Source organism: Kogia breviceps, chromosome 7 (assembly GCF_026419965.1).
Source record: "Kogia breviceps isolate mKogBre1 chromosome 7, mKogBre1 haplotype 1, whole genome shotgun sequence".
NCBI lineage: Eukaryota > Metazoa > Chordata > Mammalia > Artiodactyla > Physeteridae > Kogia > Kogia breviceps.
The window spans coordinates 10,247,953-10,320,041 of record NC_081316.1 but is presented as its reverse complement, the minus strand read 5'-3'; the positions used below and the strand labels follow the sequence as shown (position 1 = coordinate 10,320,041).

At 39.0% G+C, this 72,089-nt stretch overlaps 3 protein-coding genes across 3 annotated transcripts; 1 reads left to right on the top strand and 2 right to left on the bottom strand.

The window, feature by feature from the left end:
• Positions 1–4,600: 4,600 nt before the first annotated feature.
• On the bottom strand, positions 4,601–12,014 carry LOC131759690 (fatty acid desaturase 2-like protein FADS2B). Its single transcript, XM_059069106.1, is given in 7 exon segments — positions 4,601–4,661; positions 6,086–6,211; positions 7,452–7,495; positions 7,497–7,535; positions 9,353–9,449; positions 11,723–11,820; positions 11,982–12,014. Coding segments are annotated over 7 exon segments (498 nt in total).
• A 2,470-nt stretch (positions 12,015–14,484) lies between these two features.
• LOC131759689 (olfactory receptor 8K5-like) lies at positions 14,485–67,578 on the bottom strand. Its single transcript, XM_059069105.1, is given in 5 exon segments — positions 14,485–14,703; positions 64,233–64,301; positions 64,304–64,381; positions 64,383–64,950; positions 67,394–67,578. Coding segments are annotated over 5 exon segments (1,119 nt in total).
• A 901-nt stretch (positions 67,579–68,479) lies between these two features.
• On the top strand, positions 68,480–69,465 carry LOC131759688 (olfactory receptor 5T1-like). Its single transcript, XM_059069104.2, is given in 4 exon segments — positions 68,480–68,596; positions 68,599–69,320; positions 69,323–69,370; positions 69,373–69,465. Coding segments are annotated over 4 exon segments (942 nt in total). The 5' UTR covers positions 68,480–68,517.
• The last annotated feature ends 2,624 nt before the right edge of the window (positions 69,466–72,089 follow it).

Sequence of the window (72,089 nt, the reverse complement as noted above, 5' to 3'; positions counted from 1 at the left end):
GGCCATGGCTCACGGGCCCAGCCGCTCCGCGGCATGTGGGATCCTCCCGGACCAGGGCACGAACCCGTGTCCCCCGCATCGGCAGGCGGACTCCCAACCACTGCGCCACCAGGAAAGCCCCCCTCCTTACACTTTATGAACAAGGATATATTTACATTCATTCATTCATTTGCCAAGCACTCTTCCAGGTTTCTGTGTTAAAACATATTCCAATGAGTTGAGATAACAAATAAATGATTTCGGATGGTGCTGAATAATGTGAAGTGAATAAAACAGGTTAATGCTTTTTAGGGAATGATAGGCAGTCGTGGTGAAGGACAGAACAGGGATATTCTGTGCATAAATTGCATCGAATGGAAGGTGACCAGAATAATAAATAGGTACCCCTCATGCAGATATCTGGGAGATTCCAGGTAGCTAGGGCATCGAGTTCAAAGGTGCTGATGAGGGAAGAAGACAGGTAGCAATGAGAACAGTTAGGAAGCTAATGCAGTAGCCCATGAAAGCTGACCTGTGCCAGGCAAGGTACTGATACTGTAACATATATTGCGTTTTTATTAACCCCAATAATTCCTTGTATTTCATTTATTATCTATGAATAAAGGAGGTGATCTCTAGAAAGGAAGGAGCAAGCTCATGATCAGAGAGTAGGATAGGAGTAGATGTGTAACTATTAAGAGAACCTAAGTCCAGGGCTTTAGCCACTGTACCCTCATGGCTGGAAACTCCCCGTTGTGGTTTAGGGTATAACCTCACTCTCGTATCTCTTCAGCTCTGCCTAGTCCTTTCCCAGTAAATCATGCGTCAGAATGAAAATTCTTTTGGTGTGAGTCGGTGTTTGGGTTTTTGTCCCAATGAGATGGAGAACCAAGGCACTCTTTTTTTTCTTTCATAAATTCATTTATTTATTTTTGGCTGCGTTGGGCCTTCACTGCTGCGTTCAGGCTCTGCTCGTCGTTGCGGTATGTGGGCTTCTCATTGTGGTGGCTTCTCTTGTTGTGGAGCAGGGGCTCTAGGCGCGTGGGCTTCAGCAGTTGTGGCTCGCGGGCTCCAGAGCGCGGGCCCAGTAGTTGTGACGCATGGGCTTAGTTGCTCTGCGGCATGTGGGATCCTCCCGGACCATGGATCGAACCCGTGTCCCCTGCATTGGCAGGCGGATTCCTAACCACTGCGCCACCAGGGAAGCCCCCCAAGTCACTCTTGTGCAGCCTTTTTCAATTGACTGAGCAAAGGGTTCCTAATTACAGGCTTTAACAACTCCGTCCACTTAGGCTCTTAGGTGTTTTTTGTTTTTGTTTTTTGTCTCCATATGGAACAGAGAGCATCAGAATGACAGCTGGATTCTAGGCAGCAATTACCAGGAATTTTTGGAAAGCTTGTCATGAGAAGAAAGATCAACTAATTATTCATTAAAACGTGTACTGACTACCAAGTCAATGCCAAACATTGGACTGGGGCTGGTGATAGAATGGTGAGTAACGGCATACAGGCTCCCTACACTCATGGAGTTTTAGTCTAGTGGGTGTACAGGCAGAAATAAGTTGTATTAGTGAGGTGCACAGGGCATAAGAGCTTGTAAAGGGAGAGTTAAGCTGGTCAGTTAAATCTGAGAAGATCTCCCAGAGAAGACTATGCTTGTACAAATAATAGAAAATGATTCTTATTATTTTGTATTGAAGTATAGTTGATTCAGAATATTATACTAGTTTCAGGTGTACAGCATAGTGCTTAAATATTTTTACAGTTTATACTCCATTAAAAGTTATTGCAAGATAATGGCTATAATCCCCAGTGGTATACAATTTATCTTTGTTGCTTATCTAGAAAATCGTTTTTGAATGCCTCTCTGAAAAGCCAAGGCAAAACACACTGAAGCTGAAGTGATGGTGAGGAAAAAACCTGACACACTATTCCGTAGTCGTACAGGCTTCCTGCGATGTTCTTTGAACAGAAGGTTGTTCCTGCCTCTGGGCCTTTGCACTTGCTTCTCATGACGCTGCTCATCGGGATCTCATGGCAGGCTCCTTCATATTCTTCTCCTGGTCACTTTTCTATGACCCCCTTATTTAAACTAGTCCCTGCTTATCACTCTTGTCACAACACTCTTTGTTTTCTTCATATGTAATGATCTTGGTTTTTCTTCCATTTATTTCCTTATTAACTGTTTTTTTTTTTTTCTTTTTTTCCACTAGATTATAAGCTCCAAGAGCCTGGGCTCCTGCAACCCTTGTTCACATCACCTGGCCCAAGTTTGAGACATGGTAGGTGCTCAGTAAATGTTGCCAAATGAAAGAGAATGATGAAGATAAATATATATCAATAATTGAAAAATAATAAAGGATAAGTGTATGCACAAGAAGGTTTATTCTGTTTTTTTAATAATATATTTATTTATTTTTTTAACATCTTTATTGGAGTATAACTGTTTTACAATAGTGTGTTAGTTTCTCCTTTACAACAAAGTGAATCAGTTATACATACACATATGTTCCCATATCTCTTCCCTCTTGCGTCTCCCTCCCTCCCACCCTCCCTATCCCATCCCTCTAGGTGCTCACAAAGCACGGAGGTGATCTCCCTGGGTTTATTCTGTTTTGAGTTAATAATTTATTTTGCAGAAAGTTAACCATGTTATAGTCCCTTCACATAGCAAAATTCCCTTCAAGATTCCCTTCAAGATGAAGCTGCTATGCAATTCTTTATGGAAGAGGAGAAATGCACTTGTAGTTTGCATAATCTGAGATTTATTTTAAAAAATAAGCCCCAGGAAATTTACTTTGAAGCACATAAGAAAGATAGATTAATGGAGAGAGAGATACCCCTTCATTCCTCCCTGCCTCCTCCCTCCTTCCCTCTCTCCCTCCTTCCCTCTCTCCCTTCCTTCTTCCCTCCCTTCCTCCCTCCCTCCCTCCATCCCTTCCCTCCTAGCTCTGTTCCTTCCGCACATCTTTGTTGAGTGTCTCCATCATGTCAGGCAGTCTCTACTCTTCATGAATATTGCGGGTTATAGTGGAAAACAAATTAATTAAGGAATCACACAAATGGATATAAAATTACCCCTGTAGTGATTACTACAAAGTGTATCACAGGAGGCCTTGACTTAATAGGGAAGCTTCCCTAGGAATGTTACCAAGCAAAGGGCTCGCTGCTCCATGCACTCAGAAGCCAATGCTATGGCACTGGCTTTTGAGAAAAGAGCTTTATTTTGAGGCCAGCTGACAAGGAGACAGGAGGCAGGGCTCAAATCTATCTCTGCCATCTGGGGGTTCGGTCAAATTTTATGAGTTAGTGGAGGATGGGTTGGTATGCAGAAATGCCGGTGGGGCAGGTTTTGATGAGTGAGCTTTGGAACTTGGCCATTTATGGTAAGATGGTAGGAGGCTTCAACATGGGATCTTCTAGGACAATGGACCCTTCTCTTCTGAAAGGGTTCTGGTGTTCAAGTTCCAGTCATGTCCTGATCCTTTGGGTCCCTGGGGATGGTGGTGAGGACTTTGGTTCTGGGTGTTACTTGAGGTCAGAAATATTCTCCTTTGTGTGCTTTGGCTGCCTGACTTGCAGTTTTGTTCTGTTGTCTCTGAAAAAAACTCAGTATCTTGTTAGAAAGAAGATGGGTCTAGTTTGGGCTCGTTCTGCGGTTACAGGATTGCAGGGGATTGGTAGCTAACCAGGTGAGAAGGAGAGAGGGCAGGGAGGGTGACAGAGCAGTTCAGGCATTGCATTCAGGGGCAGAGAGCCTGAAGCAGGAGAGTGTGTGAGACTTGAAAGAAACCACTGGGGCTAAAGCAGAGGAAGCAAGTGGTACAAGGTGGGTTAGGGTGCATGGGGGAGGGCTGGTGCTGGTAGTCTGTCGGCAGTCACCAAGTTTCCTGGTTATTCCAAGAACCATGGGAATCCATTGAAGAATTTCAGGTAGGGCTGTAACACAACTCTCACGAGTCGCTTAGTTTAAAGAGACAGAAGTCTGGCCAATTAAGCCATCTTTATTCATACGGCCAGAGAGCAGAGGGCAGAAATGATCTGCAGGACTGACCGTCTAAATTCTAACTCAGCGTTCAGTGATCTGGGAAGTTGTGAAAGTAACGCGCCTTTTGGTTCTTCTCCTCTGAGAAGCTTGTTGAACAAGCTGTTAAAGAAGAAAAATTCAACCAGGGAAACTGGAAGATGTACTTGGCTTTATTCAGTGATTCATGAATTGGACAGTATCCCAGTGAGTAAAGGAAGGAGGTTCTGAGGGGTTATACAAATGGAAGGTTTTTGTAGGAAGAAGGGAGGGGCAAGGAAGCCATTAGCAAAGTATTTCGAGGCCAGGCACCCTCTTTTTTGAGGGGGGGAGAGAGAGGGAATGGCAAAAGTTTTATCATGTAGATTGCCTCTTGTTTCTCTGGGCAGGGGAGGGCAGGGGTGGAGAGGGACCACGTGACAGATTACCTCCTCTGTGCTGACCAGAAAATTCCAGACTAGTTAATTACGATTACATTTCTGGGGAAGGTTGAAACTGCAGTTAAGTCAGGTATTCTAGAGGTTTGGTATCATGGCCTTTAGCACAAGTGACACTTCTTGGGCTTATGGTTTTCTCTTTAACACATGCCCGTATGCATCATGTTTCTGGATGGGTGTAGTAAGCATCCATCCAGAGGGCTGCGGATTTCTTCAAGGCTCTGTGGGAGGAGCAAACAAAATCATCAATAGGAGCTACTTCCTGGAACGTCGGCTCTTTTGCTTAATTCAGGGCAACATGGTCATTTTCAGCTGTTTCTGAAAGATGTCTTTCTTTCTTGCCCAGTGGAGGGAATCAGATACACTGAATTATTTTTTTAGAAGGTGAGTTCACCTTTTCTATGTGAAGGAGATTGAGTTTTTCTTTCATTTTATTCTCTTCTGTACTCCAAAGCATCACTTATCCTTTTCTCTAGTATTAAAAGAAAAAGCTCCTCTGAATCTCTACAAGATAAAGCATATACCTGTAAGCCAATCCATCCTGTATCCACTTACCCTTCCTATTTTATAATGTGAAAGATATTTTTCTAGGCTATGGTGATACAGCAAGATATAGGAGAGATGTGAGTCTTGTCCACATGGAGTTCCTGGTCTAGCTTGGGAGACACATATTACATAGTTTATTACCCAATATGGTATTTAATCATGATTGTGATAAAGGTCAGAAATGAAGAGAATCCGGTGCTGTAAGAACAAGTGACAGGTTTAGTCTTGGGGGCAAGGGAAGACGAAGATGAGGAAAAGTCCCTTGAGGTGAGCTTTGGAGAGTGAATGGAAATTGACAAGGTGACAGGAGGGGAGGTGGCAGGTTGGAAGAATATTCTAGGTGGAAGAAAAGATGGCCAAGGCTATGACGTGGCAAGGGGCAGGGAGTTATGTAGCAACTGAAGGGAGGCTAGATATCTGCAGGGCAGAAAAGAAGGAGGGCAGTGGTAGAAAGCCTGAAAATGGAGCATATTCAGGGATCAGATCAGACCAGGCCTGGCCTTGGTGGCGTATTTAAGATACTGCTTTTTTTTTTTCTTTTTCCTAATCCCCAAAGAAAAAATTATTAAACCAAGGTCACTGGCTGTTAATTTGACCAGCACAGTGTTCTCTAAGGAACTATGAATGCTTCAGGATGAGTATGGATCTTCAGTTCCTTCAGGTCTCTCCAGTGTTGGGCGGTCACCCCTGCCTGATCCACATACTTATGTCCCACTGGACCCTGCAGACATCTTAGTTTGCAGCCCTGGACCAGATGATTTGAGAGTCCCTCCCACCACTTAAGTGCTAAAGCATGTCAAGGCTCTTTGGGGGATACAAGACAAATAATACACAGCCCTGGTTTATAAGAAGCTTGAAATTTAGTAGGGCAACAAGGCATTTTCACTAAGAAGTACCTAGAAGGCAGTAGGTAAATGGTAGGAATTACTATTATCATTTCTGTTGTTGCTGTTGTTCCCTGTAGAGTCTCACGTCCATGCTGGGCATACGGATGTTGCTTAATAAATAGTTGTTGGGTGAATGATGCATAAGCCACTGAACAGTCTGGGGACCAGCAGTGAAGGGAAACGAGAGCTGTGAGTTGAGAGACTGTCATTACCCGACAATGTCTCCAAATGCCTTCAACATGGGCTTATTCACATACTGCAGCCCGTGCTTTGCACACAGTGATCTCACCAGAGGTGCCACCTTGTGATAATTACGGCGCGGCCTTGTGGGGAACAGACTAGGGAAACAGAGAGAGGAGATATAAAGCTTAGACCTAAAGAGAAACCCAGAGTTTTCTTTCCCCATTATAAAATAAAATTATGTCAGCCACGCAGACCCAACCTTGAACTTGCACAATACTTTTGTTCTGGGAAGTTAAGGAACTTGTTGGAACACTCATCTCTTAGCCCTCTGCAAGCCCTGTGGGTGGCAAATGTTTAGGCAGGACTAAGAGAATACATATTAGCTCCATCAGTAGGTTTAGTTTTGACCAGATCAAATGTAAGCATAGGGTTTTCTACCATTTTGAACGACCCAAAGAGCTGGAGATGTCGAACCCTCTACCCCACCCCTACTAATCTCCATCTTTATCTTTGTCTCTGTCTCTCTAACTTCTGCACCATGAATAGATGAATACTCAATAAGTTCTAATCATGGTATATAGCTAGAAGTCCCAGGAAAGGAATAAGAAGTGAGGAGAGATGGGTTTTTATCCAAGGTTTTCACTAATCAGCCAGATGACTGTCTTGGGTTTTAACCTCTTCTTTGATAAACTATAAATAATAATCCTTCTTTTGTTTGGCTGAACTTTTCAAGGACTAACATGAGAAAAAGAATGAGAAAACCCCTTGAACAAATATAAGGGCTCTTTCCTTCTTTGACTATCATAGACATGGCTTAGACAAAGAGAATGTGGAAAGTCTCTCCCCTGAATATTCTGGAGAAATTGACTCTCAAAATATTATCATTTTCTCTTTCTTTCAGGCATATCTCCCTAACCGACCCATTGGTAAAGTATTTCCAGATCCCATCTAGAAATTGCAGCAGGGACTCCACTTCATTATTCATTATTTTGTAACATTGGCTGTAAAGATACAGGTAAGTAAATATTTAAATTAAATTGTAGTTAAGTTTCAACAGATGTTGGTTACCCAATTGCCATGATTTTTCTTGGCTTTTGCCAACAAACCAAATGCAAAGAAAACAATCACCAGTTCCTAAGCCCATAGGAATCTGGAAACTGAGTCCCTGGTACTTTTCCAAGATTTCACTCCACTTACTCACAATTGTTTCACCTCCTTCATTTCTTTCTTCCCTTCCTTACCATTGACGTCAATAGAAAAATAGCAGCCTTTAGAGAATTCTGGTTCATTTTTTTCTCTTTTAGATCCCAAGCCTAGGGCTCTGCTCTGGACTATATGGGGGCAGTTATAAGTGACAGCCCTTGCCTTTTATCATGAACTGTTTCTCTCACTCACTGGTGCTCGATTTGAAAGTTCAAGTGCCCAGTGACCCAGTCAGTCATTGAAAAAGGACTGTTCAACATTACAGGTGGCCAAGACCTGCAAAGAAAAAGCTTACATTAGATATAAATGAGCCCAAATGTCAAACAAAGAAAATGTTTAGTTGTACTTTTATTCAGCCAGTCATTCCACAAGTGCTTATTGAGTACCTCTTTTGTGTAAGAAACCATGAGGGATAAAAAAGATACACAGTCCCAGGTCTCAAGGAGCTTACAATTTAAAAAGGCAATAATACATTTTGCTAAGTATATATGAGGCAATAGATATGAAGAAGTATGTAGGATTTGAGGGAGTTAAGTCACTCTCAGCCCTCAAATACAGAAGACTAGGGTGTCACGAATAAGGACTTTGGCAGATGGAAGTAGGATTGTCGGACTTCGGTAAAAATTGCAGGGATTTGAATACCATTTCCATTGGGGAGACTGAAAGAACTTCTAAATGAGGAGCAAGGCATGCAAGGGCTTTAGTCAAGGGTTCTGTGCGTAGAAATGCATTTCTATACAAATATTTCCTTTGTAATCTAAGGTATTTTATTTTATATTTAAAAACATTATCCTGAGGAAAAGTTCATAGGCTCCTCCAGACTACCTAGATTAAGAACCTTTATGAATGTCATTTTATTCAATGCCTTTCTAAGGTTTAGTTCTTGTTGGAGTTGTTGCCATTTTGAATGTTATTTTTGCGGCTGCTCTACGTGGTTATTCAAAATGTAATTTAGAGCACCTTGCGTTTCCCGAGGACACTTTCAGGGAATCTGCAAGGTCAAAACGATTCCCATAATACTTCTAAGACAGTATTTGCCTTTTTCATTCTCATTCTCTCATGCTTCTAGAATGGGTTTTTCCAGAGGCTACTAAACGTGGGATGACATCATCACTCTGATGTTAATATGCATTGGCTTTATTCTTATTATTTTAAAATTAATTAATATTTTACAACTCTCAGTATTAATTTCAAATACAGTAAATATCAGTGGATATAACCTCTGTAAACAAAAGCTCTTTGAGGTTCTCAATAACTTTTTAGAGTGTAAAGTGGTTCTGTGACCAAGAAGTTTGAGAACCACTACTCTACAGAAGGTCCACTGACTCTGGGAATGAGCTTGGAGAAGGAAGCAGTGGAATGACTGGATTCTCCAGTTAATCAGGGCACAGCCAGTGGAAGGCTTAGGAGGCAGGTGTGTTCTGCATGGGTCACAATTCTGTTAATCGTTAGCAGCATGGTTGCAGAGCCTGCCATGTTTCCTCTCTGGGCCTCTTTATCTATACAATGAAATGAGGTGGATTCCAGGGTCCTTCCAGGTCATAAACTTCATTCTCTAATTCTAGAAGGTCTCAGATTCATTGAAAGCCTGTTTCATGTTGGGCAGGGGTCAGCAAACCTTTTCTATAAAGTGCCAGACAGTAAATATTTTAATTCTCCATCACGGCTACTCAGTTCTGCTGTTGTAGCATGAAAGCTGTCACAGATAATATGGAAATGTGTGAGCATGGCTGTGTTCCAATAAAACTTTATTTATAAAAACAGAGAGTGGGCTGGATTTCGCCCTTGGACTATGCTTTGCTAACCCTTGGTTTGGAGCAAAAGCTCTGAAATCGAACTGCCTAAGTTTAAAACCTGCTTCTACCACTTATCAGCTGTGTGGTCTTATGCAAGTTACTGAACGTCTTCATGCCTCAATTTTATCATCTATAAAGTGGGAACATAGCACATATCTCATGTAGTTACATGCAAAGCAGTTGACAGTGCTTGGTCCCTGGCAAGTATTCCATAAGTATGAATTATTATTATTTGACATAAGCAGACTGTAAATCGGGGTGCTTTGATGGATCCTTTCCCAGGAACTCCATGATTACCTGAGTGCTAAGCCAGTCCTTGTTCTCCTCTCTGCTCATTTTCATTGGTATGTGGCTCATCTGGGTGACATATGCAATCCAGGGACTTTCAAGAAACCTTTCAGAGAATAGAAGGAGGAAGTGGTCACTCCTTGGGGAGTTTCAGTTCCAACCACTGGCAGATCTGGCTGAGCATTAAAGGAAGTGGCAGGAGCTCAAAGGTTCCAATCATATGGTGGTTATTTGTTTTCTTCTTTTATTTTAAAATTAATTTTTATTGGAGTATAGTTGCTTTATAATGTGTTAATTTCTACTGTATAGCAAAGTGAATCAGCTGTATGTATACATACATCCCCTCTTTTTTGGATTTCCTTCCCATTTAGGTCACCACAGAGCATCGAATAGAGTTCCCTGTGCTATACAGTAGATTCTCATTAGTTATCTATTTTAAACCCAGTATCAATAGTGTATATGTGTCAATCCCAGTCTCCCAATTCCTCCCACCCCCACTTCCCCCTTGGTATCCATACGTTTGTTCTCTACGTCTGTGTCTCTACTTCTGCTTTGCAAATAAGATCATCTGTACCATTTTTCTAGATTCCACGTATGTGTTAATATACGATATTTGTTTTTCTCTTTCTGACTTCGCTCTGTTTGACAGTCTTTGGAGGCCTTTTATATCTAGAGATGACACACTAAACATCTAGTCATATGACCTGCCTTGCAGCCTAATGTGCCCCCAAAGCTTGCTCTGGCATTGGTGCAAGGCTCAAAAGATACCTAGGTGACTTTAAGGGTGTATGCAAAGTGATTAACAGCTTGGACTTTGTCATCAGATAGAGCTGGGTTCAAGTTCTGATTTGGCACTGCCACTGGCCCTTATTTGCTCTATAACCTTCAGCAAGTGATTTAATTTCTCTGAGCTTCAGCTCTCTTATCAGAAAAATGAAGCTGTAAAGTCAAAAACAGACATATTGAAATGCATGAGCCTTGACTTCATATTCACCAATGTCAAAGCAACTGATAGGTGAAGCACAAAGAAGAAAGACAATTAAAGACAAAATAAGGAGCAGTAGAATTTCTACCACACTATACCTGAGGAAACAGAAGAGCATGGCTAACTTCTCCAAGAACCAGATCAACAGATAAACCATGACAGATAACAATAATCTTATTCGTTAATTATAAGCATGCTTTATTGCTCCCATGCAAAAGAAACATAGAAACATTATACTTAGTGACTAATAGTAATAACAATAATAATACTATAATGATAATGATAATAATGTAACAGTTAACATTTGTTGAGGCTTCCTTTATGATCTATTTTACTGTCCCATTAATGCTCATGACAGTCGTATATTGTAGGTACTGTCACTAGCCCCACTTTACAAATGTGAAAGCCAAAGTGTAGAGAAATTAACTAGGGTCATACAGCTAACATGTGGTAGAGCATGGAACAAGTCTGACTCCGGAGTCCCCACTTAGCCCTTGGAAACAAACAAACAAACGCCCAACGTTTCTTGTTACACACAACCTTGGTTTTCTGAAATATGTATAATTATGAATACATCATTGGTCGTCATGAAAGTAAAAGATTTGAAAGTATAAAAAAGAAAGAAAAATGAAGCTGATACTATCTACATTACAGGGTTTCTAAGTATAATCACATCAAATAAGATGATGCATGTAAATCCTTTAGCAAATAGCTACCATTATTTTTATTGTTATGTAGGATTTAGAAGAATAATGTGAAAGAATGAGGGAGGAATAAATTTGGGATTTGAAGAGGGTTTTTCAGTCTGAAGTCATCTGGGCTTTGGGAAAATCTCTAGTCAAAAAATAACTGAAAAAAATCCTGTCCTTCCCTTATCTTTGGCAAGAGTTATGATGTCTAGTTGGATTACAGTTTTTAAGGACTTGGGGATCGGATGGAACACAGTTGACCTTTGAGCAACATGCATGTCCACTTAAATGTGGATATTTCTCAGTAAATACGTACAATACTGCATGATGTGCAGTTGCTTGAATCCACAGCTGCGGAACCACAGATACGGAGAGCTGACTCTGGGACTTGAATATCTCTGGATTTTGGTAACTGTGGTGGATCCGGAAACAAATCCCCCACATTTACTGAGGGATGAGTGTGCCGCAATGGAGAATTAAGCAAATAGAACAAAAGGCAAGTTTGGGCAAATTCATTTTCCAAGGAACTCTTCTTATTCACCTATTTCAGCTATTTTTTCCCACATTTTCTTGGAAACGTCTCAGTTACGAGAACGGGGCATGGTGTCATAATCTGCTAATCATTGCTAATCATAAATAGCTCAGATAAGGAAGGTAAAGGGCCATCTAGGTAATGAGAATGAGAGAATATTCTTGCTTTCTTACTTGACTAAATATATGAACACCATGGTTCCGAAGATTCCATAGAAAGGGCCAAACGTGATGAAATAGCGGCTGTAAAAGCTGCTGGCCCAGGCAAGGTCCTGCAGAAAGAAGTGCTTGAAAGTTAGGCTCCTGGAAATAAGACTGGCTAAATCTTATATCCTATTACTCAAGGAAGCTACATCTGGAAGGGACCAAGCATTTTCATTTCCCCTTTTCTACCAGCCTGATCTAGTTTTAGAGAAGGAGTCAAGTTACTCACCTCCCAATACCTTTGGAGGTACATCACTTGCATGGGTTGCCCATTGAAATACACAGGCATGAGGAGGGAGAGCCCAACTGAAGAAAATTTTTTTAAAAGATGGTGAACAAATGAACAGAACGTGATTCCCGTGGAAGCCAGCAGGAGTCGATCTCCTTAACATGCCACCCCTGGAATGTTAACCCTTGAGAAGGGATGCAAGGTGGAGATCCACAACCACATCCTGGACTCCACTGGGTTTTAGAGTCTCTGAGGCTGAACGAGGACTTTGGTCCCAGCTCCCTTAAGGAGACTAGGGAAGCTTTGAAGATTTGAGTCATTCTTGATGAAGGCATCCTGGAAGGGCTTCTGCTGTGAGCTTTCAAGTTTTCTCAAGGTCCATGGAATCCTTCAGTCCTTCACGATCCTTAGTACTGGGCCCTATCACAATATGTCAAGGTGGCAGGAATAGAGCAGGTGTACTCAGTTCCTGAGTACACAGTTATTTACCTGCTTTACCCCCAGGACCAGTGAGGCTGCCTGGAGCATGTAAGAGTCTTATGGAGACCCTTTGGGTTTTGACAGCTCTCTCCTTGACCAAACTTTAGTCAGATCCTCTGATCCCTTTTCTTGACTAGGCTTCAAAGTGGGCCCATAAACATTCAAACTCCACAAACTGTCAGCAAAATGATTTTGTCCACCCTGCATACTAAGGGACTTGCACAAATGCTAGCAGAGTTTCTAAGAATAGCTCAAGGCCATGCCCCTGGGGTGACCCCAGCCCCCTTAAAGTTCCTGCCTGAGAAAGCTCAAGACTATCCAAAGAACTTACTGTTTGTTCAAGCCAAAACCTGACTATAGGCCTCTCATCTCTGTTTTCTTAGATCATTTATTAGAAAACTTACAATTATAAAGTCCTTTCTCTGTCCCTTCGAGATGGATCTTCCCTAACCCAGAGACGTCTCTCTCAAGGACCTGGGAGTCAGCCCTTTGAAGCGTAATCATTGAGAATTGGGCCCTGTACCCCAGTCTATGGGAGGGTTGGAGCCTGACTTTGACAAGCACCAGTTAGCAGACACACATGGCCTATGACCAGCTTCCTCTCACTTTAACCTCTTTCAGTAATTTCCTTTGGCATGTCCCAGTGTTTAAGAAGTCTCGCACTTTTGTTGCAGCAGAGTTAAGGTCAGTTTATACTGAAGTCCCTTTCCCCTACTACAGAAGCCTGAATCCAATCTGTCTTGCCACCTTTACCAAACATCCAACCCAGTTTCTCTTTGACAGTTTGAGCACGACTCACTTGTATCTGAGATACTAAGTTGACGGCATTTGAAGGGAAAGGACACCATGAAACAGCTCCTGAGGATAATGTGGTTTGTAAGCTGGATTCTGCAGTGAGTCTACACCATTCATTCATTCCTCATAAGCTAAGGATGTATTGTAGCACTACAGACAGGGGAGGAGAGTTCAGAAAAGAAACTCCAACAGCTTTTTCTTATGTGAACATACATTTATCTGGGCTGGGGATCAGTTACCTTTCAGAATGGGACGCCGATGTCCTCATTCCTCATTTTGGTCATGCAAGAGAAGGGCTGCCTTAGGATAGGTCTGCAGAATTCTAGCAGTGGAAGGGCAGCAGTGGTAATTGATCCCCATATCTCAGAAAATGGGCCCACAGGCCATCCTGGTCAGGTGTGTTACAGGTGACCACTGGTGGCCAACATTTGGGCAAATCAGATCATCTGCAACGGGGTTTCTCGGTCTTAACACTGTTGGCATTTTAGGGCAGGATAAATGTCCTGAGAATTGTAAGCTATTTCATAGCATCCCTGGCTTCTGCCCCTGGGATGCCAGTGCCATCCCTGCCCCTTGGTTGTGATAACCAAAAATGTATCTAGACTTTGCCACATGTCCCATTGGGAGCAACATTGCTCCTAGGTGAGAACCACTGATCTATAGAAAATGTTTGGAACCCTTCCAAAGGTTTTATTTTCCAAATGTGTAAGCATATTTTGGGATCCCACTGAACCTTTCTTTGTGAGCTATCATGAGTTTGACTTGGTTAAGAGCAAAACATGTTTGCTTCTGATGTTTTTTTATTGGTATTAGCATTATTCAGCTACCCTATTCTCTCTTAAGCCTAGACCCCCATTCAGACCTGTTTTACCTGTATCATATATATATCCACTTCTACAACTGTATGTAAGCTGTGGGAACAGCTAGCTTTCTTCCACACAGAAACTCTGTAGGTGACCTTTATTCATGAGACTCTACTTTTTCTGGCATCCTATTGTCAGTGCTTGAGCATTGTTTTTCTATCTCTCCTCCCTACCCGAATACCACCATCCTTTTCTTCTTGAGAGCTATTTAATCTTTCCAGGATGAGAGTCCCAGATGCCAGACCCCTTGATGGGCATCCTGCCTCCCATCCTTCCTGCAGCATCTCCTTCCCTGCCCAGCACCCAGAGTGATGAGATGCCCGTTAAGAATGCCTATTTGCTTTCCTGTTTTCCTTTTCAGATTTTCACCCTAGTAAGTATGAAATAAAACATGCTGCTTTTTCTCGGTCACAAGACATGAGCTGGTCTCTCTGTGGGAGGATTTCAGTCATGGCTTTCGGCTTGACAGCTGCTTGCTTCAGGGAAATGGGATGATAAGGGATGTGGCTCCCAGGTGACTCACACATGTAGAAATACAGGTGCTGATTCTTGTGGTCAATGTATTTGATTTTCTTCTTGCCATACTGAATGAAGAGAGAATAAAACTCAAATAAGAGACAATATAAACTTCTCGTCGTTATACTCAAGGTCGTGTGTGTGTGTAAAATCTCTGTAGAAAGAGCCATCTGGTCAGGATTCATTGACTGTCAAACTTGAGGCACTAGAAGAACCAGAACTGGAGTGGGAGGAAGTACTGCGGTGTCTTTGGGCTTTATTTAAATATGGGCAGTGCTTGCTTGCGTGGTTTATTCCATTTGACTACGGGGATTGTGATCTTTTATTACTTTTATTATGCCCATGGAAGCTATTTTGAAATTTTTGTCCTTATGTGGATTAGAATGATGATTGAAAAGAAATATTTCTGATGAGTTTTCCGAGCTCTTTTTCAACCTGCGTGCTTAGTATTCTGCTTGAAGCTCAGTCTCCATCTCCATTCATCCATTCAACAGATATTTACTGAATGGCCAAGTGATAAAAGGCACAGGCATGACCCCTAGTACCTGCTTCATTTTTCCTCCTTTGTGTTTCCATCATGGATCTCATGCTGTGATTTAGTATTTTTAAGGCATAATGATATTATATATAATCTTACTACTGGGAATTTGAGTCATTTTCTAGGGGTCTTTGTAGTTAATTTAGTCTGTGTCGAATGCACAAAGACAACAAATATCCTGAGAGGAGGCATAGAAGTAATAGTATATCTCCATTACCTAGCAGGCAATTACTACATGTTTAATTGAAGGAATTAATGAATGAATGATAATTCGCATCTCCTCTATAGTTTTACTATGTATTCACTCAGTTACAACACTATGGGCAATGTTTGATTTTTGTTTTTCCCATTCTTTTGATACCTCCCCTTCTACATACAGATTTCTTCTCTTATTTGGATAGTAGATTTGATCCTTCCTTCTCTTACTGTCATAAATAAAAAGCAATGTCGTTGTGATAAAGTAATAATAGTTATTTGCAGTTACTCCCAAGCTTCTAGATATTTAAGTAGTAGCAAACATGGAAGAGGCGGTGGGTGGGAAATTTTTGAGAGCTGGCAAACGTAGGTGAAGGATGGGTTCTGAGTATCACTCCAAAGGAGAATTCTAACTTTTCCAAAATATGAGCACAGGACCTGGCATGTAGATTTAATTAATGCTTGTCGAAGGAACGAATGTTTGAAGAAAGTGGTAGAAGGATTGACAGTAAAATGGGAAGAACAGAAACTTTTAGGGCTTATCAGAACAATTTGTGATGCAAAACAACTGAATTTTAGAGTTTAAATAATTTTAAGTAATGTCTTGTACAGTCACTTTGAAACGATAGTGTACAGAAGCTTAAGGTTCTAGGCATATGTCTCAAGAGTAGCTGTAAAACTTGGAGAGGTGACCTCCATCACCTGTGAAGAAGCGGCATGTGTTACTGGATATAGTTCTAAAGAAGACACTTCTGGAGGGGGTCGGGCTGCCTCTTGAACTCCACTGAGACAAATCGCCATTACTGTGGGGTGGGAAGATTGGAGAAATCAAAATGTCGTAAGTTTAGTGATGAGCCTAGGAGTCCACAAACATCTGAGAGGTCTAACTTGTTTGTGGAGCCATTGTCAAAAGCAACTGATTCAAGACTACAGACAAGGATTTCTTTTTCTTTAAATATAGGCAAGACAATTTGTTTCCTAATTGGAGAGAGTCTTCCAAAACTGGGAGAATCTATTTTCAGAAAGTTGTGTAATTTTGGTTTATGTACCACAAAGTGCAGGCAGCAACTGACAAAGCTACACTCTTTTTTTTTTTAACTCCTAAAATTCTTCCAGAAGGAGGTAGCAGCCTCTTCCTAAGCACCTGACTCCCAGGACCCATCATTTCCCCCTGAGGAGATATACCTTTCTGTGGTTATCCTTATACCACCTATGTTGAAAGAAGACTCCCTTCTAAAAAACTTGGTAATAATCCTTTACGTGATGATTTTAAGTTGAGGTTTTTAAAAAGTCAATAGCTGAGACATTCTGGAGTTTTCCCTTCCTTTTTCTATGGCTTAAGAAGTCTGAATTAGAGGTAAGTGTCTTACGAGGCATTTGAGCTGTGGTTCGTGTATAAATGAACCAAAATGAACCTGAATTAAAAATAACAGCTTAGTTTCTTCTAACAGAGCTAGAGTTAGTTGACATAACTAGATATTTAGATGTTTGTGATTTAGCACTCATTGAATGTACCGGCGTGTCTTCTATGAGTGAATGAGTTGGACTGAGTGACCTTTAAGGTCATGGAGTCATGCACTCCACATCTTCTATTCTTACAACCCCAGATGCAGTTATTTCAAATCTATATCCTGGACTTAAAAGAAGAGATGCTCTGAGAACACGCTTGAAGGGGAACCTCCAGCCTGATCTCCCCAAGACAAGGTTGTAGACCTTTCCAAGAACCACTTCCAGGAAAATTCTCCAGTGCCCAGGATTTTTAAATGTACCTTGACAGGTTGAGAATCTCCAGTAACAAAAAGTGGATCTATATCAATGTCTGTGTCTTTGGGGTAGATGTTTGGTTTTACATGATGTTGGAAGTGCCAGTAATTCCACCAGTTTGTTGATAGGCCCTGAGGAGAAGAGAGCATTCGTTAGTTGCAAGACTTCTCTCCTGAAATATCCTTCACTATCAGCGTTTTCTGCCTGCATCCTCAAAGTTAAAATAAGATATTAACTTCTCGAACTTGACCCCCACTGCTGGGTCACAGAATGATTCATTGGACAGAGTCTCTCAAAGCCTATGAAAAAATAATTAATCTGGTCCAGGAACACAAATTCAGGCTAAAACAACTCCTGATAATGAAAAAGAATAAACACCTGTTGAAATGAAATGTTTTTCCATCTTCCTTTTTTTTTTGATCCTCATTTTAAAAAAATTATGAAAGTAGGTAAGGCAGAAAGTATTATTCTTCTTTTACAAATAAAGAAAACTCAGCTCTAAGACTTTAATTAGTTCTGGTGAAAAAAATGGCCCGAGGAATCCTATTTCAATGAATATTTTAAAGAGTTGTGGATCTGAAGTCATCTCTTAAGGGAGCTTGCTTCAGATTGTTGCATGTTCAAGCTTCAGTGCTCTCATTAAATATAAATGCGAATAAAGATATTTTAGTTGATGCCAAGCTCATATCATCTCTGATTAGGTTGTTTGCTCAACTGGAAAGAGAGTAGATAAGAAAACTTGGTGATTCCAAGTATCTTCCAATTTAATTATGCTATGATGTATGGTCTATGTCCCTAGCTTCTTAATAATATCACAGGTAAACATTTTTCATAATGATTCTGGATCTTCATCTTCATTATGGAAAAACTGTTCCTAATGTTAATAACAGCTGACAATTATTGAGCATTTTCCGTACGGCAGGCAGTGTGTTAAGCGTGGCGCAAATATTACATATAACATATTTACATAGATACACACATATTACATATAATATTCAACGAATAACAGGTTGAAGCCATCACCTATCTCCATTTTACAGTTGGAGAAACTGAGATTCATAGATATTAAGTTCTTCAAAGTGACTCAGCTAATGAGGAGCTGAGTTTCCACTGAAGGCAGGGCTGTTCTCAATCCTGGATGTAGGTCAGAATCACCTGGGGGCTTTCAAAACCATGCTGACATCCAGACCCCACCACAAATGACTTAAATCAGAAAATCTAGAGATGGTCCCTGGACAGCAGTGTTTTCTAAAAGCTCTTCGGATGACAGCCAGGATTGAGAAGCTCTGAAGCCTGTACCATTGAATACTGTGCAATGATTTCTCTCACTTACCAGCTTATGGACATCGGCTTAAATAGCTAATAACCCCTTTGAACATCAGTCTTGGCTGTAAAATAGGGGTTCTCTCATCCACACATCGTGAGAAGTACATGAGACAGTTGCCTAAAGGGGTTAGTTCTGAACCTGGCACTTGCAGGCTGTCATCTCATGTGAGTTCCCACCTGCCTCCCTAATCGTCTGCTGTCAGTGGTTTCTACTTACTGCTTTCTGTAGGCCTGGCTCCAGCAATCCCTTCACTCTCTTATTAGTTGACCAATTCCAAGTCACTGTAGGCTGGGGAACCAGATAACCAGGAATATATATATATTTTTTTTCTGATTAAATGGAACATGTCACATAAAATGACAATATATCATTCATTCTAGCCATTTTGGGGACAGACCTATTTCTCATATGAATCCAGATCCAACTCTGTATTATCTAATCTATTTAAGCCTCAGTTTGCTCAACTGGAAACAGCATAGATAAGCTGGTAGTTCTAAGTATCTTCCAATTCAATATAAAACCTCTGTGTTAAAGGAAAACAGGCTCTGAGTCAGGGCTTATGAATTTTTTCTAAAACAACCTGGCTTGTATACAAGGATTTGGCTTATTGGAAGGCTCAGAGGCATTTCTCCCCTTCTGGGCCAGAGTACATAGTCACCAAATCCTAGAATGTCATAGAAAAGCAGAGATCTGGTTTAACTCCTAATAATTAGAGATGAGAACACTGAGAGCCAGAGATAAAATGTGACTGACTCAAGGTTGCACAGTGAGCATTATCAGAACCAGGACTAAAAGCTACTCTTAGCAGTCTTTGTACTGTTACCTAGGATTGTTTGTTCATCTGTCCATCCATCCAGCCGCCAGCCAGCCAGCCAGCCCTTCATTCATTCAACAAATGCTTATTGAAGGCCAACTATATGCTGGGCACTCTGCTAGGCACTGCATTGCAGGGGTGCATAGGATAGTGTGCCAGCCCTCCTGGAGCATATGTTAAGGGGGATAAGACCAACTGCCATCATTGCCATCTGCTTTTTCCAGCAGTCTGCGTTTTACTGCCCTCAACTCTTTAACAGAGCCATCTGACCTTCCTTGCTTACTCTTTCTCTTTACTTCTATCTATTCTTCTGCATCTTTTCCTTTATTTCTTCATAGCCCTTCCAGGACTAATCATGCTTTCTGGGTTCCCCTAGTTTCCCAGCAGTAAGTGTCCAGACCCCTTCTAAGAATATTCCTACTCATGACTTTACAGGGCACATCTTCTCTTGAAAGGTGGTTCCTTAATGGGGTCCCAGGGATTGGGCCAAATAGTTTATTGGGTAAGAAAAACATTAGAATTTTTGAAATAAAAATAAATCTTCTCCACCTAAAAATTTAAAATTCTAATTTTAACAGGTATGTTATGTTACATTATTGAGATCACTGTAGAAATCAAAGAGGAAATTAAAAAATACCTAGAAACAAATGATGATGAAAACACAATGATCCAAAACCTGTGGGATGCAGCAAAAGCAGTTCTAAGAGGGAAGTTCGTAACAATTCAAGGTCACCTCAATAAACAAGAAAAAGATCAAATAAACAATCTAACCTTACTCCTAAAGCAAATAGAAAAAGAAGAGCAAAGAAAATCCACAATTAGTAGAAGGAAAGAAATCATAAAGATCAGGGCAGAAATAAATGAAATAGAAACAAAGAAAACAATAGCAAATATCAATAAAACTAAAAGCTGGTTCTTTGAGAAAATAAACAAAATTGATAAACTTTTAGCCAGACTCATCAAGAAAAAAAGTGAGAGGTTGCAAATCAGTAAAATTAGAAATGAAAAAGGAGAGATTACAATTGACACCGCAGAAATACAAAACATCATAAGAGACTACTACAAGCAACTCTATGCCAATAAAATGGACAACCTGGAAGAAGTGGACAAATTCTTAGAAAGGTATAACCTTCCAAGACTGAACCAGGAAGAAATAGACAATATGAACAGACCAATCACAAGTAATGAAATTGGAACTGTGATTAAAAATCTTCCAGCAAACAAAAGTCCAGGGCCAGATGGCTTCACATGTGAATTCTATCAAAGATTTAGAGAAGAGTTAACACCTATTCTTCTCAAACTCTTCCAAAAAAATGCAGAGGGCGGAACACTCCCAAACTCATTCTATGAGGCCACCATCACCCAGACACCAAAAGCAGACAAAGGTATCACAAAAAAAGAATATTATAGACCAATATCACTGATGAACATAGATGCAAAAGTCTTCAACAAAATACTAGCAAACAGAATCCAACAACAGATTAAAAGGATCATGCACCATGAACAAGTAGAATTTATCCCAGGGATGCAAGGATTCTTCAATATATGCAAAACAATCAATGTGGTACACCATATTAACAAATTAAAGAATAAAAACCATATGATCATTTCAATAGATGCAGAAAAAGCTTTTGACAAAATTCAACACACAAATATGATAAAAAACTCTCCTGAAAGTGGACATAGAGGGAACCTACCTCAATATAATAAAATCCATATACAACAAACTCACAGCAAACATCAACTCAATGGTGAAAACGTGAAAACATTTCCTCTAAGATCAGGAAAAAGACAAAGATGTCCACTCTCACCACTATTATTCAATGAAGTATTGGAAGTCCTAGCCACAGCAATCAGAGAAGAAAAAGAAATAAAAGGAATACAAATTAGAAAAGAAGTGACACTGTCACTGTTTGCTGATGACATGATACTATACATAGAAAATCCTGAAGATGCCCCCAGAAAACTATTAGAAATAATCAACGAATTTGGTAAGGTTGCAGGATACAAAATTAATGCACAGAAATCTCTTGCATTCCTATACACTAACAATGAAAGATCAGAAAGAGAAATTAAGGATACAATCCCATTTACCATCACAACAAAAGGAATAAAATACCTAGGAATAAACCTACCTAAGGAGGCAAAAGTCCTGTACTCAGGAAACTTTAAAACACTGATGAAAGAAATCAAAGATAACATAAAGAGATGGAGAGATATAGCATGCTCCTGGATTGGAAGAATCAATACTGTGAAAATGACTATACTTCCCAAAGCAATCTACAGGTTTAATGCAATCCCTGTCAAACTACCAATGGCATTTTTCACAGAACTGGAACAAGAAATTTTACAATTTGTATGGAAACACAAAAGATCCCAAATAGCCAAAGAAATCTTTTTTTTTTTTTTTACGGTATGCGGGCCTCTCACTGTTGTGGCTTCTCCCATTTTGGAGCACAGGCTTCGGATGCACAGTCTCAGTGGCCATGGCTCACGGGCCCAGACGCTCCACAGCATGTGGGATCTTCCCAGACCAGGGCACGAACCTGTGTTCCCTGCATCGGCAGGTGGACTGTCAACCACTGCACCACCAGGGAAGCCCCAAAGCAATCTTGAGAAAGAAAAACAGAGTTGGAGGAATCAGGTTCCCTGACTTCAGACTATACTACAGAGCTACATTACTTAAGACTGGTACTGGCAGAAAAACAGAAATACAGATCAATGGAAAAGGATAGAAAGCCCAGAGATAAACCCATGCATATATGGTCACCTTATTTTTGATAAAGGAGGAAAGAATATACAATAGAGAAAAGACAGCCTCTTCAGTACATGGTGCTGGGAAAACTGGACAGCTACATGCAAAACAATGAAATTAGAACACTCCATAACACCATACACAAAAATAAACTCAAAATGGATTAAAGACCTAAATGTAAGGCCAGACACTATAAAACTCTTAGAGGAAAACAGGGAGAACACTCTGTGACATAAATCACAGCAAGATCCTTTTTGACCCACTTCCTAGAGTAAGGGAAATAAAAAGAAAAATAAACAAATGGGACCTAATGAAACTTAAAAGCTTTTGCACAGCAAAGGAAACCATAAACAAGATGAAAAGACAACCCACAGAATGGGAGAAAATATTTGCAAATGAAACAACTGACAAAGGATTAATCATCAAAATATACAGACAGCTCATGCAAATCAATATCACGAAAACAAACCACCCAGTCCAAAACTGGGTGGAAGACCTAAATAGACATTTCTCCAAAGAAGACATACAGATGGCCAACAAATGCATGAAAAGATGCTCAACATCACTAATCATTAGAGAAATGCAAATCAAAACCACAGTGAGGTTTTACCTTACACTGGTCAGAATGGCCATCATCAAAAAATCTACAAACAATAAATGCTGGAGAGGGTGTGGAGAAAAGAGAACCCTCTTGTACTGTTGGTGGGAATGTAAATGGACACAGCCACTATGGAGAACAGTATGGAGGTTCCTTAAAAACTAAAAATAGAACTACCATGTGACCCAGCAATCCCACTACTGGGCATATACCCTGAGAAAACCATAATTCAAAAAGAGTCATGTACCACAATGTTCATTGCAGCACTATTTACAATAGCCAGGACATGCAAGCAACTTAAATGTCCATCAACAGATGATTGGATAAGGAAGATGTGGCACATATGTACAGTGGAATAATTCTCAGCCATAAAAAGGAACGAAGCAGTTATTTGTAGTGAGGTGGATGGACGTACAATCTGTCATACAGAGTGAAGTAAGTCAGAAAGAGAAACAAAAAACAAACCTGAAAAAGCAGTACTGATGAACCTAGTGGCAGGGCAGGAATAAAGTAGTAGACATAGAGAATGGACTTGAGGGCATGGTGGGGAAAGGGAAGCTAGGATGAAGTGAGAGAGTAGCATTGATGTATATGCACTACCAAATGTAAAATAGATAGCTAGTGGGAAGCTGCTGCAGAGCACAGGGAGATCAGCTCAGTGCTTTGTGACAACCTAGAGGGAAGGGATAGGGAGGGTGAGAGGGAGGCTCAAGAGGGAGGGGATATGGGGATATATGTATACCTATAGCTGATTCAGTTTGTTATACAGCAGAAAACAAGACACCACTGTAAAGCAATTATACTCCAATAAAGATGTTAAGAAATAAAAAATAAAAACAAAAGTAACCAAAAAAATAGAAACTAACACAACATTGTAAAGCATTTAAACTCCAATAAAGATGTGAAATAAAATGAAAAGTGATGTAAAAAATGTACAGATAAACTGCAAAAACAATTTTTATGACATTTACTTTACCTCTTCTACATTGCATGCACAAGGACATTATCTATTGGCTATCTATCTATCATCTATCTTTCTATTTTTATATAAGGACTAATGGATTCTTTTTAAACCCATGAACTTTAATCCATTCCAATCATTATTCCTTTTGTAAATTTTAACAATTATGGCCAAAGAAAGCCCTTTTGAGCTGACTTGTCCTTTTGATATATCCACATCAAACTTCGAGCACATCCTTAATTCCTGGCACAAAAAGATGTCCCAGATTCACTTTTTCTGCCTCTACCCTGAAATCAGGTACTTGGTTAATGTTAATAAAAAATTGTATTAAGAAACTAAGATCTTGGAGTGATCAGAAAGTCTCCAAGGACTTGAATGTATCTGTGTATCCAGAAAATTCCTTATGGTCCCAATCTGTCCTGGGAAGATCACAATATGTTGAACAAATGATAAAGTTATTTTAGGCCAGTGAATGTTCATAGAGGGTAAGTCCAGAAAAATAGGACTAATTTATAGGATGGGATCCTCTTGACTCCTTTATCCTTTTGTTTGGTATTTTTTGTTTTAGTTAATTTTTGTTTTTATTTTTCAATATTATATTTCTTTTTTTTTTACTTTTAAAATTTCTTATTTCTTGCACAATTTTATTTTCCATTTACAGTTATTACAAATTGGCTATATTTCTCATGTTGTACAGTACATCCTTGCCTATCTTACACCCAACAGTTTGTACTTGCCACTTCCTCCCTATATTGCCCCACCCACCTCCCACTGGTAACCACTAGTTTGTGCTCTATATCTGTGAATCTTCTTATTTTCTGTTATATTCACTAGTTTGTTGTTGTTGTTGTTGTTGTTGTTTTTGCGGTATGCGGGCCTCTCACTGTTGTGGCCTCTCCCGTTGCAGAACAGGCTCTGGACGCGCAGACTCAGCGGCCATGGCTCACGGGCCCAGCCGCTCCACAGCATGTGGGATCCTCCCAGACCAGGGCATGAACCCGCGTCCCCTGCATTGGCAGGCGGACTCCCAACCACTGTGCCACCAGGGAAGCCCTGTTATGTATTATTGAATTGGGTTTGCTAATATTTTGTTGAGGATTTTTGCATCTATGTTCATGAGGGATATTGGCCTAGAATTTTCAATTTTTGTATTGTCTTTATCTGGCTTTGGTAACAGTGTAATGTTAGTCATAGAATGAGTTTGGAAACATTCTTCAATTTGGGGGAATAGGTTAAAGATAGGCATTAACTCTTTTTAAATGTTTGGTAGAATTTACCTGTGAAGCTGTCTGGTCCTGGACTTTTGATTTTTGGTAGTCTTTTGATTACTGATTCAATTTCCTTACTGTTAATTGGTCTTTTCAGATTTTCTATTTCTTCCTGATTCAGTCTTGGGAGATTGTTTCTAGGAATTCATCAGTTTCTTCTATGTTGCCCATTTTATTGGCATATGATTGTTTTTGGTAATCTCTTATGATCCTTTATATTTCTGTGGTATCAGTTGTAATTTCTCCTCTTTCTCTTCTGATTTTACTTATTTGAGTTTTCTGTCTTTTTTTTCTCCTTGGTGAATCTTGCTAAAGGTTTAATAACTTTGTTTATATTTTCAAAGATCCAGCTCTTAGTTTCCTTGACCTTTTCTAATTTTTTAGTGTTTATTTCATTTAGTTCATACTGATCTTTATTATTTGCTTCTTTATACTAACTTCAGGTTTTGTTTGTTCTTCTTTTTCTAGTTTCTTTAGGTGTAACGTTAGATTGCTCATTTAACATTTTCGTATTTCCTCAGGTAGGCTTGTATTACTATAAACATCCCTTTTGGAACTGCCTTTGTTGCATCCCATAGGTTTTGAAATCTTGTGTTTCCATTTTCATTTGTCTTAAAGTATTTTTGATTTCTTCAGTAATCAGTGGGTTGTTTAACAGCATGTTGTTAACCTCCATGTGTTTATGGGTTTTTTCAGTTTTTTATTTTAGTTGATTTCTAGTCTCAGCACTGTGGTCTGAAAAGATGCTTGATATGGTTTCAGTTTTCTTAAATTCACCAGGGCTTGTTCTGTGGCCTAACACATTATCTATCCTAGAGAATGTTCCCTGTGCACTTGAAAAGAATATGTATTCTGCCACTTTTGGATGGAATGTTCTATGTATATCTATTGATTCCATCTGATGTAATGTGTCATCTAAGGCCAATCCTTCCTTATTGATTTTCTCTCTGAACTATCTGTCCATTGATGTAAGTGGGGTTTTTTTTTGTATGTTTGTTTTTTTGTGTTTTTGTTTCGCGGTACACGGGCCTCTCACTGTTGTGGCCTCTCCCGTTATGGAGCACAGGCTCCGGACGCGCAGGCTCAGCGGCCATGGCTCACGGGCCCAGCCGCTGCGCGGCATATGGGATCTTCCCGGACCGGGGCATGAACCCGTGTCCCCTGCATCGGCAGGCGGACCCTCAACCACTGCGCCACCAGAGAAGCTCCTGTAAGTGGGTTGTTAAAGTCCCTACTGTTATTGTATTACTGTCAATTTCTCCCTTTATGTCTGTTAATATTTGCTTTATGTATTCAGCGAAATTTCCAATAGGTCCCTGCCCTTTGAGCACACACCCTAATATTACTTGATGAATCGTTTTTCACATGTGACCAATTACTTTTCAAACTGCTGCCTCTGCACTGGGACTTGAAGTAAGTGCGTTTTTGCATGCACACTTTAAGAATGGATTCTTGGTTTCCTACAGCCCTCCATTTTTCTCAAATGTAAGCCCCACTCGTTTTCAAAGCCAGACATTATGAAGGCTCACCTCCCTGATACACGTTCCTTGGGCTGGGGAGTCTGATGTGGGGTTTGGAGCCTTTGACCCTCAGGGAAGCTCTCTGAGCTTGTGATTTCCCTCCTACCTATGAGTCACAGAATCCAGGGGTGTAGATCCCAGCCAGACCAAGTCTCTGCCCGTTCTACCTGTCTCAGCGTGGCTTTTTCTTTTTATCTTTAGTTGTGGAAAATATTTTCTGCTAGTCTTTGGGCCATTCTCAGAGATAGTTTTTCTAGGTGTAGTTATAATTTTGGTGTGTCTGTGGGAGGAACTGAGGTCAGGATCTTCCTACTCTGTCGTCTTGTTCTGCCCTCTTATATAACTTGTTCGTTATTCTTTAAATGAGAAATCTTCTGAGACCTGAGCCACAGATATAATAAAAAGCTCTTTGGAGGAACTGAAAATGAAGGCTTAGCGAGTCTTTGAGTCTTTGAGTGAAAGAAGTAACAGAAGATCATGCTGGTACCTTGATAAAGTCTGGATTTTATTTAAGGTACAGCTGGTTACCCACGAGTGAAAAGTTTTAAGTAACTGAGCAGCATGATCTGATCTGAGAGTTTCAAAGATCATTCATCTGGATATTGTTTAGAAAGAAATTAGAGAAGAATGAAATCAGAGAGACCAGTAAGGAAGCTTTTGCAGTAGTCCATGTGAGAGGTGATGATGGATTGCATAAGAGGAGTAGCAGTGGAAATAGAGAGATTATGCAACTGAATTTATTTTTCAAGATTCTTCTCTGATACATTGTTTTTCTAACCAGGCAAAAAAAGTTGAATTTTAAAAAGCCAGGTCTTTGGTCCACGTAATCATTTCCCCGTACTCCTACAATACCCAAAGCTTAATCCCATCAGAATCCTCATTAGGTTGTATCATACATAATTGCCATTTTTTGGATATCAAGCCAGTCAAATATAATTAGTTTTTTATGGCTCAGTGCAATAAATAAGCTTAATTCAGTTGAGCATGTGCTTGTTGAGTGCCTATTTTGTGCAGCCTTATGCTGATCCCTACTATATTGTATGTGTCTACTTTAATCATCTGACTTTCACACAGGGACACTTACTAAGGGGCAGAGACCACAACTTTTATATCTGCAATTCTAGCCACCTATACAGTGACTGGCAGATTTTATCAGGAAGCGCATTCTTTGTATGGAAGAAGCAAGCCTGAAAAGGTTGGAGTCCTTGGCCAAGCCAGAAGAAAATGTGAAAGAATCAGCAAAGATAGTAGCTTTGGGATGGATTTTCTGGTTCAAAATGTTACTGTCCTCATGGTTGGTAATTGACTGAAGAGACAGAGAAAGGACTGGAAGGTTTAGAAATAATTCTCTAACTCCTACCAAAACCTAAGGGGGCATTGGTCTCATCCCTTGAGCCAAAGTCCTAAGAATATGCAGGAAATAGTTCTAAAGTTGGAGTTTAGCTGTCCCAATGGTGTGATGTTGTGTTTTTTAAGATTGGCTCATGCTTTGGAACACTATTCAGTAAGAATGAGGTTGGATTCTGTTTTACAGACTCCATGGTGGGGACTGGGCTGAATGACAGGTATAGCCAGCAAAAGTCTATTATTGAACCAAATAGAATTGGTACCTCATAATGGGAGAATACAACTATGTATAAGCAGCATGTGGTTTTGTGGGGAATGGAATTCCCTCTGCTAATCCTATGATATCTACCATGACCTTGTCAGCTACCTAATGCACGTGATCTTTGAACTTACTCCTTTGGACCCTGGGCCAAGTCCAAATCACGATCTTTGTGGTATGATGCTAAACAAAATTGGCTCTCCTCTCACAGGTAAAATAAACACATCCAGGAGTAGCACATTTGTTTGAAATAATGGTGATAGCGATTTGATGATGGTAACAATAGTAAACCATTTATTAAGCACCCAAGGTGCATCGGCACTATTCTAAACACTTCACATGCATTAGAAAGGTTAATCCTCACAACAACCCTATGAGACAAGTACAGAAAGCTTTAGTAACTTGCCCATATTTACAGAGCTCATAGTGGTAGGGCTGGGAAATTACTTACTCAGTGACTAATCTTTTAGCCATAGTTACACTTCTCAACCGTGAAACTTCCTTCTCCTGCACAGATCTTAACTTTGTTTTTATAGTATGCTTTGTTTGGGAGTCTTCTCACTTTACTTACCCTGGAAAACTTCTATGTATCCAGTAAGACCCATTGAAGGAAATATGTGACAATTTCTCTAACTCTCTTGTGTTTTCTTGGTACTTAGTATATTTTGTTATCACACTAATTTATCATTATGTGTCTATGTGTTTGCCTCCATCACTAAACTCTGAGCTCCAAGAGGAACTACAGAATTCTGTCTTCTTCTTATCCTCAGGACCAGGACCAGGTCAATGCCTAATAAATGTTTTATGAGCAAATAATGAAAGAATGACTATAATAGTTTCATTATCTGAGCAGAGCCAAAATTCAGACAGTAAGCAGCCCAGATGAATGGCACAGCACTCATGTGCTGAAGTGCATGAACTGTCCTCAGAGAAGTGTTGTTGAAATGTATCAGATTGTCTATCCATCATCTCTTTCTAATGGAATTGCCCCAACCTCTGATGATGTAGTTCTGTTGGAGCAACTATGTCTCTTTAATGTGACTTTTATCCTATGAGCCATAGTGGCTGATTCAGGAGAGCCACCCAGCCCCAGCTGAGCCAGTGAACTTCTTTTGGCATTGGCTATTATCTTGAATGGAGGACATGTAAATTTAAGAGCTGACGACAACAGTTACTTTCCACCATTTGGACCAGGAAGCCCAAAGGCTTGTCTATAGCAAGTGTGAAAAGTGAGGAAATACAAGGAAAAAAAGGTCAAGTTAATAAATTCAGGAAATTTTCCTGGATAGAACTCTTGTCATACTCCAGTGACTGAGAGCAATAGACTTCATGAGAAAATGGCTATTTATATTATGTTCGCTATTATATTCTCAGGTCTAGCAGAGTAGGCATTTAAAAATTATTTGTTTAATGGACAAATGAGCTGGGTCCTGAGAAAATGAAATACCTGGAGGAAGGAAAGGAATAGCAGGTCCCAATTACCTTGATCCTGGAAGTTCTTATATCTCATGTAGGATTATAATGGATTGCCATAGCTGATTCTATCATTTTAACTTAGAATCTTCTGCTCTGAAAAATATTGCCAGAGTTTATTTGGGCGGATTAGATAATCATAAGTTACCTGGAGAACTTTTGTAAATTCTGGGTATTAGCCTGTGGAATTTCTGATTTAGTTAGTCTGGGATGGGGTTCCAGATTCTGCATTTTCTTAAAGTTCCCCAGGTGATTCTACTGAACAACTAGGTTTTTAGAGTTTCCTGACTTCCCACACCGTGTGGTTCACTCATCTCCCAGTTCTAGCTAGACTTTTTACTGCATTAAATGTATTTTAGATAACATCAATTTGCCATTCATTCAGGGGCCACTGGTTAAGTATTAAATATATGTAAAGGACAGCACAAACTGATTGCTTGCTCTACTTTTAAATTTTACTGGTAAGAAAGCAGTTACCACCTTCCTTCAATGGAGAAAAGAGCAATCCTTACTTTAGGCGCAGAAGTTTCATGGTACCATCTCATTAGAACAGAAGGCAAATCCCTCCTTTATGTGTGAAGTCATGAATCTGTAATATGAGAAGATCAGAGAGTGTGGATTTTTTTTTAAGTGTTTTTATTATCATAAGATGGAGTTGTTTATCCTGACCCTTTTTGCTCGCTTTTCAGAGAGATAGGGCACAGACTTAATCCAAGATAAACTGGAAGCTGAAACTCTGACTGTAAAGGTAAATTGCACCATTGTGAATTATGAACTTGGGTCTGTATTTAGAGATCCTGAAAATCATGGGACTGGTGACTGCCTATTCAAATGGGTGATGGCTAAACTGTGATAAAGCAAATATTAATCCAGACATCTGGGGTTCTAATCCTCATTACTGATGAGCTGAATGCATCACAAAACCATCTCTGTTTTCAGGGTCTCCACAGCCTCATCTCACACTGAGTGATTGCATTAAAGTTCTCAAAAACAAGGACTTGGGTGTCCTAAAGAATACTGAATTAGAAGTCAAAAGCTATTATTTTGGCTGATCTTTGGGAGTCAAGATGTTCAAAACCACAAACAGAAAACTTGAGTACCAAAATTGCATGACAGAACTTGATCATAAGTTGGTCATCCTAACATATATATGTAATATTTAAAAATATTTGAATGAAAACAAAATTTTTCATAGAGTAGTTGAGGATGCCAAGAAATGCTGCATAGGGGCTTCCCTGGTGGCGCAGTGGTTGAGAGTCCGCCTGCCGATGCAGGGGACACGGGTTCATGCCCCGGTCCGGGAGGATCCCACATGCCGCGGAGTGGCTAGGCCTGTGAGCCATGGCCGCTGAGCCTGCGTGTCCAGAGCCTGTGCTCTGTAATGGGAGAGGCCACAGCAGTGAGAGGCCCGCGTACCGAAAAAAAAAAAAAAAAAAAAAAAAGAAAGAAAGAAAAAAATGCTGCATTAGATAATATCTGAGATTCCTTCCAGCTCCTAGATAAAAAGAAGCCATGTCTGTTTTCCTTGTTCTGATAAGTTAGTTCTTCAGTGTTCTGACTCTGCTTTGTATTACATATGGGATTAAGTCTTCAACTAACATGAGGTTTCATAATAAACACTCATCTCCTGAGAACATGTGTGCCAAGCATCCTACTAGGCATTCTTAGATGATACACAAGAAAGGGAGAGTGAGTGATCTCTGCTCACAGTTGTTTACCATCTGCTACCCTTTTGCATTTTCTGCGCTAGACTATGTATGCAGTCACAAAGAGGTCACTGTGCCTTTGCTTGTGCACACCATCCTACCTTTCCAGGCGCCTCCTATTCCTTCTTCAAAACTCCGTTTAAGCAGCACTTTTATTTTTTCATGCTCAACCTTGATAGAGCTGAAACTCCTCTGTGTTTTCACTGTCCCTTCAGCACGGTGAGATTACTGCTATTGTCACATCTTTTTCTGTGTTCTTGGCGCCACCGTTGTCTCTTTCCTCCACTAGATCATCGGTTGTTTAAAGGCAGGGCTCATGTCTTTTTCACTTCTGCATTTTTCAAACTGGGCACTAACTAGCGTGCAGCATTTGCTTACAGAGTGAATGCATGGTCCAGTGGATAACTAAGACACAGAGATGTTCAGACTCTACTCTGTCATATATTCTCTGTAATGGAGGGGCAGAGGGGATGGGTGCAAGACCCACTTAACATAACCCCCAGCTCCCACCTCATCTGAGCCGTGCCAAGCCTTGTGTCTCATTTCAGTGTTACCCATGATTGTTCTTTCATTCCTTCTCACCTTTATTAGAAGTGTCCTTAGGTCTTTAATTATAGGTGCCCTCATGGTTTTTTGGATGTGCTGTTTACCTTCTTGTGTCATTTGCGTAGAGTCTTTAAATCTGATGATAATTGCAAAGCCTGCTAAATAAATTCTCATGAAGGGCAAAAGGTGATTTCTGAAGGCCTAAGAAACTCTTCAGGTGACAAAATAAAGATGCAAACCTTGGTTTTCTAAGAAGCGTTTGCTGTTACAAGTGGCGGTTTCATGCCCGTGCATTCAGCACTGCCGTTGATTTTCTGATTCTTGTAGTTGTGGTTTTTACCTTTTATTGCATAACTACTCTGTTCCATAACGTTAATTGCAATTTCTTAATCAGTCTTAACATTTGACCCTTGGCCCCATTTCACAGGTGAGATTCAGAAAATAGATACCAACCTGCTCAAAGTCACACAACTGGAAAGTGACTGGGTGAGGATTTGGACTTTGTTGTAGCTGGCTTCATAGCTGAAGCTCTTTCTGTTTTGACACAGTGTCATTGAACTATGACTAATGTTATTAGATGTCAGTTTATTGTCAAGCAGCATCCTAATGACCCTCCATTTCCCCCCTCAGCTTGGGCAGAGCCATTGGATATTTTATAAAGGAATCTTTCTTCAGTTTCTGACCTCTGTGGAAAACAGTATGGAGGTTCCTCAAAAAAGTAGAAATAGAACTATCACACAAATCAGCAATTCTACTCCTGGGTATATATCCAAAGAAAACAAAAATGCTAATTCAAAGAAGATACATGCACCCCAATGCTCATTGCAGCATTATTTTTAATAGCCAAGATATGGAAGCAACCTACATGCCCATTGAGAGACAGATGAATGGATACAGATGTGGCATGTATTGGGAGTTTTATAATCACAGTTTCAATATCAGTACTTGTGATTTGTCTGTTCATATTTTCTATTTCTTCCTGGTTCAGTCTTGGGAGATTGTACCTTTCTAAGAATATGTCCAGTTCTTCCAGGTTGTCCATTTTATTGGCATATAGTTGCTTGTAATCGTCTCTTATGATTTCTGTGGTGCCCGTTGTAACTTCTCCTTTTTCATTTCTAATTGTATTGTTTGAGCCCTCTCCCTTTTTTTCTTGATGAGTCTGGCTAAATGTTTATCAATTTTTTTTATCTTCTCAAAGAACCAACTGTTAGTCTCATTGATATTTTCTATTGTTTTCTTCATTTCTATTTATTTCTGCTCTGATTTTTATGATTTCTTCCCTTCTGCTAACTTCGGGTTTTGTTAGTTTTTCTTTCTCTAGTTGCTTTAGGTGTAATGTTATGTTGTTTATTTGAGATTTTTCTTGTTTCCTGAGGTAAGATATTGTATTGCTATAAACTTCCCTCTTAGAACTGCTTTTGCTGCATCCCATAGGTTTTGTGTCATTGTGTTTTCATTTTCATTTGTCTCTAGGTAGTGTTTTTATTTCCTCTTTGATTTCTTCAGTGATCCATTGGTTGTTTAGTAGCATATTGTTTAGCCTCCATGTGTTTGTGTTTTTTACAGTCTTTTTCTTGTAGTTGATTTCTAATCTCACAGAAAAGATGCTTGATATGATTTCAGTTTTCTTAAATTTACTGAGGTTTGCTTTGTGGCCCAGCATATGGTCAGTCCTGGAGAATGTTCCACGTGCACATGAGAAGAACGTGCATTCTGCTGCTTTAGGATGGAATATTCTATAAACACCAATTATGTCTATCTGGTCTAATATGTCATTTAAGGCCTGTGTTTCCTTATTGATTTTCTGTCTGGATAATCTGTCCATTGATGAGAGTGGGGTATTGAAGTCCCCCACTGTTATTGTGTTACTGTTGATTTCTCCTTTTATGGCTGTTAGTATTTGCCTTATATATTGGAGTGTTCCTATGTTGGGTGCATATATATTTACAATTGTTATATCTTCATCTTGCATTGATCCCTTGATCATTATGTAGTGTCCTTCTTTGGCTCTTGTAACAGTCTTTATTTTAAAGTCTATTTTTTGTGATATGAGTATTGCTACTCCAGCTTTCTTTTGATTTCCATTTGCATGGGATAACTTTTTCCATCCCCTCACTTTCAGTCTGCATGTGTCCCTAGATCTGAAGTGGTTCTCCTGTAGGTAGCATATATACGGGTCTTGTTTTTGTATCCATTCAACCATTCTGTATCTTTTGGTTGGAGCACTTAATCGTTTATGTTTAAAGTAATTATTGATATGTATGTTCTTATTACCATTTTGTTAATTGTTTTGGATTTGTTTTTGTAGGTCTTTTTTCTCCTCTTCCTCTTTTGTTCTCTTGTGATTTGATGACTAACTTTAGTGTTGTGTTTGGATTCCTTTTTCTTTTTTGTGTATGTATCTGTTGTAGATTTTTGGTTTGCAGTTACCATGAGGTTTTGATATAGCAGTCTATATATAAACAAGATTGTTTTTAAGTTGCTGGTCTTTTCATTTCAAATGCATTTCCAATATCCTGCATTTGTGCTCTCCTCTTCTCACAATTGCTGGTTCTGATATCATAGTTGTGTGCAGATGATTTCCTACGTTTACTGTATGTTTGCCTTTACTGATGAGCTTTTCCATTCATAATTTTCTTGTTTCTAGTTGTGACCTTTTCTTTTCCACTTAGAGAAGTTCTTTCAGCATTTGTTGCAAAGCTGGTTTGGTGGTGCTGAATTCTCTTAGCTTTTGCTGGTGTGTAAAGCTTTTGATTTCTCTGTTGAATCTGAATGAGAGCCTTGCTGCGTAGAGTACTCTGGGTTGTCGGTTCTTCCTTTTCATCACTTTAAGTATATCATGCAACTCCCTTCAGCCTGCAGAGTTTCTGCTGAGAAGTCAGCTGGTAACCTTATGGGAGTTCTCTTGTATGTTATTTGTTGCTTTTCCCTCATTGCTTTTAATATTGTTTCTTTGTCTTTAATTTTTGTCAGTTTGATTACTTTATGTCTCAGCATTTTCCTCCTTGGGTTTATCCTGCCTGGTATTCTCTGTGCTTCCTGGACTTGGGTGACTATTTCCTTTCCCATGTTAGGAAAGTTTTCAGCTATTATCTCTTCAAATATTTTTTCAGGTCCTTTCTCTATTCTCCTCTGAGACCCCTATAATGCAAATATTGGTGTGTTTAATGTTGTCCCAGAGGTCTCTTAGACTGCCTTCATTTCTTTTCATTCTTTTTTCTTTATTCTGTTGCATCACAGTGATTTCCACCATTCTGTCTTCCAGGTCATTTATCCGTTCTGCCTCAGTTATTCTTCCTGTTGATTCCTTCTAGTGTATTTTTCATTTCAATTATTGTATTATTCATCTCTGTTTGTTTGTTCTTTAGTTCTTCTAGGTCTTTGTGAAACACTTCTTGCATCCTCTCAATCCTTGCCTCCATTCTTTTTCTGAGATCCTCAATCATCTTCAGTGTCATTATTCTGAATTCTTTTTCTGGTAGGTTGCCTATCTCCACCTCACTTAGTTTTTCTTCTGGGGTTTTATCTTATTCCTTCATCTGGAACATATTCTTCTGCCATCTCATTTTGTCTAATTTTCTGTGATTGTGGTTTCTGTTCTGCAGGATTCTAGTTCTTCTTGCTTCTGCTGTCTGCCCTGCAGTGAATGATACTGTCTAAGAGGATTGTGCATGCTTCCTGGTGGAAGGGACTGGTTCCTGCCTGCTAGTGGCTGGAGCTGGGTCTTGTCCCTCTGGTGGACAAGACCATGCTCAGGAAGACTTTAAGCCACTTGTCTGCTGATGGGTGGGGCTGTGTTCCTACCCTATTTGTTGTTTGGCCTGAGGCATTCCAGCACTGGTGCCTACAGACTGTTTGGTGGGCTAATGGTGGCCTCCAGGAGGGCTCATGTCAATGAGTACTTCCAGAACTGCTGCTGCCACTGTCTTTGTCTCCACATTGAGCTACAGCCACTCCTAGCCTCTGAAGGAGACCCTCCAATCCTAGCAGGCATGTCTTGCCCAGTCCCTTATGGGGTCACTGCTTTTTTCCATTGGGTCCTGGTGCACATGAGACCTTCTGTGAACCCCCCAAGAGTAGAGTTTCTGTTTCCCCCAGTGCTGTGGAATTACTTTCCAGTTTGTGGGTTGCCCACCCAGTGGGTATGGGATTTTATTTTATCATGATTGTGCCCCTCCTACCATCTTGTTGTGGCTTCTTCTTTGTCTTTGGATGTAGGGCATCTTTTTTGGTAGGTTCCAATGTTTTTTGTCTATAGTTGTTCAGCAGTTGGTTGTGATTTTGGTGTTCTCGTAAGAAGGGGTGAGCTTATGACCTTCTACTCTGCCATCTTCAGCTAATCTCAGATTAGCATTGTAAAGTTCTTCACTGCCTTACAGTAATGCAATGGAAGAACTCTCAGACTTCTGAAATAAGGTCCCAGAGTGACACTCCACTGTGTCCCTTATAACTTCTTATCATTAGCTAAACTCTAAGTTTATTTTTTTTTCCTACTTACTTGATTGACATTTTGTGTCTCCTTCATTATAAACACCAGGGGAAGAAGGCATTGTCTGATTCTATCACAGAATCCCAAGAACCCAGAAACATGCCTCATGTCTAAGACATATCTTTTGAATGAAATGGATGTACCCAATGAAACATGTGTAGAGGAAACTCAGTTGATTTTTAGCTGCTTTTATCATTGCCTACATAGCAGGGATCAGGCTATGTTGGGCATTGTCTCCCCGCTTCAATTATCCAAATACTAGTTTGCAAGCATCTATTTTTTTAACTTTAACAGCAAGACTTACCTCATAGAAGCATTTGGAGTTAAGAATTAAATAAAATTAAAAGCCTTTCTAAAAGAAAGGCCACTTTCCTGCTCCCTAGATTGACCTTTCACATTTAATTAGACTTTTGGTGTTTTTCCAGCCTTATTATGATCTCACTCTGATTTTGTTCCACAACAGACAGAAACCAAAGAACCATGCCCTCTCTAAGATACAGGCTCAGAGTGAAAGCAGCCCTGCAGCTGCTTGTACCTTGGTGTCAGATAATTGCTCATAATTCGTTTGCATATCTTATCAGAGAAGGAGCATAATTATTTTCTCCCTCTGCAAAGTCTCTGGAGAGAAGTTTTCTTTTTTTTTACCCTCCTGAAGAAAAGTAATATCTTTGAACTTGATTTCACCTTGGGGAAACAGAAGAGAAAAAATATATATTTTTTTTCTTTTTTTCATGAAAATAGTTGTTGTTGTTTTTTTAAACACTGGTTTTCTGCTTTTATAGAGAAATATTTAGAGTGTCATAAGAGACTTAGACCCTAAACACAATATGTGTGCAATGGTGTAAGTTAAGTTTTCTCTAACTCATGTATTTTTCCTCTGGACTCCCTTTCTCCCCATCCAAGCACAACGGGGCCAGTGGGAGGCTTAACTTAAACTGTATATTATAATGTCATATTATGTAAGTATAACATTATATATACATATGTATGTGTGTGTGTATGTATAGTTTTAGCTAAATGAGATGGTGAGATGAGTTATTTTCCAACCACTTTGCCTAATGTCACCAGCTTATCTGACTAATTCCAGGCCCTGCAACAGCAAATTTTCAGGTGTTTGTTATTTGGTTGATTACTTCAATTTCCTACTACACCATGTAGATGGAATTAATGAGGTGAAAAAAGCTGGGAAATTTATATACAATATTACAGACATTATGGAAGGGAATCTTTAAAGATTCTGCTTTGCACTTAAGAATTTGACAGATATGTCCAAGATGTGAGTTTGGAGAGGCATATGCTTTCTATGAGATTCATTTCTGTTCCCCTGTGTGTGTGTGCCTGTGTTATATTTCTCATCTACCTGGTGTATGAGGCAATAGGGTTTTGTGCAGGTGCTGCTTTCATGGGTTAGGCAATTGGAGATGATCAAGTGATTCATTTCAAGGTAAGACACTGGAATCAAACCTTGTGATTTTCCTCAGTTTGAACCTTCTTTCCTAGCATGAAGTAAAGTGATTTCTGACAAGCCAGAGCAGGATCCAGAGGGTAAACCAGGTGAACCTGGAGCATTACTGCATTAGACTGTAAAAAGCTCGAGGCAAAGAATGTGTCTTGTTCAAATGTGCACCCTCCAGTACCATATAGTGGGTAATCAACCGATGGTATTTCTTAATATCCATAGTAACAATGCCTAAAGTTTACAAAGCACCAATATCTTTTGAAATGCACCAATATCTTTGAAATGCACCAATATGTTTTATATTTACTATTTCATTTAATGCAAATTCCAGTAGGTCAAAGCTGGGTATATGATTCTTATTTTATAGCTAAGGAAACAGACTCAGATAAGTTAAGAAATTGCACCAAGTCACAGAGCAGGTATCTGTTAGTGTCTCTGAGGGCTGGCACCAGCTCTTCTATGTCTCAATTGACTCTTTTTAAAAAAAAATTATTTAATTTATTTATTTTTGGTTGTGTTGGGTCTTCATTGCTGTGCTCATGCTTCTCTAGTTGTGGTGAGTGGGGGCTACTCTTCATTGTGGTGTGCGGGCTTCTCATTGAGGTGATTTCTTTTGTTGTGGAGCATGGGCTCTAGGTGCACAGGCTTCAGTAGTTGTGGCACTTGGGCTTAGTAGTTGTGGCTCACAGGCTCTAGAGCGCAGGCTCAGTAGATGTGGTGCACAGGCTTACTTGCTCTGCAGCATGTGGGATCTTCCTGGACCAGGGCTCGAACCCATGTGCCCTGCATTGGCAGGTGGATTCTTAACCTTTGCACCACCAGGGAAGCTTTCAGTTGACTCTTCTTGCTATGCCTCAGCTGCCCTCATTTGTTTGGTAATGTTTGAAAGATATATAAGTGAATGAATGAATGTTGGCTGGGGTAATGTGCCATGCCTCCAGATTGGAGAGGGTATCTTGGCAAGAAAACCCAGACAGAACATCCATCAGGGCCTCCTTGAAAAATCCAGGAGTGGATTTGTGGTGTGGGATTGCCATTACAAATGTAGCAGGGAAAATTCCATTTATATTGCACTCCTATGTGCAAATAATCTGTATTTCAATTTTTTTTCTATAATTGATTTCATCTTATGGGTCCGTAAGTAGCAGGAGCCACTACATTGAGTTCAATCTGTTAAGTGCAATTGAACTGATCACCTCTAAGAGTCCTGTCTTTCAGGTGCCTCTTCTTCAAGCTCCTCTCCGGGTTGGCCTCCAGAGGTATGGGGAAGGGTCTTTAAATGTGACTTTATGGAGAATGAAATGGGAGGAGTCTCTCAGATTCATGTCTGGGAAGCTGTATTGTCTTCTGGCTTCCCTGGTCTCTGTGGTAACTTCCCTGTCAACCTAGCCATTTCTTACCCTGCTGGCTTCCTCAGTTAACAATCTCCTGGCTTCTTCTCCTTCAGCACAGGCAGGGCACTGTGGTCTTCTCTGTTTCCAGGGCCTCCCCCGGTCATGTTGGTGATGATGGCTTGGGTTACGGAAAGAAGTGCAGAGGTCTGGGAAGGGGCTGGGTGCCTATCAATTTAGTTCATGGATAGAGTCTGTATCCCTAAGTGTTCAAAGCAAGATAGACTTCAGACTGTTTCTACTGTCAGGCCTAAGAGAGAACCCTCTACTCAACAACCCATTCCACCTTATCATATCTCTTTCCAAACTAGCTTGCATTGAGTGTGCAGAGTTGAAGGGGAGGAGAAATGATGAAAGTTCTTCTGGTTAGTCAAGGGATTTAGAGGGAGTAGCCAGTTCTTCTTGAAAGAGGATTTGATTAGCACCCTAAGAGGTCATCTTAAGGAGGCTGCAGTGTCAGTGGACTCAGCCTTCTGCAAAAAGGAATATAAACCTCTCTGCACTACTCAGCTTCTCAGAATGTGCCCTATATAGGTGAGCTGGTCTCTCTGAGTTAGGCAAGCAGTGAAGGCCTTTGTCTCAGGATAGTGGCTGCATATTGGCTGGGAAGGAAAGTCTAGTTTTGACTCAGAGTTGTGAATCTCAAAGTCTCTTGACCTACCCCAGGGAAATGTTTTGCAAATTCAGAGCTAGAGTGAGTGTACTATGAGAAATTAGAGTAATTAAAATAAAAATGAATATTTATTGAATATCTATGATGTACTGACACCATTCTAGACCCTGGGGAAAAAAAATCAATGGAATGGGAGTTGGGGGTGTTAGGAGAAGAAAAAATACAGACGAACATATCCAACTCCGTGAGGCTTATGTTCAGAATGGGTGTCAGACAATAAGTAAATTAATGAAATGAAATGTATAGTATGTTAACTGGTGACAAATGTTGCAGAAAAAATAAAGCGGTAAAGGAGGATGGGAGGGCTTGCAATCTAAGTTGGTTTGGTCAGAAAACATCTCACTGAAGAGATGACATTTGAGCAAAAACTTGAAAGAGGTGAAGAAGTGAGCCACATGGATATCTGGGAGAGAATTCCAGGTAGAAGTTAGGGCTGTTTCAGGGATATGTTGAAGGAGCCGGAAGGAGGTCAGTGGGGCTCAGAAGTAATGAGTCAAGAGAATAAAAAAGGAAAATTAGGTTAGAGGGATAAAGGGTTAGGGCCAGGATGATGGAAAGGGCTTTTGGTTGTATTTCAGGTGATAAGGAAGTCACTGAGGTCTTGAGCAGAAGGGTGACTTGTTCTGATTCCTTTGCTTACAGGATCACTTGGTCACAGTGCTGAGATCCTACTCTACTACTCTAGGTAGGAAGGTGGAAGCAGGAAAACCAGTTAGGAGGCTGTCATAATAATCCTGGTGAGAGAGTTATTAGTATCTTGAACCAGAGTGATAGCAAGGAAAGGAGTGAGAAATAATTGGATATGAATGGAGTATTTTGTAGTAGAACCAATAGTATTGATGAATGGATTGGATGTGGGGTGAAAGAGAAGGAAGAAAATCAGGACGACTTCAACATTTTTGGCTTGAGTAACTAGAAAAATGAAACTACTGTTACTCTGTGGAGGTAGGTAGATGGATCAGGTTAAGAGGGGATGATCAAGAGTTTGTTTGGGGACATACTACTTTTGAGATGCCTATAAAATATCCAAGAATATTTGCTGAGTAGATGTTTGGAGTCTGTGTTTGGGAAGAGGTCTGCTTGACATATAAAGTTAGGAGTCATCCACATATGATAATGAAATTAGATGAGCTTATCAAGGGAGTGAGTGTAGACAGAAACAAAACTTCTTAACACAGCAGAATCCTTCCCCAGCATTCCAGACCTTTAAATCCAACTTTCTACTGGATATCTCCACTTAGGTATCCTGCAGGCATCTCAAATTCAACGTGTCCAAAACTCAATGCATGTTTTGAGCCCTTCCAAAGCTTGCTAAGTAATCGCAGTGCTAATACTTAGTTCAATTTTTTTAATAGCAATATTCTTGAGCTCTTATTATGTGTCTGGCATTTTGCTAAGCACTTCACATGCATTATTTAATTTAACCCTCACAATGTCATCTGGAGTAGATATTACTGTTTTCTTTCTATTAAAGATAAAGAAAAGTGAGGTTAGAAGGTTTGAATAAATTGCCCAGGGATACACAACTACTTAAGTGGTGAAGTTTGGTGGAGATCCCAGCTCTCTTGAATCCAGAACTCATATTGATAACCACCAAGTCTTATAGTATCTTAATAGTCAGGAAGAATAAATCTGTAGATTTTTATGAATCCTCAAATTCATGACTTATCACACTGTTTTGGATCATGGGGTCCTTTGAAAAATATAATGCAAGCTATAAACAATTCCCTTAGAAATATGCTCATATGCAAAGAGATCTAATATTTTGTATTCAGTTTCAACATTTCAAAGGCACCTTAAAATCCATCTAAGAACTATCACCACTTAAAGATCAAAGACCTCTGAAAAAGAGTTTTTGCATTATGTCCCTCACATTTTCCCTTATAAACTGCAATAAACACTTATTGAAACAATTAAGTGACTCTTAGACTTTGTTTTATTTATTTTATAGAGTATAGTTTCATATAGGTCATAAATCAATACGTATACCTTATTTCAAACCTCATTCCTACCTCTAGTCCTATCTACTCCTTCTCACCTGCCAGTGCCTTGTATTTGTAACAACTTTCTTACTTTCTTGAGTCTCTATCCAGAGTCTCTTTAATATAAACATAACTACGAATATATTTGCTAGTCCCCCACCCATCTCTTTCTTATATAAAGGTAGCATAATTTGCCATTTGTTCTTCACTTTGCTTTCATTGATATATACTGGGCATCTTTCCAGATCACTACATAGAGAGCTTCTTCATTCATTTTTTATTGCAATATATTCCATTATTCTCACACTGATGGACACTTGGGTAGTTTCTAATATTTTCTACTACAAACAGTACTTCAGCAAATAACCGACAAAAGTAATTTTATACACTTGCAGGAATATCTATCAGATAAAGTCCCAGAAGTGGAATACCAGAGTCAAAGAGTAAATGCATTTACAATTTTGATAGATATTACAAAATTTCCCTCCTTAGCTACTGAAACATTCTGCATACTCACCAGCAATGTACGCAAATGTCTGCTTCGCCACAGCTTCCCCAGAAGCTGGTATAGTGTTAAACTTTTGAATTTTTGCCAGTTGAATAGGTGAGAAATATTATTTCAATATAGTCTTAATTTGCATTTTTCATTTTATGAGAGGTATGAGAACGTTTCATATGTTTAGGGCTGCATTTATATTTCATTTTCTGAGAACTTTCTGTTCTCCATTTTCCAACTGGGCTTTGGTTCCCTTGGAAATTAATAATTGTATAAATATATGACTAAAGTGATCTGTAAAGTTACTAAGATAAATACTACTAAAATGCATTCTACATGGCATTATTCAGGCTTCTTTTTCTTTCTTTCCTTTTTTTTTTTTTTTTTTTTTTTGGTACAGCCAACATGCCTGCAGTAAGTTCTTATTGTTAGCCCTCAGTGCCAGGGGTTTTCTTGATGGTGGGACAAATCCAGCTTAATAATAAAGCCTGAAAAAAATGAATAAATAAAGCCTGCAGCATAGCTCCCCAAAAGAGGAGTTAGTCAACCCTAACCTGCTAACCCCAGAAGCTCATTTTTCCTTGGGTATCTTTGTGTGCCAAAGCATTTTCGTCGAATACAGGTCTATTCTGTCTGTGTTGAGTGTTTATTCTGCTACACACCTTTTCAAGGATTAGCCTTTTCAGCTTTTCAATTTAGAAAAAAATACAAACAATGTTCTTTCTTGGATTAAGTTTGCATTAAGTAAGGAAAAACAATTCTTAAGATTCTTCCACCAACCCTTACTCAAGGGGAAACTCTGTTTCGGCAGGTTCACTAGTACCTTTACCATTTATAATTTAAGAATGTGTATTTGCACGGTGTTGACTTTGTCCTGAACTACATTCTTACCAAGAGGCATTTGTTTCCTGTGTTTATCTTCTCATGACAAGTCGACCACCTTTTCAGCTTTCACTACGGTTGTCTCTCTCACTTGATGAGTAACTTTTTCCCTGGTGAAGTTATTTCACTTACTGAAATAGTTCTGTTAAATTCCTCTATTTCTGTCTAGAGAGTACTTGGACTCATTCACGGTAGAGATGTGACCTATTCCTAAATTTGATATTCTACTTTCGCATTCAAGCAAACTTTTGCTTTCAGGCTGAGAACTCTTACTTTCGCAGATTCTTCACTTCCATCTCCAATACTAGAAGTTGGCTTTCTTTATAGGGACCTTTAAAAACAAAATCACATCTATCTCTCCCCCCAAAAGAGGTTTATCTCTTTATGTGAGTTACATTATTCAAGATGAACATAAAACAACAAAGCTTCATAAATTATGCGCAGATGGCTAGGCTCTCTCAGGAGAAACCTTACACAGACAGTGTGATAAAAATTCACGATATAAGACAATAAAGGTGGCCGCATAGAGTAAGTCTGGCAAGATTGCCTGAGGACCTTGATACCTGTGGGGAGTATGGGTCTGAAGGCCATAAACCTCAAAATACAATGGGTTCATCCTCACAAACCCTCAAACGGCAACAGGTCTTTTACTTCTATAAACTTCCATCATTCCCGTACTGATACAAAGATGAATTTCATGTTCATCGTTTAGGGTTTATACTTGTACCAGGAGCATCCCTGTCAGGATATTTCTAACTGGGAGGGTAGAAGCTGCCAATGAACCACAAATTCACACAGCAGAAAATTTTAATTGCAGTAATGAACCTCTTAGGGCTGGGATTGAGATCCAGAGGGGTGCTGCTCCTTCATGAGTCTCCTGCTGCCATTTGCCATTTTGATAGGTCAGTGATGCCTTTTAATTTTAATGCAATTTTGTTTTAACACCTTTTTCATGTGTTAATAGGCATTCGTACATCTTTTGTGAACAGCTTGCTTTTTCTTTTTTTAAATTTTATTTATTTATTTATTTTTGGCTGTGTTGGGTCTCGTTTCTGCACGAGGGCTTTCTCTAGTTGCGAAGAGCGGGGGCCATTCTTCATCGCGGTGTGTGGGCCCCCACTGTCGCGGTCTCTCTTGTTGCGGAGCACAAGCTCCAGATGCGCAGGCTCAGTAGTTGTGGCTCACGGGCCTACTTGCTCCGCGGCATGTGGGATCTTCCCAGACCAGGGCTCGAACCCGTGAACCCTGTATTGGCAGGCAGACTCTCAACCACTGCGCCACCAGGGAAGCCCCAGCTTGCTTTTTCTGTTTTTTTTTTTTTAACAACTTTATTGGAGTATAATTGCTTTACAATGGTATGTTAGTTTCTGCTTTATAACAAAGTGAATCAGCTATACATATACATATGTTCCCATATCTTTTCCCTCTGTGTCTCCCTCCCTCCCACCCTCGCTATCTCACCCCTCTAGGTGGTCACAAAGCACAGAGGTGGTCTCCCTGTGCTATGCGGCTGCTTCCCACTAGCTATCTATTTTACGTTTGCTAGTATATATAAGTCCATGCCTTTTATAAAAAAAATTTCAGATCTTCAGAGGAAGGGAGTGTGGTTTTCACATTTACCAATGGCCTACCAAATTCAAATTCAAAGTGAATATTCTCCCTCTGTCCTCTCTCTCATTTTCTAGCACTTACAACTTCCAGGAGCCGCTCAGTTTTCTACTTTAGAAGGATTTTGCTTTACATTTCAGCCATCCCATCTCTGACCTCTTTCTCCTTCCATACTTCCCCTGTCTGATTCCTGCCTTCTTCCTGATGAGCTCCTTACAGGATGTTTTATCTCTGGCCCCAGTTCCCTGGAAAGGATAGTTCATCCTCCACTGTTTTTTTTTTCCGCCGAGGATCTACTTACACCACTTCTGACTTTTCTTTTACATTTGCAAATAGACTATGGCTAAATGCTTTGCCTGGGCTGGGGAGCTGAGGAGAGAAGGTTGTAAACCTACATACAACGACTGTTTTTCTCTGTCAGACTCTCATCCTGATCAATCTTTGTATATTCCTGTGGAATGATGTCCAATACATAGCTTGCTTCTCTACACCCCCCTTATGGCTCCCTGTGTTTCACAGGGAGGGAGGCAGGGACATGCAGCCTCCAGCCTGCACCCCAGCTGGCTGTGGGGCTGTGGTGGTGTTTACTCATCTCCCCTTGCTGGGGCCCTCCTTAAGTTCCATTCCTCTCTTCTCCATCCTATTATGCATGAGATTTGCTTCCCTGTGTTCCCAAGTCATGTCTAGATTCAATTAACAGCTGGGTCTTGACAATATGGTAACTATAATCAGCACTGCTCTATGATATACAGGAAAATTGCTAAGAGAGTGAATCCTAAAAGTTCTCATCACAAGAAGAAATTTTTCTTTCTTCTTCCTTGTCTTCTTTCTTTTAATGCTACTGTATCTATGTGAGATGATGGCTGTTAGTTGAAACTATTGTGGTCACCATTTCGCAGTATATGTAAATCAGATCATCAGGCTGTACAACTTGAAGTTATACAGTGATTTATGCCAATTATTTCTCAATAAAACTGGGGAAAAAAACAACTGGCTCTTGGTAGAGGGATAATTCTCAACATTATTATTTAATAAATCCTGACTGTATATTGCACAATCAGAAAGTCAGGTCACTTGCCTATGAGCTTCTAAGCGTTACTCTGTTGTGGTTGGAGAAGGGTGTACTGCAGTGATTTTTCAAGTCAGGACCTGAACTGCTAACCTGTCATTTGAATCCTAGTTACTGTCCACCCTGATAAACACTGTTTCTAGGACAGAGAGTCAGCCTTTCAGAGAAGCAGCAGTTTGAATGGATTCGAATCCATCAACAGCCCTTAGGAGAGGGCCTTGCAAACAAACCACAGACAGAAACGTTTCTGGACATGTGTATGTTTGCACTGTCTGCTTTATGTTCTACCCTTGACTCAAAATCCTTTCCATTTCAACCGCTGGCAAGTTCACCATGTGAATTCCTTTAATCTGAGCAGATAACAATTTCTACCAGGGGCTCCAAAGCTTACATGCGGCTATAACCCCAAGAGTATCCGGCCGCAACTTGATTGGCAGGAAGAAAGCATCGATTCTCCCTTTTGTGTCTGATAACAATGTCATTATCGAGGCTGGAGAGAAGATCTGGCCCCAGAAGGAAAAGCAGGTACCAGGCTCAGGTTGTATCCAGTGGCCAAGACTTCAGGGATCTTCTGAGCCCCAACAAGGACTGAAAGGGAAATGTTTGAATAGGGAGAAGGTAGGGATGAGTCATGGGGATGGAGCCAAAAGATGTTTCCCGTCATTATTTTAACACTTCATGTTTAATTGTCCTCTCCTGGTTTGAGGCAGTGCAGGTTATATATGTAAGTACAGAATTCATCTCAGCTGACCTGTTGCAACTGTATGCTTTTTTCAGGGATACCTGGAGCCAAGGTGCTGATGCTGGCTAATCCAGAGTGAAATCCACAAGCTAGTGATAAATGTTCCTGTGCCAGGGTTTGAGAGAGACATGGTGGGCAGTCCGTGCTAGTTTATTAATGTTGTTCATAAAAATTAAAAAAAAAAACAGATAGATGGTTTGCACCCAGTTTCTGTTATGTTCTCTTGGTTTCTTCTATTGCTCTTGGTCATGCAGCCTAATTTTGCCCAGCCAGCCTACTCCTTGGACAAGACTACGGCTTTCCTGAGTCCAGGTTATCTTGTATGCATCTTGGTAGTTCATGATTCAAATACAAAGAGCATTCTATGCCCTTGAGGACCTTGGGAGCTGTGTCTGGAAGCCTTGGACCTCACTGTGCTTTCTTTTTCCTCCTATATTGGAGTCTCATGAATCATTTCAATTATTCAACCCTGTGTAATTGAAGCTTTATGTTAGTTTTGTATTCACCCTGGAATATGATACAGTAAGTAGTCTCTTTCAGCTCATGTCTTAAGCAAATCTTAGGTCTAAGTGGATGAGGTCAGATGGGCAGTTGATGGTCAGCCTTTGAGTAGCCCAAATATCTGACTCTCTGCTCTCCTCTTCCTTTTATACTCCTTTCTCCTCATCCCCCTCAGAATATAATTCCCTCATACTTTTTCCTAACATTCTCCCATTGAAACCTTCGGTGGATTGTTCCCAGAAACCTTCTTAATTCTCCCCTAACCTGTCCCCACTAGATAAAACTAGTTTTCAGTCCTCTGCAGCAGCAAGAGCCTGTTTTCATAAAACTTCTATGATACATCACATCCTTTTAAGTCCCTGTTTCTCCTGATAGACTGTGAAATTTGTAAAGACAGCAATCCTTCCTTATTCATCTGCATGAATTCCACCGACTTAGCAAGTCTCTTATAGAAGTAAGCACTCATTGAATGCATGATCAAAGAAATCGATGAATTAACAAATCACTCTTTAGAGAGAAAAGAGTTCTTTCACTTTGAAGAGTTACTGAGTGTTGACTGACTGGTAACGAATCTCCCAGGTGTATTTGCATTCCCAGTGTAGCAGGTGAATAAAGCCTTAAGCTAAAGTAATGCTATTTAAATCATGCCAAATCAGATATCGCCAGACTGTAGGTGAGTCAACTGGGTGGGTGTTTGCATATCTTCTTAAGCGAGGGGTGCCAGGAACTTTCACAGAGGCTTCAAATAATGCCATGCGGACTATTGTGACTGTGAATCCACCTTGGAACCTGGAAATATCAGTGAACATTCATCTAGTTTACGTTGGGGTCAATTTTACCCCCGGTAAAATCTCCATATTATTTTACTGAGGTCATTTAGCATGGCGCCAATGTCCCCTCTGGTCAGCCTGGAACTTTGCCACCAAACGGTTACATGATCATGAGTCACATTGCTTTTGTGAGACCTTCATTTCCTTATTTTTAAAATAAGAAGTTGCATTCTATAATCTCTGGAGTGCCCCTCCGCTAAATATTTTATGTGCCCATGGCTAAATCAATTTCCCAAATACACTTGACTAGAAAGGCAAGTACTTTGTGTGAAATCAGTGAGATAATCACCTTTCATTGTCTTGACAGATGAAAGAAAGTAGCTGTGTCATGGAGGGTTAACAAGTCACCTTTGAATTGGAAAAAATGTGTGATTATAACAGATTTTTTGTTGTCAGTTTATTTGGCCTAAAACCGTATTATACCAAATTTGCTTCTCTTGGGAATCAGCTTTACCAGCTGATACCATCTAATTGTCCTGCCCAAATGGCTGGGAAAGATACTAATTGGCAAGTTAATAGCCATCATTAAGTCTGTGATGTAGCCAGGTGACCATTTATTTCCATCTCTGCAGAGGATGACAATAAGAGTATATGTATAAGTAAGCTGAATATTCACCAAAGCAGATTCGTTAATGTTTGCAAGTTAAGTCCACGGACATGAAGTGTCAAGAGAGGAAGCTGAGTGATTGCCCAAAGATCTTACAAAAATGTTTACTTCAGACAGTTCTAGTCCTGGATCTAGTTAGGTTGTCAAGTACAGAATCTTGGTGTCACGGATAATTGGACTGATGGTTCTGACTTGAACCAAAGGATATCACAAGAGGATGATGCCTGAAAGCCTCCCAAAACTCATGAAAGGATGATACATGAAAGTAGAGTACTCGTTTATGATTTTATCACTAGGTAAGCAGTTTCTGCAGACAGCAAAAGTCACATGGCCTCATTCATTCAGGCTCCCTGGAGAATATCTACATTTGTGTGTGTGTGTGTGTGTGTGCGCACGTGTGTGTGTGGGGGAACATATGCTAGTTTGGAGTTTGCTTGGTGGATATGGAAATGGTTAAGGGAGTTGTAGCTAAAATTTGAATATTGAGCGGCAACTGGTTAAGCTGCCATAAGAATGAAAACCCTGAGTTCCTTACCCCATATAATACTTTTGGGTAGGAAATTTCACCTGTAGCCTCTGTTTTTAGAGGGTTTTGTGTGTGTGTGTGTGTGTGTGGTTGTATTACTGGCCAACTCCTCTCCTAATGAATGTACTCTTTCTTTAGATAAAGTAATCATTTAATCTTATTTCTGTCCAGTGTAACAGATTTTTCAAAAGTGACTTTGGATATATTTTTTTTTGTCTTTAATTGTTTTCCACTCACTTACAGTTTTACTCTCAGAATGGGCAACTCCAATTTCCTTCTATTGCCAATATTGTAGTTTTTGGAGGGGAGGATCTGTGGAGGTACAAGTGAGGAGTTTTAATGTTACCCCCATAAACTACTATAAAACACATATTTTTTTTACTTGAGAAATACAAGAATAACTTAATGGCTAAATCTTAGAGGCAATGATGCTCTTTAAGTTCTTAAAGGGTTGTTTTTGCGTCGGCAAATCAATTAATTACCAAGAAAGGTTTTAGGAGCAAACTTATGACAGGTTCTGTTCTGAGTTGGTAGCAGAGCTCATAATTAGGGATATCTGAAGCTTAATCAGGCAAAGGAGAAACTGTGGTGTGGTCAGGATACTGATGGTGGAGTTCGCATGTTCTGTTGTGGTTTTGACTAGGGAGAGGAGAAACATTTCTTGAAAAGACTGGAAATACAGCTGATCTCTTTGTATGTGGATATACTGCCACCTGTTGGTCTTTTCTTGTCATTGACCAGGTTTTGAAGGCTGTTTCAGTGGATTATTTTTTGTTGTTGAAGTATAATTGACCTACAATATTATATTAGCTTCTGATATACAACATAGTGATTTGACGTTTAAATACATTAAATGATCACCATGCTAAGCCTACTTGCCATCCGTCACCACACAAAGTTATTACAATATTATATGGACTGTAGTCCCTATGGTGTACTTTATAGCCCAGTGATATATTTATTTTATAACTGGAAGTTTGCACCTCTTAATACCCTTCAGCTATTTTGCCCAGTCGACCACCCTCCTCTTCTCTGGTAACCATGAGTTTGTTCTCTCTCTATATGAGTCTGTTTTGGTTTTGTTATGCTTGTTTGTTTGTTTTTTTATATTCCCCATATAAGTGAAATCACATGGTATTTGTCTTTCTCTGTTTGAATTATTTCATTTAGCATAAAACCTACTAGATCCATCCATTATGTTGCAAATGGCAAGATTTCATTATTTTTTATGACTGAGAAATATTCCATTATATATATAATATATATATATGGTTTTCTCAATTGGAAATTAGCTAAAAAATTGATCATGATAATCAAATATTCATTATGTTTACAAAATGACATTTATTAAATATTTATTTTTATTGAAATATAGTTGATATACAATATTATGCTAGTTTCAGACGTACTGCATATTGACTGACATTTGCATACTTTATGAAATGATCACCATGATAGTCTAGTAACCATCTGCCCCTATACAAAGTTATTCCAATATTATTGACCATACTCCTTATGCTGTATATTACATCCCATGGCCTATTTATTATAAAACTGGAGGTTTGTACCTCTTAATCTCCCTCACGTATTTCACCCACGTCCACCTTACCCTCCTCACTTCTGGAAACCACCTTTTTATTCTCTACATTCAATTTGGTTTGTTTGTTTTGGTTAGATTCCACATATAAGTGAAATCATGCTGCATTTGTCTTTGTCTGTCTTATTTCACTTAGCATAATACTCTTTAGATCCATCCATGTTTTCACAAATGGCAGAATTTTGTTTTATTGATTACTGTTTTGCTTACTGTAGCTTTGTAGTATAGTCTGTAGTCAGGGAGCCTGATTCCTCCAGTTCTGTTTTTCTTTCTGAAGGTTGTTTTGGCTATTTGGGGTCTTTTGTGTCTCCATACAAATTTTAAGATTCCTTGGTTCTAGTTCTGTGAAAAATGCCATTGGTAATTTGATAGAGATTGCACTGAACCTGTAGATTGCCTAGGGTAGTATAGTCATTTTGACAATATTGATTCTTCCAATCCAAGAACATGGTATATGTGTGTAGCATTTCTGTAGAAACTCTTTTTTTAAAAAATTGAATTATAGTTGATTTACAATCTGTGCTGTACAGCAAAGTGACTCAGTTATACACATATATACATTCTTTTTTTATATTCTTTTCCATTATGGTTTATCCCAGGATATTGAATATAGTTCCCTGTGGTATACAGTAGGACCTTTTTGTTTATCCATTCTAAATGTAATAGTTTGCATCTACTAACCCCAAGTTCCCAGTCCATCCCTCTCCCTCCCCCACTCCCCCTTGGCAACCACAAGTCTGTTGTCTATGAATCTGTTTCTGTTTTGTAAATAGGTTCATTGTGCCATATTTTAGATATTCATATAAACGACATAACATGGTATTTGTCTTTCTCTTTCTGACTTACATCAATTAGTATGATCCACATTTGAACTAGAAATCCCTCCATTAGAAATCTAGACTACAGAAATATAAATGCCAATGCATACGATTCCATATATTTTGGTGTTATGTGTAGTGGCAAAGAAAAATAAAATAAATAACCTGAATATCCGTCACTGAGAGAAAAGTGAACTTTTTTCCATGTAATATTGTGCAGCAAATGAAGACTGAATTAGATATTGCTGGATTGAATTGGAGAGAACTATTGTATATGGTCTACTGTTAGTTGAGGAAAAAAAATCACATTGAAGATCAGTGTGTAGCACTGATCATTAAGAAAAAGGGAAAAACCTATATAATGAATAAGATGTAAATGCAAGTGTAAATGAGCATCGAGAGAACTATAAAGGTTATATATGTACCTGCTGACAATGATATTTCAATGCGAATGGCTTTGGAGGTAGGAAAGGAGAGCTTTTATTCATACACATTTTAATTGTAGCTTATTCACGCTCTCTGGTCTTGCATGGGCTTGATCTAGATGTACCGTTTTCATCTTTGAAATATTGCAAATTAATATTTTTGTTCATCTCACATGAATGTAAACTGTTTCAGATCATCTTTTCTAATCAGAATGGAAAAGAATACGTTCCTCAAATCACTGACCGTGTATCATGTACAGAACTGGAGATCCATTAAATGATCCCACAAAGGAATAAGACTGCTAGTGGGACTGCTTTTGGAATTTGAAACAGACTACAGGCATTCTTTTTTTTAATTGAAGTAGAGTTGATTTACAATGTTGTGTTAGTTTCAGGTGTACAGCAAAGTGACTCAGTTATATTTGTATATACATATACATATAGATGTAATCTTTTTCAGATTCTTTTTCATTATAGGTTATTATGAGATATTGAATATAGTTCCCTGTGCTATACGGTAGGTCCTTGTTGTTTAGCTGTTTTACATTTGGTTGTGTTTATATGTTAATCCCAAACTCGTAATTTATTCCCCCCACCCCATTTTCCCCTTTGGTAACCATAAGTTTATTTTCTATGTCTGTGAGTCTATTTCTGGTTTGTAAATACGTTCATTTATATCTTTTTATTTTTTTGGATTCCACATATAAGTGATATCATATGATATTTGTCTTTCTCTGTCTGACTTCACTTCATATGATAATCTCTAGGTCCATCCATGTTGCTGCAAATGCAATATTTCATTCTTTTTATGGCTGAGTAATATTCCATTATATATATAAATACCACATCTTCTTTATCCATTCATCTGTTGATGGACAATTAGGTTGCTTCCATGTCTTGGCGATTGTATACAGTGCTGCAATGAACACTGAAGTGCATGTATCTTTTTGAATTGTGGTGTTCTCTGGGTATATGCCCAGGAGTGGGATTGCAGGATCTTATGGTAACTCTATTTTTAGTTTTTTAAGGAACCTCTGTAATGTTCTCATAGTAGATGTACTAATTTATATTCCCACCAACAGTGTGTGGGGGGGAGTCCTTTTTCTCCACACCCTCTCCAGCATTTATTATTTGTAGCCTTTTTAATGATGGCCATTCTGACTGGTGTGAGGTTATACCTCACTGCAGTTTTGACTTGCATTTCTCTAATAATTAGTGATGTTGAGTATTTTTTTCATGTGCCTGCTGGCCATGTGTATGTCCTCTTTGGAGAAATGTTTATTTAGGTCTTCTGCCCATTTTTTGACTGGGTTATTTTGGTTTTTTTAATATATTAAGCTGTATGAGATGTTGTATATTTTGGAAATTAATTAATCCCTTGTCGGTCACATCATTTGCAAATATTTTCTCCCATTCCGTAGGTGATCTTTCATTTTGTTTATGGTTTCCTTTGCCATGCAAAATCTTTTAAGTGTAATTAGGGCTCAATTGTTTATTTTTGCTTTTATTCCCATTACTCTAGGAGACAGATTGAAAAAAATATTGTGGCAATTTATGTCAAAGGGTGTTCTGCCTATGTTTCTCTCTAGGAGTTTTAGAATATCCAGTCTTACATTTAGGTCTGTAATTCATTTTGAGTTTATTTTTGTGTATGGTGTTCGGAAGTGTTCTAATTTCATTCTTTTACATCATTTATGCATTCTTATATGTGGGAAGGCATTTTATTCCTGCCCAGAAAAGCAAATGTTATAAGGGAAAGATCAACAGAGTTCATTAATAAAGGTTTCACAGACCTTGCTAAAAGCTGAACAATGGAAAGTAAGAGAAAAATTGTAGAACAAGTGACTCACAATGAGTTAATGTCCCAATAAGAACAGATATATATATTTCCCAACATTTATATATATTATATACTTTTTCCTACATATATATATTTCTCTACTGTTTCATATATATATATATAAACAAATGAATAGGCAATGATACAATTGGAAATGTAAGTGGCCAAAAATATAAATATATATAAAACTTGCTCAACTAAATTGCTCAAGTAAATTAAATGAAAATAACAATGCAGTCCTTTTTTCCATCTATCAGATTGGTGAACATTAAACTGATTACATGCACTGCCAGTAAGGTCACCATTTGGATATGGATAGCAATTCTATACCTAATTCCTGTAGCTAAGTGTGAACAGCTATATTTTCAGAAAGTAATTTGATGATTTCTTTTAAAACGCCTATGATCTTTGACCTAGCTATCTTACATTTGTAGATCTGTGCTATAGAAATATAAATACCAGACACAAATATTGAAGCACCATTTGTAGGGGATAAAAGGAAACAACCTGAATTTGTATCATTAGGAGAAACAAGTATTCTTTCTAAGAAATGTTGGGCAGCTAATTATAAAAAGAATGATTTAGATATTTATGCTTTGGTCTGGAGGAAACTCCCTGATACAATCCTAGTTGGATGGAAAAAAATCAAGTCCAAGTATAACCTGCAGAACTGATTACACTTAGTCAAAAAAATGTGGGTGTAAAATGTAACTAATGTATAAGATATATTGATATGTGCATATATACAAAATCATGGCGAGAAGTGTAGAAGGTCACAGATCAAACTGTTAACATTGGTTACTTCAGCGGCATGATACTGGAAGTAGGAGGGCGGGCTGGTGTTTCATACTCATCTAGGTTGAACTTGTTTTATAATAAATATGTTTAATTTTGTAATTAAGAGTCACACTTGAAAAGCTGCAATCTGTGTCAAAACTGAATTAATGAATTTATCAGTAAATATACAAATTGAGAGCAATGGGCTCAATGCCTTCTCTTAAGGCTGCTTCTATATTCTAAAGTTCTCCATTTCATGAAACACTTCTAAACATTGCTGACTGAAATCTTTGTCAAAAACCAAAAAAACATGGAAAGATTCTCAGCAACTCTATGCTTCAGTCTCTCACTTTTCCCCCTCTAAAGATCTGCATTTTCCCTCTAGCCCCATATTCTGTAATTTTTATACATAGTGGTATGTTTTCTCCATATTAAAAACTTTGAAGTGATAGCAGAGTACTAAGTTCAAAGTGACACAATGCAAATATGATGAAATTTGAAAAGTATACTAAATATTATTTTAAATATATTCATGTAAAACTAACATCGTTAATTGTCAATCATAAAACTTTCCAACACCATTTTACTAAGAATCGTTAAAACTTGGGGTTAGGTGTGACAAAGGGAAATGTATTTTTCCTATTTTTATCAGTTTCTTTCCCAGTCAAATTTTGCCCTAAGATTCCTCTATTCTCTGTCTTTGTTATATAACGTGTCTCAAATCACATCACCTTTAAAGATTGTCTTCCCGAATATGACACTGAAGTATTCTCTGTCTTTTTAATTGTTTCTTAAACATTTTTTTTCTTAAACATTTATGATGCGATATCTATTGAAAGGGGGTTGGGAAAAGAATAGCAGGAAGCAAGTGATAATTATAAATTTCCTCAATGTCTCTGTGTTCCTTCCCCAAGTATATGCAAATATATTCAAAACCAGCTGTCCTCTCTAGCTCTATTTTTTGCTGTTCTGATATCTTAATGTATGTTCTGTCTGGAATACTCTTTGTACCGTATTTACATAGATAACTCTACTTGTTTTTCATGTACAAGCAAAGTGTGGCTTTCATTCAGAGAATAGCCCTAACTCTTCAATCTCATTTGAGCCGCTCCGTATTTGTCTCTTACAGCATCATATCCTTTTCCTTCAGACTTTATAAGTATAACATGGTTCTCATTAAGGTAGTTTTTATTTTGTTTTGCTTTGTTTTTATTAGTGAGAAATGTTTGCAGCTGATTCTTTATATTAGGCAGTGACAGAAGTTCACTTGGAGGTGCATTTTACACCCTGTTATTCTGTAAGTGGTTCTCCTTATTCTGTAAAAAAAAAAAAAAGGGTGATTTCCAATAGCAGGAGCAGGGAAATTCTGTGTCACTTAAGGCCTGCACACACTGAAATCCCCTGATTTGCGGTATTGGTGCCTGGGAGGAGATCATCAGTTTTCATAAGGTATGGTCTCCTCAAGAGAACTCAGATGTAATCCTTACCTTTGTTTCTCTGTAGGTGAGGTGTTTTTTGCTTCTGGCTTCTTTCAGGAATTTTTCTTTATCACTGATTTTCATAGACTGAAAATTTTATATTTATGTATAGTTGTCTGTTTTTAGGAATTTATCCTGCTTGGTGTTCTCTGAGCTTCCCGGATTTGTGGTTTTGTGTCTAAGATTAATGGGGAAATTCTCAGTCATTTTCTTTCAAATATTTCCTCTGTTCCTTTCTCTTTCTTCTTTGGATATTCCCATGATGCACGTTATACCTTTTGTAGTTATCCCAGAGTCCTTAGATATTCTGTTCTTTGTTTTTCACTCTTCATTCTCTTTGGTTTTCAGTTTTTGAAGCTTCTCTTGCTATATGCTCAAGCACACTGATTCTTTCCTCAGCCACATCCAGTCTACAAATAAACCTATCAAAGGCATTTTTATTTTTGTTACAGTGTTTTTTACCTCTAGCATTTTAATCATAGCTGACTTAAATTCCTGGTCTTATAATTCCTACATCCCTGCAATATCTGGTTCACAAAAAATGTGTGCTCTATCTCTTCCAATTGTGTTTTTGCCTTTTGTATACTTTTAATTTTTTCTTGATAGTCAGACCTGATGTGCTGGGTAAGAGGAACAGCTGTAAATAGGTCTCTAGTACTGTGGTGTGAAGTGTGCAGGGAGGGGAAGCGTTCTATGTCTTATGATTAGGTCTCTTCTTTTGTGAAATTATGCCTCTGGATTGTGAACTTCACAATTGTTTCTCAGGGTCCCCCCCCACCCCCATAAGTTGGGATAGGATGGCTAGAGTGGGCTGAAGTTGGCTGTTTTGCTTCCCGTAGGTCAGTTGGGCTCTGATAATACCCCAGCCGCTTAGGCTTTGGTCAACTAGTTTCTCCTAGAAGTACAGAGTGCTGTGGGGTATTTGAAAATGGTACCTCTTCACCTCACCTGGTGAAGCATAGGGGGATTTTGCCCTGATACTTACTGTGAGAACCTGGTTGATCTCCTGGAGGTAAATCTCACATATTGTCCATGGTTCTGATAAATGGAATAGTACCTGCCATATCAATAATCAGAGGATGTCACAGTCATCAGTGATTGCAGCCACCACAGGAAGGTGAGCTGGTGAGCCCTGACGGAATTTAGGAAGGAAAAAGAACACCTGCCATCTAGCAGCCATCACACTGCAGCCACTCCCTATGGTGAGTCCTGAGGAAACTCAGGATATAAAAACACAGGAAACTGGCCCCAGACAGCTGAGGTACATATCAAAGGAATGATTTCAGTGAGTCCAGACTCTTGCATCTTCCCATACATAGAAAAGCAGTAAATTCCCTAACTTGAGATATCTAGTTTTCTCTTATGAACAGTAATCTTTTGTTCTTACTACCTGCCCTTTGTTGCAAAACTCCTATATATCCTAGCTCCTCCCTCGCCCCCTCGGAGCAGTTTTCTCAGGGTTACTTGAGATGCTGCCTCCTGGGCTTGAAGTCCTAAAAATTCCCTCTGAACAAAGCATAACTCTCAACTTTTAGGTTGTGAATATACCTTTTTTAGTCTACAGTTCCCACGGTGATTTCCTCCTGTGGGTCTGCTCTGGTCACTGTGGCGCCTTGCATTCACCTGTCGGTCTCTCCAGTCTTGGGGACAATAGTTTACTGTGTCCTCTCCTCTCTTAAGGATCCAAGAAGTGTTGTTGATTTTTTCAGTCTTCGATTTTAGGGCAGAATGGTGACTTCCAAGCTCCTCACATGCAGACCTAGAAACCAAAAGTGCCCTCATGGTTTTTTTTTTTTTTTTTTTTTGTGGTATGCGGGCCTCTCACCGCTGCGGCCTCTCCCGTTGCGGAGCACAGGCTCCGGACGCGCAGGCTCAGCGGCCATGGCTCACGGGCCCAGCCGCTCCGCGGCATGTGGGATCTTCCCGGACCGGGGCACGAACCCGTATCCCCTGCATCGGCAGGCGGATTCTCAACCACTGCGCCACCAGGGAAGCCCCCTCATGGTTTTTGTAATAATATGCCTTCTGCCTGAGATCACTCTTCCTCCAGTTGGAAGTACATTATTGTTAAGAACCTGGTCCTCCTGATATTTAGGGCAATTACTCTTTGTAGGGTACCAGGTTATCTGCTCATTAAAAAAGGGAGGAAAGAAGGAAGGAGGAAAAGAGGGAAAGAAAGAAGAAAAGAAAACTCAAACAGCTAATCACACTGGAAGGGAATATTAAACATTTTATGATTAACTCATGACTATTCCCAAAGGACCTTCTATTAAAAAAAGGACAATTATATTCTTGTGGAATTTTAGAAATATGTGATAGCGTAGTAAAGGAGAATTTTTTGAAAAGAAAGTCAGCGCTTCCTGGTACTTTCTGATGAAGCCAGTAAGGGGAAGGAAATAGTTTTGAGCACTCAGGGAAATAATGACACTTGCTCTCAATTGCCTCTACTTTGTTCTCTTTTATAGTCAACTTTTTAAAAAATTGGATCTTTCTTCTGAGAGATATTTAACTGATATAATCTTCTGAATGGATACAGCAAATATATCTTATATATTTTTAATATATGTAAACTTTATATGTGTATATATATACACACACATACTGTACACACACACACAAACACACTCAATACAGCAAATATATAGTGGAGCAAACATTATACTAGCTTAGGGGGAGGTCCTGAAATGATAAGTTTAAATAGGTATTACAATACTAAGTTTTAAGATAAAAGTGAGAGGGTTGCAATCAAAAGGCATGTGTAATTATGCAAAAAGAAATATGGGTGGGATCCTGGTTTTACAGCATACGCAATAGTTGACTCAAAATGGATTAAAGACTTAAATGTGAGACCTTAAACTGTAAAAACTAGAAGAAATCATAGGGGAAAAGATCCTTGACATCGGCGTTGGCAATGATTTTTTGAATGTGGCACAAAAGCCCAGAAAAAAAAAGCAAAAATAAACAAGTGGACCATATCAAATTAAAATGCTTCTGCACAGCAAAGAAAACAATCGTCATAATGAAAAGACAAATTATGCATTGGGAAAAATATTTGCAAACCATAGATATGATAAGGAGTTAATAGCTGAAATATGTAAGGAACACAAACATCTCAGTAGTAAAAAAACAACCTTATTAAAAAAAATGGGCAAAGGGCTTGAATAGACATTTTTTCCAAGGAAGACCTACAAATGACTAATAGGTATATAAAAATATGCTCAACCTCACTAGTCATCAGGAAAATGCAAATTAAAGCCACAGTGAGATATCGTATCACATCTGTTGGGATGACTATTATCAAAAAGACAAAAGATGACAAGTGTAGTCAAGGATGTGGAGAAAAGCGAACCCTTGTACATTTTTGATGGGAATGTAAATCTTTACAGACATTATGGAAAAGCGTTTGGAGGTTCCACTAAAAATAAAACTACCGTATGATACAGCAATCCCACTTCTACATGTATCTCCAAAGAAAATGAAATCAGTACCTTGAATAATCTGAATGTCCACTGATGGATGAATGCATAACGAAACTGTGATATATCGTCTATGTCTATGTCTGTCTATGTCTATGTCTATATGTCTGTGTCTATCTATGTCTATGTCTATATCTATATCTATCTATTTATTCACTTTAAAAATGAAGGAGATCCTGCATTTGGCAACAACATGAATGAATCTGGAGGATATTATCCTAAGTGAATAAGCCAGACATAGAAAGACAAATACTGCATGATCTCACTTACATTTGAAATCTAAGATAGTCAAATTCATAGAAATAGAGAGTAGGACAGTGGTTATCAGGGACAGGGAGGCATGGGAAATAGGGAGATATTGGTCAAATGGTGCCAAGTTGCAATTACGTGGGGTGAATAATCTCGGGAAATCTAATTTACAGCATGGTGACCACAGTTAATAATTACTTTATATTATACTGGAAACTTGCTAAGAGAGTAAATCTCAAGTGCTCTCACCACACACACAAAATGATAATGATGTGAGAAGATGGATGTATTAATTCGCTTGGTTGTATTAATTATTTCACTATGTGTATGTGAAACATCATGTCGTACTTCTTAAATATATACAATTAAAAAATAAAATTTAAAAAAAGCATATGAATTTTACTTTCTCCCTTTATAGCATGAAAAATACAAGTAATTTGATGTCTACATTTGGCAATAACTAGACCATTTATTGTTTGCTTTATGCATTTATATTAAAAATAATATATGTTCATGGTAAATAAGATTCCAATAAGATATGCAGGTGAGCACACAGTAAGAAATGATCATCACAGCCCAGATCTCCAGCTTCACTCTCTAACATGGATCAGTATTAATAGATCCTGGGTTTCCTTCTGGAGGATTTTTAATCCATTTACAAGAATATATATATGAGAATATCTTTCTACTCTCAGGCAAATGGGAAGATAATGTACACACTTATGAGCATTTCTTTTCTTCTAATTTAAAAAATAACTCAGAGATGAATATGTTTCAGTATTTTTTACAGGCTCCAGACGCGCAGGCTCAGCGGCCATGGCTCACGGGCCCAGCCGCTCCGCGCCATGTGGGATCTTCCCGGACCAGGGCACGAACCCGTGTCTCCTGCATCGGCAGGCGGATTCTCAACCACTGCGCCACCAGGGAAGCCCCGTATGTTTCAGTATTTTAATTAACTAACTAACTCAACATATATTTATCAAGTGCTACTGTGCTAGGTGCTATATGGGGCCTATGCTAGGGCAGGGACATAATACACTGGTGAGCAAAGATAGTGTCCTTGGGGGTTTGCGGTTTAGGGAAGAGACAAGGACATATATAACTGCAAATATATGTACATTGTTCAGCATAACAAGGACTGCAAAATTGGTGTTCTTAGTCATGGACACTCGGAAGGGTATGGATTTTGTAAGTAATTAGAGCAGCAGAGACTGGCTAATGGAAGATGCTTCTTGTTGAGCACACGTGTGGATACTTTAGACACGGTATTATCCTTACACACCACAAGGTGGCAAAACTTCTCCAAGAAAAGTGGCTTTCCTTGCTTTGCTGGAGTTGGAATGTATTTTTCTTACTGTACACATATGGACATAAATAATTATATAGAAAAATAAAAATTTAAAATATATCACTCATAAACAATGTCATGAATTGTATTTAATACATTTATAAATAAAGGAAAATAATTCTTTTTTATTTCTGTTACGTAAGTTACATTAATGCATGCCTGTTACTAAGAAGAGTCAAAATCCCTAAAGTATACAGAAGAAAAATGAAAGCTCCCTTCAACCTTCCCCTTTACGTTTAGCCTGCTTCAAATTCAATTTTTTTTTTAAGATTAATTTTCGTTTCATGGCGAAATGTTTTGGAGAGTACAGAAGATAACTCCTTTTTTTTTTTTTTTTTTTTTTTTTTTTTTTTTTTTTTTGTGGTATGTGGGCCTCTCACTGTCGCAGCCTCTCCCGTTGCGGAGCACAGGCTCCGGACACGCAGGCTCAGCGGCCATGGCTCACGGGCCCAGCCGCTCCGCGGCATATGGGATCCTCCCGGACCGGGGCACGAACCCGTGACCCCTGCATTGGCAGGCGGATTCTCAACCTCTGCGCCACCAGGGAAGCCCGATAACTCCTTTTAACAGATTTTTTTTTCCCTTTACATTTGCCCGCAAAGATACAATATTAAAATATTTTGCTTGCTGTTACATTTCCATGATTAAGTTATCTTTCCTGAAGGTAGGGACTACATGTTTGTTTGCTTTTGATTTTTAACAATTGCAACGCCTATTTGTCTCACCTCTCATACTCTCTCATACTCTTGTCAGAGCACCACTGAGTAGAAAGTTATGAAAAAATAGATAGGAATTTCACATTACCAGAAAAGCTGCAATTTCTGAGATTTTATGCCATCTCCTCCCAAGGATATGAAGAGCACCTCAGTGTTCAAAATAGAGAAACTAAACAACAACAATGTTAATATGAATTCTAAATGTATATATTATATATTTTAAACAAGGTTCTAAATGTTTTACGTGTATTAACTTATTTTATAAGTTATTCATAAAACTTAAACACAGTTGCTGTGCATTTGCAGTTTTTTAAAAACAGTTTTATTTCTTAGAGCAATGCTGTATCTTATACATTTTTATTTTTTAGTTGTATGATGTCTAGGAAAGTTCTCCACTGCTCTAGGCAGGTTTTATCTCTTTGAATTGTTTGAGGTTTGAATGAGATAATATCCATAAAATGTTCAACCCTGTGCCTGACATTTAGCAAGCACTGAGAATTTTTAAATATTCCTTCTATTAAGGAATTTCCAGTAGGTGATTTCCAGTAGGGTCACAAGCAGTAACATTTTTCTTTGACTTAGGTTCTATTTATAGAAGTGCAAATGACTCAGCCTTAATCTGTCCAGTCTTTTTTTATTTTTTAAAGGTAAAAAAAAAATAGTTTAATGCAAAAGACACTGTAAACAAAGTCAGAGGCAAATAGACTGACAAAAACTATACTGTGAGCTATTTTCTGTCACAGTTATAAAATAGATAGGTTTTTTCTAATTGTCTACTTAATAACACACAAAAAAGAACTTGGTAGAAATTTTGGGCATTTTATATGCTATACTACAGAAGAATAAATACAAATAGCCAATAACTATATGACTACTTATACAGCAGAAACTAACACAAAATGTAAAGCGATTATACTCCAATAAAGGTGTTAAAAAAAAAAAGGGCTGTCCAGTCTTTTTGTGGGGGAACTACCCTATTACATAAGAGTCTCTCATAAATTGAAGAACACAGCCACTGAATATGATCTTGTTCCTTTTTTCTATCCCTCCAAAAAATGGCCTCTGGCCCCTGTGTATGACATAGTTGCGCTAAGCAGCTTTGTCCTCTTGCATTGCCTGAGTGGTCCTTAGCAATCCTAGGTGATCTGTGATGTTTTCTGCCCTTGCTTTACCTTAGTTCCTGCTTCAAGATTGGGCATGCTTGGATGAGCACTGGGGATGTTGTTTAGATGGAGAAAGTGCTCTCCTGTCCCACCTGGAGTAGTGAAGGACTCTTTCTAAGGCACAGTTTAGGAGTGACATGTAGGTTTTACAGGGACTCTAAAATACAGAACTTTGCCTGACAGAGTATTGTTTCCTCCTTTTCTTTCCAGGATTCAGATATGAATACTTGAGTACATCAAAAGGCAATCTTTTAAAATTGACAAACAAAAAATTTTATATATTTAAGATGTACAATATGATGTTTTGATATACATATACATTGGGAAATGATTATCACGATTAAACTAATTAACACATTCATTGCTTCACATAGTTACCATATTTTTGTGAGTGATAAGAGCTCTTGAGATTTACTCTCTCAGCAAATTTCCGATACACTATTATTTACTATAATCACCATGCTGTATATTGGATATCCAGAACTTCTGAATCTTAAAACTGGGGAAGTGAAAGTAAATGTAGTTCCATTTTTAAATTTTTTATATTTTATTACAACCTGTTATTGAAATTATGAAAGCAATCTCCAGCAAGATTTTATTTTCTTTTATTTGGAGTGTCTGCAGAGAGAGTGCCTAATTTGAATACCCAGTTCTGTCTCTTACCATCTGGATATTTTGTGTAACTGATTTAAACTTCCTAAACCAAAGTTTCCTCACCTAAAAATTGGAGATAATGAAACGGGATTTCAAGCGAGGAATAAATGAGACTAGGAGTGCTTATTGCTGTGCTTCCCTCAAGTTAGGGCTTAATGAATATAAGTTATGCAGTAGCCAATCAGGGGAATAAAAGGCAGAATTGTACTAATAACTTTTATAAAGGAGAACAGATTTTTAAAAAAAATTATCTGTCTAATAAACTTTATTTTGAGGATAATGACGGTATTATAATTCATTCATTCATGACTTAATTTTTTTCATACTTCCAAGTCTTTGCATTTGTGGTTTTCTTTGGAAGAAGTGTTCTTTGCCTCAGCTAGGTTCTGGCCAGGAAACAGAAATCCCAGCAATTATTTTTACAGAGAAAATTTAAATGTAAAAATTGCTAACTGGTTGTTGAAGAATTGAAAAGACCAAAAGGAAAAACTTGAGTATAAAAGAAGTAGTGGGCTTCCCTGGTGGCGCAGTGGTTGAGGGTCCGCCTGCCGATGCAGGGGACACGGGTTCGTGCCCCGGTCCGGGAAGATCCCACGTGCCGCGGAGCGGCTGGGCCCGTGAGCCATGGCCGCTGAGCCTGCGCGTCCGGAGCCTGTGCTCCGCAACGGGAGAGGCCACAACAGTGAGAGGCCCGCGTACCGCCAAAAAAAAAAAAAAAAAAAAAAACCCTGTGGAAGGCATTTTTTACTTCTTTGTTTCTTAAGCCGTAGATCAAGGGATTAAGCATGGGGACCACTGTAAAGTATAAAACATGGAGGCCATTTTATCGGTATCAAAGGAGTGAGTGAAGTTGGGCTGCATGTACATAAATAGTAAGAGACCCACAGAACACAACCACCACCATCAGACGAGAACCACGTGTGGAGAAAGCTTTTTTCCTGCCCTCTGAAGAATGCATTCGGAATACTGCTATCAGAATCAGTATGTAGGACACCAGGACGACCAGGAGGGAAGAGATCAAATTAAATGCTGAAAATAGTATGATCAACAATTCTATTTTCTGTACATTTGAGCCCAGCATTAGTAACAAGGGAACATCATCACAGTAGAAATGACTAATAGCACAAAAAGTCAATATAACAATCTTAATAGTGAACATTAATGTCTGAAAGGTACTGTAGAGGCATGGAGTGCCCACCAGAACATGACAAAGTCTCTGGGACCTGACAACATTGTAGAGCAGAGGGTTACAGATGGCCAGATAGCAGTCATAGGCCATGGCCGACGAGACAAAAAATTCACAGATAATGAACATAAGGAAGAAAGCCAACGGTGTGGCACATGCATAACAGGAAACGGTATTTTGATCTGCAGCGAAATTTACCAGCATCTTGGGACAAATGACAGTAGAATTACCAAGATCAATGAAAGCCAGGTGTTTGATTAGAAAAGTATATAGGTGGCCTTGCAACCATCAGTTGCTTGTGCCCTTCTGATCCCATACCTTGGTGCGTTCAGTCCCCTACCCCCCTCTCGTCGATTGTTGCTGCACTTTGAGGACCCGCTGCGGCTGGCGGCAAGTGGCGCCCGAACAGGGACCTGACGAGAGGGACATCTGAATCTCGGTAGGTGAATCCCCGGAGTGAAGAGTGAAAGTGTGGCCACATAGTAAAGTTGATAGTAACTCGGGGAAATAGTCAGAAGTAAAAAAAATATGGGACAAGAAGTATCCAAGAAGTGACCTGAGATCACTGATCTAGAGAAGGAGTTGTCCACCAGTGCTTTCCAGGCTTTTACAGCTGGAAATTATGATGTCTGTCTGCAACATCTTACCTGCCTACAAGATATAAACAAAGACGATTATAAAATAATTTTGAATACGGCAGTAGCTGAGTTTTTCAAAAGTAACCAGACAACAACAGATAGTTTAAGACAGACACTTAACCAATTGAAGAATCGGGTGCACTCGGCTGTTGAAGAAATGGATGGACTAGATGATCTTGAAAACAGTATGTTGTATTACAATCAAGCAGTCATCCTGTATCATGTCCGACAGTATACAGAAGCCATATCCGTTGGTGAAAAACTTTATCAGTTCATAGAACCTTTTGAAGAAAAATTTGCCCAAGCAGTGTGTTTTTTTGCTCGTAGACCTGTATATATTAACCTACCAAGCTGAGAAAGCTTTACATCTTCTTGCTGTTCTAGAAAAAATGATTTCACAGGGCAATAATAACAAAAATGGAAAGAATGAGACTGGTAAAGATACTATTTTTGTGTTGAAATATATGTAGGAGAACAAGGGACTTTACTGGCCGGCCATAGTTTAAAGGTAGTTAAAGCTGTTACAAGTTTGAAGTTTCCCTCCTTTTTTCCTTCTGATTTTCCCCAATCTGACTTTGAATTCTCAAATCTGGTGCACCTTAAATTATAATAATGGTACCATTCTAATTTCTTCAGTTTCTGTTACTAATAATAGTTTGGTTTTTTATAAGCATTGGGATTTTGGGAAGTCTGCATTGTCTTATTCTTATCAACCGGTTATTACTTGTGTTACACCCTCATATGCCTTGCTAATAGGAGATTTACAGATTGAGTTTACTTCTGGTTCCTTAGGATATAATATAACTTGTCAGAATTGTATTTTTAGTACTTGCATTCTGCCTATGAAAGGAACTTTTTCTGTTATGATGTTAAAACAACCTTCCTATGTAATGCTGCCTGTAAATATTTCTGAACCATGGTATCATAGTACTAGCATGCAAGCTTGGCTAGAATTATCTGAAGTTTTAAAAAGACCTAAATGATTCACTGGAATATTAATATGTAGCATATTAGCCTTAGCCGCTTTAACAGCCACAGCCGCTACCGCTGGTTTAGCATTAAGTAAAACTGTACAACAAGCACGTTATGTTAATCAATTGTCTAAAAATACCAGTATTGCATTAGCATGACAAAGTCATATTGATACTCAACTAAAAACTGAGGTTGGTGAGTTAAAAAATGCTCTCATAGGTTTAGGAGACCAAATTATGGCTTTAAAATTGAAAATGCGTTTGATTTGCCATGCTAAATATACTTGGATTTGTGTGACTCAACACGCTTATAATGAAACTGACTGGGATTGGAACAAAGTAAAAATGCACTTTTTAAGTGTATGGACTGATGGACACATTAGTTTGAACATACAAAAACTTAATGCGGAAATACAAGCAATTCAAGAAGCTCATCTACAAGAAGACGGGCCCCAACAATTAATTCAAGGACTCTTGGATCAGCTTCAACAGTTAAACCCAATGCATTGGTTTCAAAATGGACTCACAGGATTGATTACCGTGGGGTCATGTGTATTGTTGATGTTAATTGCCTTACCTTGTTTATTACGCTTTGTTGTTGGCCGTCTCGCTGCTCTTCGTCAGGAGGTGTAAGGGTTGAAATTGCATTATCAAGCTTTAAAAAATAAAAGAGGGGGAAATGTGGCGAGCATTGCCCTCTGAGGAAGGCGCCATTAAGACCCTCATAAGCCTCAGGGCCCGATTGTACTCTCCTTGGTCTGCATCCTGGACTTTATGGTATGAACGTAAAAAAGGAGATGGCCTTTGGCCAAATCGCTCCAGGGACCTGCTCAGTTACTGGGAGTCCCTGGTTGCTCCCTAAAGCTAGGAAAAGCAACCCTGGAGGGGAAATTGGTGCCTTTGAGGGAGAAGCCGAGAAGCCAATCAACCAGCTGATGCCGATAAGGCGTGACTAAGCCGAGAAGCCAATCAACCAGCTGATGCCGATAAGGCGTGACTAAGCAAATTCCCTGCTTTAGGGGGATATATACGGCTATGCTTTGTTATTAAACTTGCCTTGCAACCATCAAAAAAAAAAAAAGAAAGAAAGAAAGAAAAGTACAAAGGTGTGTGTAGGCGGGAATCCACTTGCGTCAAGATGATCATGCCCAGATTTCCCACTATTATGCTTGCGTAGATGATGAGGAAGACCCCGAAAAGGGAGGCCTGCAGCTCAGGCTACCCTGTGACTCCCATCAGAATGAATTCAGTCAGCGATGATAGATTCTGTTGGCCCATTTAGTCCAGTTAGCTTTTCTGGAAAGAAACAGGTTGTTATTAGCTTTCATGTGGTATCGTCTAAATAAAGTATTATATGTATAGACAGAGTGGATTTTTTACTTTATAATAGGGGATAGAAAAGTAATTTCCATATCTGATTTTGAAACTAAAATAAATGGTAGAATCTTCTACTTCTCAAGAAGGCTGATCCGTGTGAAACCACATGCACTGTTATTACAGATTAAACTCTAAATAGAGTCAGCAATATTTGGAATATATCCATTGATGAAAAAACACCATATAAACATTAATATAGAAATGTAGAATTCATTCATCTATACAAGGGTATCACAATTTTCTTTAGTACACTTCCACTTTTGTCTGAGAATTCTTGTGGAGTTCTCATATAGTAACGTGCAGTATATACGGTAATTTTAAAAATATTTCAGTGTTAAGTGCCACCCTCTGCATTTCATAAAATTTACATGGGAAGTCAGTAAAACCAAGTAGAACTGCTCTGATTGAAGATAATGAACCTGCTTTAGCTTAATCCACCTGGATTCCCTTCCTTTTCACATTCAGTTTCTCCTCCATGAAAATCTGGAATTCTGTAAGCAATACTTTCAATTGGAGGAGTAATTGGAGTTCAAAATACTCGATCAGATAAAATGCCAGATAGAATTATTATAATGTAATAGAATGCTCAGCTTTAGCCTGCACAGTCTAAATGGGCCAAGGCAGAAACTTCTCCCTGACAGGTGAAATTTCTGGGATCTGTCGACAAAAAAATAATCAGTTGATCTAAGAAAGAAATGCAAGATTTTATTGAACCAAATAAAGAATTTTAACCCAGGAACAGCCTCTCAGAAAGCTCTGAGAACTGTTCTGCCTATTAAAGGTCAAAGTATAGTTGTATAATTTTTTGAGACAGAGGGCTGATATCTGATTTAGAGTCATATGAAAAATGCAACTGAAGTCACTGTGTTTATATTGATGGGCTTCACGGGTGATTTTAATGTGCAAATCTTCCTATTTTTACTTTTCTAGCAATCTATCTTTCTACACTGGTAGGAAATTTAGGATTGGTTTTATTGTTCATTGTGGATTCTCTGCTCCACAACCCTATGTACTATTTTCTGAGTGTGTTATCATTCTCGGATGCCTGCTGTTCCTCCGTTGTCACTCCAAAAATGTTGGTCAATTTCCTGTCAGAGAATAAAACCATTTCCTGTCTTGGATGTGCAACCCAGATGTTTCTCGCTGTTACTTTTGGGCCCACAGAAAGATTTCTCTTGGCTGCAGTGGCCCATGATTGCTATGTAACCATCTGCACCCCTCTCCTGTATTCAGTTAGCATAACACCCAGAGTCTGCATTGTTCCCTATGTCGGCGGCATCTTGCACGCCTCTGTACACACAGTGGCCACATTTAGTCTATCCCTCTGTGCCTCCCATGAAGTCAGACGTGTCTTTCGTGACATCCCTCCCCTCCTCACCATTTCTTGCTCTGACACTCACACAGACCAGCTTGTGCCCTTCTACTTTGTGGGCTCTGTTGAGACAGTCACTGTCCTGCTTGTCCTGATCTCCTGTGGCTTCATTCTGTTGGCCATTCTGAGGATGCATTCTGCTGAGGGCAGAAGGAAAGTCTTTTCTACATGTGGCGCTCACCTAACTGGAGTGTCAATTTACCACGGAACCATCCTCTTCGTGTATGTGAGACCAAGTTCCAGTTATGCGTTGGACCATGACATGATCACCTGATCATGTCGACAGTTGACACCACTGTGACTCCCATGCTGAATCCCATCACTTATACAGTTTTAGGAATAAAGATGTCAAAGAGGCAATGAAGAGAGTGTTTGGTAAAAATGGATGTTTCAATAAAGTATATTTTTCACACTAACCATTAACTTGAAACAAATGAAGAATGTTGTTCATTGTCTCCATATCAACTTATGATAAAATATTAATAAATTTAATAACATTAAAGTTTATTAGTGTGTTTCTGTTCTCTTTGGATACTTTTATATAAAGATCAAAATCATACCTCCACCTGTGCAGTTTCCACATGTGCAGAAAAAAAATGTGTCATCTGTTTGCTTCTTACTTCACTCTTAGATACACATACATACATAAATACACACATATATACATATACACACATGTATACATATACACACATATACACACATATATGCTGATACTGACTGTAGTCATTTCAGTGCTGCCACAACAAAGTACCACAAACTAGTGTCTTAAACAACTGAAAGTTCTCACTCTTCTAGAATCTAGAAGTCTGAGATCAAGGTGAAGTCGGGACGATTTCTTCTAAGGACTTTGTCCTTGGCTTGTAGATGGCCGTCCCTGCTCTATGTTTTCAAGTGTTCTTTTCTCTCTGGGTGTCTGTGTCCTAATGTCTTTTGGTTATAAATATACCTATCATATTGGAGTAGGGCCCTCTGAAGGAATCATTTTAATTTATTTACTTTCACAATAATCTTATCACTACATACAGTCACCTTCTGTGTAAAGGAGTTAGGATTTCAACATATGGTTATTGGTATATGTTATATGTGTATGTACACATACAGAGTCACACGTGCATGAAGTATTTACTTTAAAATGTACGGTATTAACTTTTATCTCAATACAACTCATAGTGCATAGAATCCCAAGTTGCAATTGCAAGGAACTTTATAACTATATCTGACAAGCTGGAGCAAATACCATCTAATTGATAGCAAAACTATAGCTGCCATGCTCCCCTACCACTTTCCATGGAGTTATTGGTACTGGACTCCAGTTCAAAGCACCCTACGCCATCCTAAGATCTATGCATTGGCAGCAGTCTAATCCCAGCCTGTGAGTCAGGGGTCACAGATATGTGTTCCAAGTCCTGGTATTACAACCATGTTATTTGTGAGAGTTTATATATCCCCCTTTAATTATTTCATCCAGAGCATGTACATTCAAATCATTTTATAGTTCCTCAGGGAATACAGAGACTAGGCATTAACATTTATCAAGATTATATTTAGGGCTTCCCTGGTGGCGCAGTGGTTGAGAGTCCGCCTGCCGATGCAGGGGACAGGGGTTCGTGCCCCGGTCCGGGAAGATCCCACGTGCCGCGGAGCGGCTGGGCCCGTGAGCCGTGGCCGCTGAGCCCGCGCGTCCGGAGCCTGAAAAAAGATTATATTTAAACTCAAGAAGGACAAAGACAAGCACAATTTAGAGGGTAAGGTGCATCTGGCTGACAGACTTGGCTCTTTCTGAACTATTCCCACACCCCTCTTTATGGGCTTCCCTGCAGGCCTGGTCCTGACGCAGCTTTGCTGTTTTCGTTTGACCCCTCCCACTCTGTGAGGCCCTTGTCGATGGCACCCATCCTCAGTGCCCAGGCCCCAGCACCAAGGTACAGGAAAACGTCCTTGCTCCCAGCAGACCTCATTTTTATTGTAAGGAAATATGTCCTTCAAAGTCAATTGTTAATGGCAGTGGTCCTCCTGCCTGCCTGCCTCCTGCCTTCCTTCTTTTTGCTTTCCTTTATTATTATGATTTCTATTTGTATTTTGTGAAAACTCTTTTGATTTCAACCAAAAAAATCTGCTTGGAACATGGAGTACAATCTAAGTATATTTCCCTAAGGTGGGATTATTAAGTTTAATAACACCTCAACAGTATAAACACAGGATATTTCTTATTGAAACATAGTTCCCTCACAATTTTTCTGCCTTTCTTTTCTCCTGTTTGGAAGACTCTCCCCACTGCTATTCACATGTTTTCTTCCTTTAAATGTTTTTTTCTTAGTAAGGTCTCATTGTCTACATTATAATCATGCAATGTACCACCATTTCATCTCCTCATATTCCTCGTTTACTGAATGGAACCATTCTGTTTGTCATTATTTTATATAATATGAATTTAATTTATATCTGATTTATTGTCTAATCTATTTTCCAGAGTCTAGAACAATGTCTGACACATATTGTTCCTCATAGGTATTCCCTTAATGAATGACTATTACAGGTTGGAAACTATGAAAACCATTTTATTTAATTAAATTAAGGGACACAAGTAAAACAGAGACAGCATTTTCTGTGTCAAAATTATTGTTTAGATTTTCTAGTTTATTATTCCTTTAAATATTTTTCTTCTTTCTGTTAGTCTCTCTTGCTATTCTTTTCTAGTTTTCTCAATTCGATATGGATTTTCCAATGTACCCTGTGTCAGTGGCATACCATATTTTTAATATGTCATATTTTCATTATCATATTAAATATGTCATATTTTCTTATTTCTCTACGACTTGGGCATAGTTTAGTAGCTTATTTTTAAATGCCTAAATGTAATATTTTGAGATTTTTATTTGTCACTCATTTCTAAGCAGAATGAAACTGTTAAATATTTTCAATCCAGATCATTGTTTTCACTATTATATGGCATTTTTTATAATACTGAAAATATACTTGAAAAGGAAGTGAATATTCTTATTTGTGGTCAAAGCTTAATACATACTTACCTATAAAA